This window comes from Mustelus asterias, chromosome 18 (assembly GCF_964213995.1).
Source record: "Mustelus asterias chromosome 18, sMusAst1.hap1.1, whole genome shotgun sequence".
In the NCBI taxonomy this organism is placed as follows: domain Eukaryota; kingdom Metazoa; phylum Chordata; class Chondrichthyes; order Carcharhiniformes; family Triakidae; genus Mustelus; species Mustelus asterias.
The window spans coordinates 25,646,785-25,718,873 of NC_135818.1; the positions used below are offsets into that span (position 1 = coordinate 25,646,785).

The 72,089-nt window shown below is 46.7% G+C and overlaps 1 protein-coding gene across 1 annotated transcript; it reads right to left on the bottom strand.

Moving 5' to 3' along the window:
- Positions 1-3,727: 3,727 nt before the first annotated feature.
- Positions 3,728-59,863, bottom strand: LOC144506903 (serine/threonine-protein kinase PAK 4-like). Its single transcript, XM_078233257.1, has 10 exons — positions 59,657-59,863; positions 55,908-56,600; positions 51,469-51,546; positions 37,307-37,420; positions 35,416-35,880; positions 34,013-34,146; positions 31,608-31,734; positions 17,592-17,717; positions 13,851-13,985; positions 3,728-4,226 (listed from the first exon to the last, which is right to left on the bottom strand). Exons 1-10 carry the CDS (start codon positions 59,861-59,863, stop codon positions 4,074-4,076), a joined length of 2,232 nt encoding a protein of 743 aa, XP_078089383.1. The 3' UTR covers positions 3,728-4,073.
- Positions 59,864-72,089: the final 12,226 nt, after the last annotated feature.

A 72,089-nucleotide genomic window follows, 5' to 3' on the forward strand; every position in this document is an offset into this window, starting at 1 on the left:
GGTCCGATTATTTCCCTGACAACACTTTTGTTCCTAACGTATGAATAAAATGCCTTGGGATTCTCCTTAATCCTGTCTGCCAAGAACATTTCGTGACCCCTTTTTGCTCTTCTAATTCCCCGTTTGAGTTCTTTCCTACTTTCTTTGTACTCCTCCAGAGCTCCCTCTGTTTTTAGCTGCCTGGACCTACCATACGCCTCTCTTTTCTTTTTGACCAGTCCCTCAATTTCCCTGGTTATCCACGGTTCTCGAATCCTACCCTTCCTATCCTTCTTTTTAACGGGCACATGCCTGTCCTGTAGCCCTAACAACTGTTCCTTAAAAGACTCCCACATGCCAGATGTGGATTTACCTTCAAACAGCCTCTCCCAATCAAGAGCTGCCAATTTCTGCCTGATCCCACTAAAGTTAGCCTTCCCCCAATCCAACACCTTACCTTTGGGACACCACTCATCCTTTTCCATCACTATCCTAAAGCTAACAGAATTGTGGTCACTATTTGCCACATGTTCCCCTACCAAAACTTTGAAGACCTGACCGGGCTCATTCCCCAGTACCAGGTCCAGTATAGCCCCCTCTCTAGTCGGGCTATCTACATATTGTTCCAAAGAACCCTCCTGTACGCATTTTACAAATTCCTCCCCATTCAGAGTCCCTGCTCTCAGCGATTTCCAGTCTATACCAGGGAAATTGAAGTCTCCCACTACAACAACCCTATTTTTCCTGCACCTATCCAGTATCTCCTGACATATCCGTTCTTCCACTTCCCTAGGGCTGTTGGGGGGCCTGTAGTACACCCCCAACATAGTGACTGCACCCTTCCTGTTTCTAAGCTCCACCCAGAGTGACTCGTTACACGACCCCTCTGAATTGTCCTCCCTCTGCACCGCTGTAATATGCTCTCCAACTAATACTGCCACTCCCCCACCTCTTTTGGCCCCTCCTCTGTCTCGCCTAAAACACTTGTACCCCGGAATATTCAGCTGCCAGTCCTGTCCCTCTTTCAACCAAGTCTCTGTCACCGCAACCACATCCAAATTCCTCGTGAGCATTAAGGCCCTAAGTTCGTCTGTCTTACCTGCTACGCTCCTTGCATTGAAGTATAAGCACTCCAGACCTCCAGGCCCAGTGAGGTCATCCTCCCCCAGAGTGCTCTTCTTCTTTGTCAGCCTTGTCCCAGCCCCAAGCTCGTCCCCAGCCTCTACACTTGTAGACCTAATATTTTGATCCCCTCCCCCCGCCATACTAGTTTAAACCCCCCCGAACTGCACTAGCAAAACTCCCAGCCAGGATATTCGTGCCCTTCCAACTTAGTTGTGACCCATCCTTCTTGTACAGGTGCCATCCTCTCCTGAAAACTTCCCATTGATCTAGGAAAATGAAGCCCTCCCTCCTGGACCAGTCCTTTAGCCAAGCATTCAATTTTACTAACTCCCTATTCTTAGCCTCACTGGCACGAGGCATTGGGAGCAGCCCAGAGATGGCCACCCTGGAGGCCCTACTTTTTAGCCTATTTACCAACTCCCTGAATTGCTCTCGTAGGACCCCCCTGCTCTTCCTATCTACGTCATTTGCACCAATGTGTACAATGACATCCGTTTCTTTATCTTCCCCTTTTAATATGCCTCCTATCCGCTCGGAGACATCCATGACCCCAGCACCAGGTAGGCAGACTACCATCCTGGAGTCCCGTTTGCACCCACAGAATCGCCTGTCCGTGCCTCTAACCGACGCATCCCCCACCACTATTGCTCTCCTAACCCCTCTCTTTCCTTTCCAGGCCACAGAGCCTGACTGTGTGCCAGTGACCTGGTCACTGTGGCTTACCCCTGGAGAGTCATCCTCCCCCACACTATCCAAAACAATATACTTGTTTTGGAGTGGGACAACCACAGGTGACCCCTCCTCTAATTGCTCACTCCCCTCCCCTCTCAACCTGTCGCCGAGCCCTTCCTATTATGAGAGACAGCCACTGGAGTACTCTCTGGTACGTTACCCTTCTGACCTTTACTCCTCCTAACTGTGACCCACGTGTCTTCCTCCCGATGCCCCGGTGTAACCAGTTGCCTATAACTCATGTCAATTATTCTCTCATTCTCCCTGACTAGACCAAGGTCAGCAATCTGCAGCTCCAGTTCCCTGACACGGTCCCTCAGGAGCTGCAGTTCCACGCACCTGGCACAAATGTGAACCTCTGGGAGGCTAGGTGTTTCCAGGAACTCCCACATCCCACACTGGAAGCACTGAACTGGCCTATCGCTCATAGCTACCCTTATCCGATACAGGTTTGGATAAAAATAACTTACCTTGCCTCGCCCTTTCAGCCTAAGCCTAATGGGCTAGTTCCCCAAACATAACAAGAAATGCAGATTTGACTAACATTCAGTTCTTTGAGATGACCAGGAACTGTTTTGTTAGTTACTTCATTGCCACCACCAGCAAATTTAGATTACAACCAAACCAATCTAAGATCAGAAAACCTTGTCCGCTCATTAACTATTAAACACATGATTCAATATTTGTGACAGATGAAGTTTGAGGCAGGGCTCTTGAACATTCTCTGGTGATCACTGCGAGGATCCTCCAGTGTTGGTCTTTGGGTAACATTGTCCAACATAAAGATTAACCTCGTCTTTGGGTCCAACTTGCAGCCTGTATGCCAGTGACTTTGGATTCCACTCTTTAAGCCTAGGCAGTCTAGTCTTATTTGTGCTCGTGTGTCGCACTCGCTGACCTATGCTGTTCAAACGTCATAAGCCTGGAGGTTTGAAAAGGGTTGTTCTTAGTCAGAAAACAGAACTCCAAGACCTTCTCGAATCAGAAACATGAGAGAGATGCAAATTCATTGTGGCGTAAATTTAAAGACTTCTCATGGGCCTGGAGGTTCGGGGTACCGACTCATGGACTTGGATGTTCCTATTGCTCATCATTTCTAGACCATGAGTGTGAACAGGGTGAAGGCACTGGATGAGGGATTGGTGAATGAACCTGTGTTAGAAGTGAAGAAAATGCCCAAGCAATGGCTTGTCTGTATCACATGACAACACTTAACATAGGCAATAAGAATGCAGTGCATGTTCCTGCATTTATATACAAGACCTAATCACACAGTCAGGACACTTCAGCGAATCACTTTGGAAGTTCAACGACTTGTACATTTAAGATCCTTACAATTGATCTTAAAAGTCGAGAGGCAGCCTCTGAATTCAGCTACATACTGCCACCTATTGTAAAACTGAATAATACACACAGAAAGAAGAGCCAAGAGACACTGGTACAACACCACATTGCCCTCAAATCTTTTCAATGACCTATTTCCCAAAGAACAGGCCCCATGTTACTGCACAGCCTCCACGATGACTGGAATTACCTTGTGGACTCGGAGAAAATACAGAGTGAGCAGACAGCAGACTGTTTCTGTGGAAATGTAGCCCCAGTGAGAGTCAGTGTGTGTGGAACTATCCTCCAGTCAGTGTCTGTGGAACTGTTCCCCAGTCAGAGTCAGTGTCTGTGGAACTGTACCCCCAATGAGAGCCAGTGTGTGTGGAACTGTACCCCAGTGAGAGTCAGTGTGTGTGGAACTGTACCCCCAATGAGAGCCAGTGTGTGTGGAACTGTACCCCAGTGAGAGTCAGTGTCTGTGGAACTGTTCCCCAGTGAGAGTCAGTGCCTGTGGAACTGTCCTCCAATGAGAGTCAGTGTGTGTGGAACTGTCCTCCAGTCAGAGTCAGTGTCTGTGGAACTGTTCCCAGTGAGAGTCAGTGTCTGTGTTGACTGCAGTTTCTCATCCTATGTGCTGGGGATAGTGCTATGCTATGGATCCTATCCAGAGTTCCATCAATACCATAATATACCCATCCTTTTGAGATATTCCACAGAGTCCAGGAGGTGAAGACTTTGATTACCTGCTTGTCATCGGCTTAGCCCTTCCCGTTATAAAGCTGGAATTCTGCAGTAACCTCAGCCTGGAGTTCAGCCTCCTACCTCCTTTTTTCAGCACAGAGCTTGTGCCTGGGCTACAACTCTCCTAGGCCAGGGTGACATCCCCTGATTGGACACATTCTACAAAATAATCACTGTCTGCATTCTTGGATCAGAGAGATCATACAGTCGGGTGGTCCAGCCTGGAGCAGAAATGGATGTGCCAGCAGCTCTATGGATGTCGCTCTCTCTGTCACATTGTGAATCAGCATCCGGCTCAGGAAATCCCTGAGAATTGGAGAGACCTGCAGAGGGAAATACATTACCCATCAGTTAACAAGCAAGTCAGAGCTGAGAGCAGCCCAGTTGGAATATTCTAACACAATCCCCCATTCCCACTACCAGAGCTCAGTCTAAATATTCTCATCCCATTTATATTGTACCATGATAACCATCCCAAGGCACTTTGTGCCTCTCCCAGGAGGTGCCATGGTTCTGGGTGGGCAGTTTATATATTACATGGGGCAGGATGGATGGACCAGATAGTCATTTCCTGTCCATCATTATTCATATGTTCACTTCACAGAGGCACCTCACACACATAGATTCCAAAAGTGGGGTTTTGGGGAGATGACTGATGACAAGGATTGAATGGGAGGCGAGGAAACTGTTAACAATATCGGCTAACATGGAAGGGAAGTTAGGTATTCAGGAGTGTAGTGGGAATATGTTTGAGAGAGCAGGTGAGTTTCATGGACTTGAGGAGAGAAGGGAGAGAGTAGGGCCTCTTAAAGATCAACAAGGTCACCTATGTGCGGATCCACAAGAGATGGGTGAGATCCTAAATGAATATTTCTCATCAGTATTTACTGTTGAGAAAAGCATGGATGTTAGGGAACTTGGGGAAATAAATAGTGATGTCTTGAGGAGTGTACATATTACAGAGAAGGAGGTGCTGGGAGTCTTAATGCGCATCAAGGTAGATAAATTCCCAGGACCTGATGAAGTGTATCCCAGGACATTGTAGGAGGCTAGGGAGGAAATTGCAGGTTCCCTAGCCAAGATACTTGAATCATCGATAGTTACGGGTGAGGTGCCTGAAGATTGGAGAGTGGCAAATATTATGCCTTTGTTAAAAAAGGGCTGCAGGGAAAAGCCTGGGAACTACAGGCCAGTGAGCCTCATATCTGTGGTGGGTAAGTTGTTGGAAGGTATTTTGAGAGACAGGATCTACAGGCATTTAGAGACGCAAGGACTGATTAGGGACAGTCAGCATGTCTTTGTGAGTGGAAAATCATGTCTCACAAATTTGATTGAGTTTTTTGAAGGGGTAACCAAGAAGGTAGATGAGGGCAGTGCAGTTGATGTTGTCTACGTGGACTTTAGCAAGGCCTTTGATAAGGTACCGCATGGTAGGTTGTTCCATAAGGTTAAATCTCACGGGATCCAGGGTGAGGTATCTAAATGGATACAAAATTGGGTTCTTGACCGTGGTTCATAGAATCATAGAAACCCTACAATGCAGAAAGAGGCCATTGGGCCCATCGAGTCTGCATCGACTACAATCCCACCCAGGCCCTACCCCTACATCTCCACATATTTACCTGCTAATCCCTCTAACCTACGCATCTCCGGACACTAAGGGGCAATTTTACCATGGCCAATCGACCTAACCCGCACATCTTTGGACTGGAGAGAGTTGTTTTTCAAACTGGAGGCCTGTGACCAGCGGTGTGCCTCAGGGATCAGTGCTGGGCCCACTGTTATTTGTCATTTATATTAATGATTTGGATGAGAATATAGGAGGCATAGTTAGTAAGTTTGCAGATGACACTAAGATTGGTGGCACAGTGGACAATGAAGAAAGTTATCTCCAATTGCAACGAGATCTTGATCAATTGGGCCAGTCGGCTGATGAATGGCAGATGGAGTTTAATTTAGACAAATGCGAGGTGATGCATTTTGGTAGATTGAACCAGGGCAGGACTTACTCAGTTAATGGTAGGGCTTGGGGAGAGTTACAGAACAAAGAGATCTAGGGGTACATGTTCATAGCTCCTTGAAAATGGAGTCACAGGTGGACAGAGTGGTGAATAAGGCATTCGGCATGCTTGATTTCATCGGTCAGAACATTGAATACAGGAGTTGGAATGTCTTGTTGAAGTTGTACATGACATTGGTAAGGTCACACTTGGAATACTGTGTGCAATTCTGGTCACCCTATTATAGAAAGGATATTATTAAACTAGAAAGAGTGCAGAAAAGATTTATTAGGATGCTACTGGGACTTGATGGATCGAGTTATAAGGAGAGGCTGGATAGACTGAGACTTTTTTCTCTGGAGTGTAGGAGGCTGAGGGGTGATCTTATACAGGTCTATAAAATAATGAGGGGCATAGATTAGCTCGATAGTCAATATCTTTTCCCAAAGGTAGGGGAGTCTAAAACTAGAGGGCATAGGTTTAAGGTGAGAGGGGAGAGATACAGAAGTGTCCAGAGGGGCAATTTTTTCACACAGAGGGTGGTGAGTGTCTGGAACAAGCTGCCAGAGGTAGTAGTAGAGGCGGGTACAATTTTGTCTTTTAAAAAGCATTTAGATAGTTACATGGGTATGATGGGCATAGGGGGATATGGGCCAAATGTGGGCAATTGGGATTAGCTTAGGGGTTTTAAATAAAAGGGCGACATGAACAAATTGGGCCGAAGGGCCTGTTTCCATGCTGTAAACCTCTATGACTCTATGAGCTTAGAGAGCATATGCTCTGGACTGGGATAAGAGGAATCTGAGGAGAAGAAAGAAATGGGAAAAGAGAATCGCAGATGGAGCCCATCTTAGTGACAAAGAAGTCCATAGGTTTTCCCACTTGTTCATAGAATCATGTTGGGGAAAACAGTGGATAGGATAGGGGAGGCTTGACCTGACTATGAGTGATGGCAGAGAGTAAAAGATTTACTGGGGGCAGGGGCATCCAAGATGGAAGAGAGGTAATGACGAAGCAGATTGACAGCTGGAGCAGTGTCATGGCAAATGGAGGTTGGAAGTTTGAAAGTGTTGTTTGAAGGTGAATGCAGAAGGAGTGAGGCTTTTATGGCTTTGGTGGATGTGAGACACACAAGGAAGTGAATGGGCGTAAGGAAGTGAATGGGCATAACCTTGTCAACAACTGAGACCATGCAAATGAGAGAAGGCAAGATGACGGGAGTAGTCATGAATAAGGGTGCAAGATGGACGACAGAAGAGCACTAAATTTAAATGTGAAATGATAAGGGAAAGTCAGGTGCGACTGAAATTATCAAGGAAGAGATATGACTATGACTATGACCTCTATGACTCTAAGAGGAGGTCACTGCATGAAGAGACTGGGGGAGGAAATGCAAAAGGCTATCAAATAGCCCACTTGATCAACACTACCTCCACCCTCAACATTCACTCCCTCCACCACCCTCAACATTCACTCCCTCCACCACCCTCAACATTCACTCCCTCCACCACCCTCAACATTCACCACCTCCACCACCCTCAACATTCACTCCCTCCACCACCCTCAACATTCACTCCCTCCACCACCCTCAACATTCACTCCCTCCACCCCAGTGCACAGTGGCAGCAGTGTGCGCCATCTACAAGATGCACTGCAGCAACTCACCAAGGCTACTTCAGCAGCACCTTCAAACCTGTCACCTCCACCACTTAGAAGACAAGGATCCATGGGAATACCACCACCAGCAAATCCCCTCCAAGGCACACAACTTCTCGATTTGAAACAATATCACTGTTCCTTCACTACCACTGTGTGAAAATCCTAAACATTATCCCTTTCTGTGGGTGCACCCAGCAGTTCAAAAAAACTGGCTCATCATTACCGTCTCAAGGTTATGGAGGGAATGAGCAACCAATGTTGCCCTTGATAGTGACACTCACACTATATGAAAGAATAGAAAAATATCCAGAGAAGAACTTAGGTGGGGGGTGAATGCAGGGAACAGGATATAAGGAGAGATGAGAGGTTGGCAGAGGATTGAGCTCTTGTAGAGGTGTTGCTCCAGGAGTACATAGAACATAGAACAGTACAGCACAGAACAGGCTCTTCGGCCCACGATGTTGTGCCGAGCTTTATCTGAAACCAAGATCAAGCTATCCCATTCCCTATCATCCTGGTGTGCTCCATGTGCCTATCCAATAACCGCTTAAATGTTCCTAAAGTGTCTGACTCCACTATCACTGCAGGCAGTCCATTCCACACCACAACCACTCTCTGCGTAAAGAACCTACCTCTGATATCCTTCCTATATCTCCCACCATGAACCCTATTGTTATGCCCCCTTGTAATAGCTCCATCCACCCGAGGAAATAGTCTTTGAACGTTCACTCTATCTATCCCCTTCATCATTTTATAAACCTCTATTAAGTCTCCCCTCAGCCTCCTCCGCTCCAGAGAGAACAGCCCTAGCTCCCTCAACTTTTCCTCATAAGTCCTACCCTCCAAACCAGGCAGCATCCTGGTAAATCTCCTCTGCACTCTTTCCAGCGCTTCCACACCCTTCTTATAGTGAGGTGACCAGAACTGCACACAATATTCCAAATGTGGTCTCACAGTTGCAGCATAACCCCACGGCTCTTAAACTCCAACCCCCTGTTAATAAAAGCTAACACACTATAGGCCTTCTTCACAGCTCTATCCACTTGAGTGGCAATCTTTAGAGATCTGTGGATATGGACCCCAAGATCTCTCTGTTCCTCCACAGTCTTCAGAACCCTACCTTTGACCCTGTAATCCACATTTAAATTTGTCCTACCAAAATGAATCACCTCACATTTATCAGGGTTAAACTCCATTTGCCATTTTTCAGCCCAGCTTTGCATCCTATCTATGTCTCTTTGCAGCCTACAACAGCCCTCCACCTCATCCACTACTCCACCAATCTTGGTGTCATCAGCAAATTTACTGATCCACCCTTCAGCCCCCTCCTCTAAGTCATTAATAAAAATCACAAAGAGCAGAGGACCAAGCACTGATCCCTGTGGCACTCCGCTAGCAACCTGCCTCCAATCCGAAAATTTTCCATCCACCACCACCCTCTGTCTTCGATCAGATAGCCAGTTACCTATCCAATCGGCCAACTTTCCCTCTATCCCACACCTCCTCACTTTCATCATAAGCCGACCATGGGGGACCTTATCAAACGCCTTTCTAAAATCCATGTATACGACATCAACTGCCCTACCTTCATCAACACACTTAGTTACCTCCTCAAAAAATTCAATCAAATTTGTGAGGCACGACTTGCCCTTCACGAATCCGTGCTGACTATCCCGGATTAATCCGCATCTTTCTAAATGGTCGTAAATCCCATCCCTAAGGACCTTTTCCATTAATTTACCAACCACCGAAGTAAGACTAACCGGTCTATAATTACCAGGGTCATTTCTATTCCCTTTCTTAAACAGAGGAACAACATTCGCCATTCTCCAGTCCTCTGGCACCATCCCCGTGGACAGCGAGGACCCAAAGATCAAAGCCAAAGGCTCTGCAATCTAATCCCTTGCCTCCCAAAGAATCCTAGGATATATTTCATCAGGCCCAGGGGACTTATCGACCTTCAGTTTATTCAAAACTGCCAGGACATCCTCCCTCCGAACATCTATTTCCTCCAGCCTATTAGCCTGTAACACCTTCTCTTCCTCAAAAACATGGCCCCTCTCCTTGGTGAACACTGAAGAAAAGTATTCATTCATCACGTCGCCTATCTCTACTGACTCCATACACAAGTTCCTACTACTGTCCTTGACCGGCCCTAACCTCACCCTGGTCATTCTTTTATTCCTCACATAAGAGTAAAAAGCCTTGGGGTTTTCCTTGATCCGACCCGCCAAGGACTTCTCATGTCCCCTCCTGGCTCTCCTAAGCCCCTTTTTCAGCTCGTTCCTTGCTAACTTGTATGGAGAGAGGTATGATTTGGTGATAAGGGCAATACCATGGCAGTATATACGCTAATGCTGGATAAATATAACCAGCAACTGTAAGTGCAGTGAGGAACTTCAGAGAGTTGTGTATTGGATTAAGAGAAATTGAACTGTATTGCACTTCATATAATGTCAAATTTGAACTATTAGATAATATGCTCCCTTCACCACTCTCAATCTCCTGAGAGAGATAAAGAGTAAACATTTTAGGCAAAATGAAAACATTGGGTTAAATGCTGGCAATAAATCAGCACCGACTGTATAAGCCAGCAGCTTGTTCCACAGGATGTGACTTTCTGTAAGACATTCCTCCCGACAGCTAACCTAGTGCTACGATCAGAGAATCATTACAGTGCAGAAGGAGGCCATTCGGCCCTTCGAGCCTGAACCGACAATGATCACACCCAGGCCCTATCCCTGTAACCCTATATGTTGACCCTGCTAATCCCCCTGACACTAAGGGACAATTTAGCATGGCTAATCCACCTACCTTGTATATCTTTGGAGTGTGGGAGGAAACCGGAGCACCCGGAGGAAACCCACGCAGACACGGGGAGAATGTGCAAACTCCATGCAGACAGTGACCCAAGCCGGGAATCAAATACAGGTCCCTGGCGCTGTGAGACAGCAGTGCTAACCACTGTGCCACCCTGCTGCCCTCCACTGGACCGCCCTCTATGTTTATGTCACTCATGCATATGAACCTGCTTGATCCAAGCCTACTGTGAGGGCGGGGAGACTGCTAGAGTGACTTGAGACTGTCAGCTAGAGTGGCTTGGGGAGGGGGAGGTGGGGAGCGTCATTTGGTAGGCGGTCGGGGTGGCGCTGCATTGGTATGGCGGCAGGGGCGGCACTGTCCGGCACAGACACCAGAGCGGCACCATCTGCCACGGACACCGGAAACCTTTGTTTCACTTCCCCTGCCTCTCAGTTTCTGATTGAACTTTATTATTTTAGGTACTCAATACCTCTCCGTGAAACACCTTGGAGCATTATTTTATGTTAATGGAAAGGGTATAAAATTCCTGGTGTTGTTGGCATTTTGTTTGCAAATTAGTTTGGGTGGGTCATTTAACTCTGTAATCGTTTTCCTATTTTAAGGCAATGTGTCTCACTGAGCTAACCTTTTCCCATACTCCCAGTCATGCCACAAAAGAGGCACATTTTCCACCCTCTCTGTACTGCCCAATCATAAACCAAACTACATTACTGGTCAACTCTTTCTGAATATAGCCTCTTCAACGTTATAATGTCAACACCACCACCTCATAAACCAGGAAATGAATTTTTAATAAACCAGATATTTGGTATAAGATTCATCATGTTTTTTTTCTGTCAGACATACTGATGGGGAATGACAGCTTATAAACCACATGACTGGCCAGCTCTAACAGTTCAGAGCACTTTTACATAACCTGTATAACCACATCTGGAAATGATTTACAAAAAATCATGTTTTGGAAAGCACGATGGCAAATGGTTAGCACTGCTGCCTCACAGCTCCAAGGACCTGGGTTCAATTCCAGCCGTGGGTGACTATCTGTGCAGATTTTGCACGTTCTCCCCGTGTCTGCGTGGGTTTCCCGCAGGTGCTCCGGTTTCTGCCCACAATCCAAAGATGTGCAGGTTAGCTGGATTGGCCGTGCTAAATTGCCCCTTTAGTGTTCCAAGATGTGTAGGTTAGATGGATTAGCCATGGGAAATGTGCGCAGCTATGGAGATAGGGCTGGGTAGAGGGCCTGGATGGGATGCTCTGTTGGAGAGTCGGTACAAACTCAATGGGCCAAATGGCCTCTCCTGCACTGTAGGGATTCTATGATTTTATGAAAAATCCTGCCTGTTAATTAGTTGTTCATTCTGTCTGAACAGACAGGGTCATATTTACTAAGTTAGTGTCTTTAGCTTGATTTCTGGGGGATTTTTTGTTTGATTGAGAGTTCTGTATTTAAAAGCTGCCTAAAATTGGATTTGACTAAATACTGTTCATTTCTATAGTGTGGAATACTCTCTTTAATCTTCTTCTCTTTTCCTGTGTATTTCTCCTGCTCGTTAGAGAGATTATTTTGTGGACACAATGGAAGGCTTCTATGGAGTCCCAGGGGTCTGCATTGCCAGCTTGCAAATGGCTGCTTCCCGAACTTCTTTGGTTGAAGAATGCTCCTTTTAAATAGATTACTAATCACTGCTCCTGACCCCCAAAGCAGCCCCCCCCCCCCCACCCCCCGCTATCTAACTTATAATATTAATTTAAAAGGTAAATCTACTAATAAAGGACTTCCGAAATAAGCAGAAGAATATTTTAAATCTTAACCATTTTAATCAGATTTGGTAGCAGTTTGACCCAAAGGGTATGGAGGCTAGATCATTAGAAGTATTTAAAATGGAGATGAATAACTATTTGATAGATGGAGGAATAGAGGACTATGGGGAAATGGCACAGAAAAGAAGTTGAGGCTGACATAGATCAGCCATGCTCATATTGAATGGTGAGGCAGGCTTGAAGGGTCTGTTGGCCTACTCCTGCTTCTATTTCTTGTGTTGCGTTCTTGTGTGTTGTGCCACTGATATACAAGTTGAACTGTAACCCGAATGTTGGAAAACCTCAGCAGGTCTGGCAACATTTCTCATTTTTGCATAAATCCCCCCATAGATTCAACCACCCCTAAATCACAGTAGCTTCCTGCAGCCCTACAAACCTCGCCTGCCTCCAGCCTTTCCAAACTCTCCAGTTCTCAGATGGGCCTTTTCTGAATCCCATCCTCCCTTTGTCCCCTCATTGGCAACAGTATCTTCAGCCAACTTGGACCAGCCTCAGAATTTTCCTTCCTGAAGGCCTCCATCAGAGGAGAGACAGGTGTAACATTACATCTACTCTTTCTGTGGCCTCCCTCTAGAGTTTACTCATTTAACTGAGGCCAGAAGTGGTTCTCCCCATTCTCCCGCCCCCTCATGGGTCTGTCTCTCTTGCGATGATCTTACACCCAGAAGAAATAAAGTTAGGAAAATTTAGAATTTCTTTAAAAGGGCTGTGAAATCTTTAATTGACTTCAAGAAGGTTTGAAAGGATTTTTAAAGAAATTGAATCAATTATAAAGAGAGCCATTGTCATTTTCTTGGATAATAAAGAATACTGATTTTTGTGACCTGGCGACTCTTGCCTTAGAAGCTGTACCAACAGGAAGGAAGTTAAGATCGAAGCCATGTAGTTGGCAGATACAAAACAGAGCTGCCGACACAAAGGAGATTTACAAGTGGAGGAGCTGGAGGGTTAAGGCACAGCTGCAGAGACAGAGAAAGCAGACAGAATGAGAAACATAGAGAATTCTTGAGAGGAGAAGAAGCAAATCCCTCTTAAAAAGAGAACCGCTTTTCTCTTTGTGGGATTGATAAGAAAATTAGACAGGAGCTCTTGGAGGCACTGTGCAAACTGACTAAAAATGTCTAAGACCTGAAGGATACTTAAGGGCATCACGATGGTGCAGTGGTTAGCACTGCTGCCTCACAGCACCATGGACCTGGATTCAATTCCAGCCTTGGCTGACTGTGGAGTTTGTGTGTTCTCCCCATGTCTGCGTGGGTTCCCTCCGGGATCTCTGATTTCCTCCAACAGTCCAAAGATGTGCGGGTTCGGTTGATTAGCCATGTTAAATGGATCCTTAGTATCAGCGGGATTAATAGGGTAAAGATGTGGGGTTATGGGGATAGGGCCTGGGTGGGATTGATGTTGGTGCAGACTAGATGGGCCGAATAGCCTCCTTCTGCACTGCAGAGATTCTAAGTAGCTCGGAGGACATGTTCCAGGATTTTAGGCGAAAGGTTCAGCCATGAGTTGGACCCAGACCTGGAGTAAACCCAGGCCATGCCAGGAGGTCTGGAAGGGTAGAAGTGTATGCAACTCTCGTCAGGTACTACCCTCACTGAGCCAACCCTGGAACCCAGCTGTTGATGTATTTGAATCACTGACCTTGTGTTCCAGCTTCAGTCTGGGAGGAGGATTGTCCCGGAGCATCTTCATGGCTTCCACAGGAGAGTCACTGAAGTAGGGGGGCTCTCCATCAATCATTTCCATCACCATAATGCCCAGTGACCATATATCCACCTGCAATATGAAGGAGCAATTTTACTGTCTGTCCCCAATCTCAGGTTAGACCAATAACTGTTATTGCACTCACGCTGTAGGACATTTCTCCCCAACACCAACAGCCCAAGCATGGCAAGTCTAGTGCTTCAGCCCTTTCCTCCTTCTCCACAACTGTTGCAGCACCTGTTCACCAGTTTGTGGACTCTCCATGCTGGCCTGACCCACATCTAAATGTCAACTTCATCCCATCACAAGATCTCAGGTTTTAACAATCTAACAATCTGAGGTCCCTATCTGCTTCAAGACGACGACCATCATCCTGGTACCTAAGAAAAACCAAGCAGCGTGCCTTAATGACTATCGGCCAGTGGCTCTGACATCCATCATTCTGAAGTGCTACGAAAGGCTAGTCATGGCACAAATCAATTCCAGCCTCCCGCACTACCTGGATCCACTACATTTGCTTACCACCACAACAGGTCCACAGCAGACGCCATCTCCCTGGCCCTGCACTCAACCCTGGAATGCCTAGAAACCAAGGACACCTATGCCAGACTCCTATTTAGAACATAGACCATAGAACAGTACAGTACAGGCCCTTCGGCCCACGATGTTGTGCCGAACCTTTTCCGAAACCAAGATCAAGCTATCCCACTCCCTATCATTCTAGTGTGCTCCATGTGCCTATCCAATAACTGCTTGAAAGTTCCTAAAGTGTCCGACTCCACAATCACAGCAGGCAGTCCATTCCACACCCCAACCACTCTCTGAGTAAAGAACCTACCTCGTACATCCCTCCTATATCTTCCACCACGAACGTTATAGTTATGCCCCCTAGTAACAGCTACATCCACCCGAGGAAATAGTCTCTGAACGTTCACTCTATCTATCCCCCTCATCATCTTATAAACCTCTATTAAGTCGCCTCTCAACCTCCTCCGCTCTAAACAGAAAATCCCTAGCTCCCTCAACCTTTCCTCATAAGACCTACCCTCCAAGCCAGGCAGCATCCTGGTAAATCTCCTTTGCGCTCTTTCCAGTGCTTCCACATCCTTCTTATAGTGAGGTGACCAGAACTGCACACAATATTCCAAATGTGGTCTCACCAAAGTCCTGTACAGTTGCAGCATAACCCCACGGCTCTTAAACTCAATTTATTGACTATTATTCCCACAAAACTCATCTCCAAACTCCGTGGCCTGGGCCTTGGCACCTCCCTCTGTGACTGAACTTCCTAACTCACAGACCACAATCAGTAAGGATAGGCAACAACACCTCCTCCACGATCATCCTCAACACCGGTGCCCCACAGGCTGTGTTCTCAGCCCCCTACTATACTCCTCATATACCTATGACTGTGTGGCCAAATTCCCCTCCAATTCAATTTTCAAATTTGCTGACGACACCACCGTAGTGGGTCGGATCTCAAACAATGACGCGACAGAGGACAGGAATGAGATACAGAATCTGGTGAACTGGTGCGGTGACAATAATCTCTTCCTCAATGATAACAAAATGAAGGAGATTGTCATCGACTTCAGGAAGCGTAAAGGAGAACATGCCCCTGTCTACATCAATGGGGATGATGTAGAAAGGGTTGAGAGCTTCAGGTTTTTAGGTGTCCAGATCACCAACAACCTGTCCTGGTCCCCCCATGCTGGCACTATAGTTAAGAAAGCCCGCCAATGCCTCTACTTTCTCAGAAGACAAGGAAATTTGGCATGTCAGCTACAACTCTCACCAACTTTTACAGATGCACCATAGAAAGCATTCTTTCTGGTTGTATCACAGCTTGGTATGGCTCCTGCTCTGCCTAAGACCGCAAGGAACTACAAACGATCGTTAATGTAGCCCAATCCATCATGCAAAACCAGTCTCCCATCCATTGACTCTGTCTACACTTCCCACTGCCTCGGCAAAGCAACCAGCATAATTAAGGACCCCACGCACCCTCGACATTCTCTCTTCCACCTTCTTCTGTCGGGAAGAAGATACAAAAGTCTGAGGTCACGTAGCAAACGACTCAAGAACAGTTTCTTCCCTGCTGCTGTCAGACTTTTGAATGGACTTACCTTGCATTAAGTTGATCTTTCTCTACACTCTAGCTATGACTGTAACACTCTGCACTCTCTCGTTTCCTTCTCTATGAACGGTATGTTTTGTCTGTATAGCGTGCAAGAAACAATACTTTACACTGTATGTTAATACATGTGACGATAATAAATCAAATCAACTCTGGATCATCTCATTCCGTTTCAATCCAGCTCTCTGCTTAAGACCAGAACAGGTTTCTCCTAATGTCTGTCAAACTCATGTAACCAGAGTTCCCTCTGTGCCCTGTTGCAATCACGTTTTTAAAAAATTTATTAGTGTAACAAGTAAGCTTACATTAACACTACAATGAAGTTACTGAGAAAATCCCCTGGTCGCCACACTACGGCATCTGTTCGGGCACACTGAGGGAGGGTTTAGCATGACCAATGCACCTAACCAACACGTCTTTTGGACTGTGGGAAGAAACCAGAGAACCCGGAGGAAACTCACACAGACATAGGGAGAACATGCAGACTCTGCACAGACAGTGACTCAACCCGGGAATTGAACCCGGATCTCTGGCGCAGTGAGGCAGCAGTGCTAACCACTGTGCTACCGTGCTTCTGGCTGCCTCCACAGTCTAGAGCCCATTACTTATATCTCTTGGGCCCTTCTCTCCTGTCCTCTCCCCCACCATAAAACCTTCTAATTCTTGCCGCTCAGGTCCGTTGGCTCCATTCTTTACCTCATCCCATCACTGCATCTCTTTATTCTAATTTTCCTTTCTACATTTTACCTTAGTTAAAGTCTTCACCAGATTAAATGACGGCTATTGTTCACTAATTTATTGGCCCATTTTGATCCCAAGAAGGAACTCGTTCTGACATGCGATGCTTCTCCATATGCAGTTGGGAGATATTCACATCACTGGAAAGACGGGATGGATGAAGACATTTCTCTTCCTCTCAGTCCTAAATGGTCGGCCCCTTATCCTGAGACTGTGTCCCGTGTTCCAGATTCCCCAGTCAAGGGGGAAACTATCTCTCAGTGTCTATCTTGTCAAACCCCATCAATGAGATCACCGCTCATTCTTCTAAACTCTGGAGAACATTCTCCTAATTTATTCTGCTTCTCATCACAGGACAACCCTCTCATCGCAGGTGTGACGATACTGTGTCTTGAAGAAATGTATTTATATCATGTTTTTTGTGAAGGGAATGTTTTAAACTTCAGCTCTAATTATGGTGCTGATCTGTCTCCTCCAGGCAGCCCACATGTGAGAATGTAGAATGTAGAAGGATAGAGACAGTGGCATAGTGGTATTATCACAGGACCAGCAATCCAGAGACACAGAATAATGCTCTGAGGACCCAGTTTCAAATCCCACAGCAGCAGTAAAAATCTGGAATTAAAGGACAATGACCATGAAACCATTGACAATTGCCATAAAAAGCTTTTTGTTCTTTCTAGAAGGGTAGGGGGTTTTAGTTCAGTCGGGTAGCATGGTTGGTGCAGGCTTGGAGGGCCGAAGGGCCTGTTCCTGTGCTGTCATTTTCTTTGTTTAAACCCAGAACTGCCCTCTGAATTTACCTCTGGTCCATATGGTAATCGAGCAATCACCTCCGGAGCCATCCAGTATGGTGTACCAACCAAAGATCTTCGCCTTGGAATCTCTTCATTCACTTGGGCACAAAATCCAAAGTCTGAGAGCTTAACCTGAGAAAAAGAATGAGAAAGAGAATAAGAGTAGAAGGGAAAGGAGACTGGATGAAAAAGCGGACTATATGGCGGGTTTGAAGGCATGGGGGGCACGTAAAATCCAGCAAGTACCTGCCCACCACAGCCCCCACCACAATAAAACAAGGGATAGGGGGAGCCATCAAGTAGTTTATCCACTCTTAGCACTTTAAAGCCTTTACAAGCACTATTAATGACTATTTATGGGTCCATGCCAGCTGGGAAGTCCAGCAGCTTTAGCTGGGGTGGAGTGGGGGGGCGGGGGGACTCAAGATGGCCCTTTAACCCTCCCTCTTAGCCTCTCAAACCTGGCCTTCCATCCTCCTCCATTACAAGGGCCTGCCAATCAGATGCCAGCAAAACCCCAAACTTACCTGGGATGCTCGGCCTGTATCCCAGCAGTGGCCACCATTCCTGATGGCGCTGCTTCAGATAGCCAGCAGCTCTCCAAGACAAGACTTCCTCCCAAGACAGAGGCAATGTCCCATCTCCAGCCACTTAACACTGTTCCTATCATGAGTGGGTTCCCCAAACCCCACCGAGGTGGGGTGGGGACAACAGCGCCCCATCCTGTCCTGAGTGTGTGTGAGACTGAGGGAGACAAAGTGAGAAAGATTGAGAGAGGGATTATCAGGGAGTATGAAAGAAAGAGAATATGAGAGATTGAGAGAATGTAAGAAAATGGGGGAGAATTCGTTTTTTTTATTCTTCATGCAACTGGGGCACCATTGGCTAAGCTGGTGTTAATTGCCCAAATGGCCCTTGACAAGGTGGTGATGAACTGCCTTCCCAAACCACTGTGGCCCATGTGGTGAAGGTACACTCACAAGACTATAGGGAGTGTTCCAGGATTTGGACCCAACACTGTAAAAAAAGAGGTATAGTTCCAAGTCAAAATGGTGTGTGACTTGGAAAAGAACTAAGTCGTGTTCTCATGCACCTGCTGCCCTTGTCATTCTAGGTGGTAGAGGTTGTGGGTTTGGAAGATACCTTGGCAAGTTCTGGCACTACATCTTGATTCTCGTACATACTGCTGGCACTGTGCACTGGTGGTGGAGGGTGTGAATGCATAAAATGGTGGATGGGGTGCTAATGTAGTGGGCTGTTTTGTCTGGATGATGTTCAGCTTCTGGACTGTTTTTGGAGCTACACTAATGCAAGCAAGTGGCGAGTATTCCATCACACTCATGACTTGTGCTTTATAGATAGTGAACAGGCTTTGGGGAATCAGAAGGTGAGTTACTCTCCATAGCCTTTGCTGTATCATGGATTCAGCAGTTTCTTCTCATGGAGTGAATCAATTTGGCTGAAGACTGTCTTTTGTGATGCTGGGGACCTTAGGACAAGACCAAGGAGGATCAGCCACTCAGCAATTCTGGCTGAAGTTGGTTGCAAATCCCTGCCTTGTCTTTTGCATTGACATACTAGACACCCCGATCATTAAATAAAATTAAAGTTTATTTATTAGTCACAAGTAAGCTTACATTAACACTACAATGAAGTTACTGTGAAATTCCCCTAATCGCCACACTCTGGCGCCTCTTCGGGTACACTGAGGGAGAACTTAGCTTGGCTAATCACCTAACCAACATGTCTTTCGGACTGTGGGAGGAAACTGAAGCACCCGGAGGAAACCCACAGAGACAGAGGGAGAATGTGCAAACTCCACACAGACAGTGACCGAAGCCGGAATTGAACGCTGGCGCTGTGAGGCAGCAGTGCTAACCACTGTGCCACCGTGCTGCCTACGCAGATGTTTATAGAAGGATGTATGCGGCATAGAAGAAATAAGGGAATGGTCATAGAAGCTCCTTCTCCAATTAGTTTTTTTAATTGTGCATCACATTTATGACTGAACATGGCTGGATTGCAAAGCGTTGATTTGATCCCTTGGTTGTCAGGTTGCTTAGCTCTGTCTATTGCATGCTTCTTCTGCTGTTTGATATGCATGTCTGATATTGTAGCTTCACCAATTTGGCATCTCATTTCAAGTTTGCCTACAGCTCCTCCTGGCATGTCCTCCTATACTCCTTATTGTACCAAGATTGGCCCCTTAGACTTTGTGGTAATGATAGAGAGAGGGAAGGTCATGAAGTTATCAATTGTGGGTTGAATACAATTCTGCTGTTGCCGATTGCCCACAGTGGCCAGGGATGCCCAGATTTGAGCTGCTAGATCTGTTCTGAATCTACCCCATTTAGCATGGTGCCACGCAACATGAGGGAGGGTGTCCTCAGTGTGAAGATGGAACTTCATCCCCGCAAGGCCAGTGCAATGATCATTGGAACCAATAACGTCATGGACATGATGCATTGGCCACAGGTAGATTAATGAGAATGACTCAAGTAGGTTTTTCCCTCGTGTTGGTCCTCGCTGCTGACCAGAATGCCTGGAGTCATCAAGGACGTGGAAAAATTAGAGGCAAAGAAAGATCACCAGAATGACCAGTGGAAGGGAAAAAACATCAGGAGACCTTGGGCCAATGTTATTAATCTGTGCCAACTGCTGAAGGGACTGCCTATCACTAATCAGCCTCTACAGACACAATAGACAATGTTCAATACAGAATAGACATATATTCTGGGTGCAACCATTGGGCGGAATTTTCCCAAAATAGTTCTGTTATAACAGCGTGAAAACAGGAATTGTCTGCGCCGGTCTTTTGGGTGAGCTCGGCACTGCAATTTTACGGGCACTCTGTCAATTTTATCCAGACTCAAGACATTAGCTCTATTCCCTCTCCACAGATTCTGTCAGACCTGCTGAGATTTTCCAGCATTTTCTGTTTTTGTTGCCAGCAGCTATGGGCCCGATTTTACCATTTTCATTCTAAGTGCTGAATCTGGGCGTAATGCAGATCCGACTTGGGAATCTGCTTTCAGGCGCCCCCATACGCACTCAGCCTGAAAAAAAAATTGCGAGTCCCATTCGCGCTGTGGGCGGGGCTTAGTGCGGCCGAAACAATCGGAGCTCTGAACTGCGCATGTGCAGTTAGAAAAAAATTTGAAAAATCGCGCCCATGTCAGATCGCTCCCGGGCCGCAGAAAGCGGAGAAAGCGGCCCGGAAGCGAAAAGCGCGATAGTGCACACAGACATCACTGTCCTCCTTATCCACTTCCCCCCGCCACCCCCACTACCCACACACATCACTATCCCCCTTATCCACCCCCCGCCACCCAGACCGATTGCCACCCCTGCCCCCCCGCCCCCCCTCACCCACCGATCGCCCGCAGAGTGGCAGCGGACCCCCTGCCCCCCTGCTCCCCCACCAGAGACCCATCTGCCCCCCCACCAGAGATCCATCTGCCCCTCCCCCCCACCAGAGATCCATCTGCCCCCTCCCCCCACCAGAGATCCATCTTACCCATCTCCCCACCCCCCCGACAACGATTTGGCCTCTCCCCCGCCCAGAGAATGGTCTGGCCTCACTCACCCTCATCCCCTCCCCCCACAGAGGAACATCTGACCCGTCTCCTCCTCCCTCCCCACCAGACAACGATCAGCCCTCTCCCCACCCCCCACCCCCCCACCAGAGATACATCTGACCCACCTTCTCCTTCCCCCCCCCCCCCCCCCCCCCCAGACAACGATCTGGCCTCACTCCCCTTCCCCCCGCCCCCCCCTCAACCAGAGAATGATCAGGCCCATCTCCCTCCTCTCCCTCACCACTGATCTGAGTCAGAGAGCCGTTGGAAGCTCTGAACTCGCCCCTTCAGCAGCTGGAGCTCCAGTTTCAGACTTTTATTTAGCAGGTCCATTACGGCGCGATTCCGGATTGGCGAACGCGGTGGTAAAGGGGGAAATGCTGATAAAGTTGGGCGGGCAGTTCTTTAATTCAATTTAAATGCATGAAAATGCATTTAAATCGCCGTTGCGCCCGTTTTGGGCACGAATCGAATCGCCGCCATTCCCGGGTTTCGGTAAAGTGGCAATCTGCGCGGACGCGGGCGCAGATCGAGTTAATGGCCTCACACCCGACTTTATCACGTTTCCGCGCCCGAAAACGGGCGCGACGCAATGGTAAAATCGGGCCCTATATTGTCCAGAACAGTGGTGGTGCTACTGAGCCTCACCTAGAGGACATTCTGTGTCCTTGCTTCTCAGTGCTTATCCAAGTGGTCTTCCATAAGAGGAATATTGATTCATCAGCCGAGGGAAGATGATAGGTGATAATCAGCAGGAGGTTTCCCTGTCCACATTTGATCTGCTGTCATGAGGCTTCATAGGGTTGGGAGTGAGTACTTTCAGGGCATTCCCTCTTGACTATACCATTGTGCCACCAGCTCTGATGGGTTTGTCATGCTGGTGGGACAAGACACATTTCCACTCCATCTGACGAAGGAGCAGCGTTCCGAAAGCTTATGGTATTTGCTACCAAATAAACCTGTTGGACTTTAACCTGGTGTTGTGAGACTTCTTCCTGTGGACAAGAAAAAGCCAGGGCTGGTGATGAAGTAGTCTAGGGCATTGGCTGCAGGGTATGATTTGGTGATGATGATCTTCAGGCTGTTGAACATCTTGACTAGCCAGTGAGAAAGCACTCCAATTTTGGCACAGACCCCAGATGTTAGGAAGAAGGACTTTTCAAGGTAAACTGGGCAAAGTGTATTTTTACTCTGTCCAGTAACTAGGTCAATATGGAGTGGTCTGTTGTTTTTTATTTTTGTGATGGATTGAGAGAGGGAGGGCTGAATGAGATAGAGGTAGGTATGCAAAGATGTGTGAGAAAGAGACAGACACAATTAGAGACACAGAGCATGATTATGAAAGGGAGAGAGAGACTGAGTGTGAGAGATTGAGAGATACAGAGAGGGTGAGAGAAACAGGCATGGAGAAGGAAATTGAGAGAAATACCATACAAAGAGAAACAGAGGAACAGAAGCAGAGAGACACGGGGAGGCAGGTTGGCTGACCCTGAAATGAGTGCAACGGCTGTTGGGTGTAGGGGTGGGCTGAGTGAAAGGCCTGCCTCAACGCACGAGTACTTTGTCAAAGATTTTTTTTCAAATTAAAACAACAGTCCTCCAGCTCTCACCCTCCCCACATAAACACCATGTCCCATCCATTCCATATCATCTACCGACATCCCCCCCATCCCCCATGGATTCCTCCAAGTCAATCTCTATGCCCCTCTACCAACTCCATAAGCCCAATACCCCCCATACCAGACTATGGCCCTCCACCCATCCCCATGGCCCTTTATAGCCCCATTCCAATTTAGTGCCAATCCATGCCCTCACCCACCACCCTTTGCCCTTACATTTACCAAGCCAAGTCATCCGGTATGCACCATAGGTAATCCTCAGGAGCCATGCTGAGATTAAGTAAAATAAAGTTCAAAATATCTATCGCAGGCTTTATTTTTTTAAATGAATTTTTAAAATTCACTATATTTACATTCCTTGACTACATAATCCATTATAGGAACAAATATTTCATTCAAATGCTTAATTCCCTTATAAAAACAAGCAGTGGAATTCATAGTCCCACTTCAAAGAGTCTATAACCCTTTGGAGCTGTCAATCAAACTGCAAAATGGAAGACAACCCATTCTGACAATGGAAATCAGTCATGGAGCACAAACCCAGTAAGGACAACCCTCAGGTTGTCAACAGTTAGTGTCAAATAGCAAACAATGATTTTTTTTGTAGCACTCTAAATCTTTGAAAAAACTGTGAAGGGTAAGAGTTGTAAATGCCTTGGCAGCTGCTTTCCTCACTTTTTGACAGCTCCTCTTTACAGCCCTATTGACAGTTCCAAGGAGTTTATGCACATTCATGTCCAATTTTAACTATCCCAAAAGGCACCTTATCTCTGCCATAGGTGTCCCAAGACCATATCCAAAGATGTACCCTACCTCTCCAAAACGGTGCCTCACTTCTCCAAAGGACTCCAACTTTATGAAGTTTCGAATTACTCCTACCAGGTCTAATCTATATAAATGGTGTTTCTCACCTGTGGTTAATGAAAATCAGACATGACTGGAGGCAGTTACTGGTTTATATGGGCTCTGTGAAACGCGAATGCGCAAATTCTGACTTGTGCCCATTCCCTGGCAAAAATGGTAGATGCATGTTCGGGATGGGACTTCATATTTCAACATCTTCATTTATCTTTACCTCTCCATTGTTTCAAAAATTTAGGCCACTGAGAATGTGAAATAGAGGGAGAGAATATGAGAGATAGTGGGTGGAATTTAATGTAGATGGCATGATGAGAGAACCAGTGGGAAACCCGGGTCACCTCTTCAAGGGGCGCCCAATGCTATTTAAATGCAATCAAGCACTTATGTGGGCAGCTTCAGGCCTCCCACAGGGCGGATATCCTGCCCCGGAGAGTTCCCAGCCAAGTCAGAGGCCTCTAGCTCTCCATTGCCAGCAGTGCCACAGAGATCAACGCCGCTGCCGGTAATACTCTGAGGCCTTCACCAGGGATTATTGCTGGATCCCTGGAAACAGGAATGTGGGGCAGTTTGGGGGTTCACAGGAGGGGATTGTTGGTAGGTGACGGGGAGGGATATTGAATCCAAGGGTCCTAGAAGTGACTTTAAGTGGGCAGCCCCCCCTTCCCCATACTGGATTCCTCTATTGAACACCGCATGCCTTTGAAAGACGGACCTCCCCCAAGAGGTTGGGCAGCCTTCAGAAGGCAAGAGAGATCTATGTAAGTTCCAGAGAATCCCTGAACCACCATTAAATCCTAGTGGGTTCAGGGAAAACAGCCACGACTCTCCCAAAAAAATTTTAAGTGCTGCCGCCAGGGGGAAAATCGGGGTGTTTGCTGCAGGTGCTAGCAGGTAACTGAAGTGGAATTCAACCACTTTAAAACTTTAAATAATATCCCCATGTGAATCACGCCAGGCCAAACACGTCATGCTTGTGAGACTCCAAATCGGTGATCAGCTATTGAGCTGACATTCAAGAACACTTTCTTCTTTCAGAAGAACTGAAGGAAGAAAAACCCAGTCTCACATTAATGTCGGAATCATTTCATCTTAGATCTTTTGAAGTTATAACAGTGAATTTACCTCTGACAGTCTCTAATGCAGCAAGAACCCAGAAAAAAATAATTGAAAGCTGTAACTGAACTGCTCCCAAAAATTCATTACAAGATTAATTAGATGCATGTCCATTTAAAATTTGTGATATAACTGAATCAAACCTGTAGTTTTCTCCATGACAACTGCATCTCAATGGTTCTATCTTTCCCACATACCCATAATAATAGAATGAAGTGTAGTTCTGAAATTGGACCTAGTGCAGGAGCATGAGGGTGGCACAGTACACTAGTATTTTGAGCTTGTATACAATAAAGCAGAGAGATATAGATTAGCACATATAATGCCTCACGAGTTTCTAATCTCATCTAATCATTGGAAAGCAAACACATGAGGGAGAGTTACCCCCAAAACCAGCCCTTGCATATCTCCTAGTGATCAGCTGCCCACTATCTCACTCATTGATGCTGAAAGTGATGAGAAAACCATCATAAAAAGACTTTCATTCTTGCATAGCACCTTATCATGTCCTCATGATGTTCCGGAGTGCCAATGAATTACATTGAAATATCATGAATAATTCTTAAGAAGGCAAATATTGATGTGAGGAGGAAGCAAAATAATATCAAAAGAGTCTGGTACTTTAATTCACAGTTTTCACGTGTAGGATCTGGCATGTTCATTAAGTGTGGTATTGTCACAACTCTAAGGTCAATTTCAAATCCAAGGGAGCCACAACAAAAGTCAAACTTATGAAACTTCTAAGAGCCAATGAAACACCAAATGAGCCAATGTTCAAATGGACAAGAGTCTGCATCCTCATCTCATATGTCAATGGCAGAATTATTTTGATGACTTATTTAACTAATATGAATGGTCCTTCGGAGGGTCTGATTGGATGAAGTGAGGAGATTGGCTGTAGATTTGTTGAAAATAATAGCAGACGCGGCCGCCATTCAGCCTATCAGATGTTTCCCGGCTGAAAAAGATTTATTTTTCTGTCCTTGGCAGTAGCCCTGCAGATCATGGTACCTCTAATGAATAACCATGCGCTGCATGTTTTCGACGCTTTCTGTCTCTACATTCCCCACCCCTTCAACTCTCTGGTTAAAATAATTTTTTCTTAACTCCCCTTTAATCCTTCAGCCTATCACTGTTAACCTATGCCCCCTGGTTGACACCTCTGCTTTTAGAAATTGGTCCTTTCATATCCACTGCACAACTGTGGGCGGCACGGTAGCACAGTAGTTAGCACTGCTGCCTCACAGCGCCAGGGACCCGGGGTTCAATTCCTGGCTTGAGTCACTGTCTGTGCGGAGTCTGCACATTCTCCCAGTGTCCACGTGGGTTTCCTCCAGGGTGCTCCAGTTTCCTCCCACAGTCCAAACGACGTGCTGGTTAGGTGCATTGGCCATGCTAAATGTACCCGAACAGGCGCCAGAGTGTGGCAACTAGGGGATTTTCACAGTAACTTCATTGCAGTGTTAATGTAAGCCTACTTGTGACATGAATAAATAAATAAACACTCTGTCAAGCTCCCTCATTATTTTATGTACTTCAATTAAATCTTCCCTCAGCCTCCACTATCTCAAAGATAAAAACACCAGCCTATCCAATCTTGAAGCTTGTTAGGGTTAAAAAAAAACATTGAGGGAAAAACAGTAATTATGAAGCTTAGGGGTTCAGTGACAAGCTTTTCAATCAAGAAAAAAATGCCAATCGTAAAACAAAAGGTATGAGAAAGCATATGCGCTTTCTAGGAAGGGTCAGAGACTTGAAAAAAACTGCAGTGTCATAAAAAGGGGCCAAAACAGAATAGGTGTGGTGAAAAGAAGTACTTCAGGCTTAGAGTGTGAATTGGTTGTCTCAACTATTAACTCTTTGATCTGTCCTGGAGCTGTAAGTCAAAAAGGCTTTTAGCAGCTAATAGACCATCAGTTCCTTGTGTAAACAAATCTCAGTTAATCTCCTCTTTGATCTACTCTGGAGCTGTCAATCAAAGCAGCTCTAAAAGGTTTCAAAACTGCTGGAACTCATTCAAGCTAGAAAGGGGAATCTCCCTAGTGAGGTCGACAGCTCCTAACACTCAAAACACTTCAAAGAAGTCTGGTAACACCTGGGGCTTCTGAAATCAAACAAGGGCAATCCTTACTGTAGAATTGAGTGCTGTTGTGATTTTGACGGCATCCAGGTGTTCAGCGGGCATAGATTTTAATGTGACCAGGCCTCTTCAAAGGTTTTATAGAAGACAGATAAGGATAAAGAATTTTACCAGGAAGGTACCTGAAATCACTGTCCTAAGAGTTATTACCATGTTCTTCAGGGCAACAAGCAAAAGTCCAGCCATGAGAGTCTCATCCTGAGGGAACCACCGCCCCCCCCCCCCCCCGCCCCCGCAAGGTCAACCCCTTCCTCCCAGCCTGAGCCCCTCCAGCTTCAAGGTCCCCTGAGAGATCCCCCCCCATGCCCCCACTTGCAGCCTGATAGGAGTAGAGGAGCCTATGGGCACATTTGGAGGACTGGAGGCAGTACTTACCTCCTTACCTCCCTTGGAGTCCATGGTGCCTGGTCCCCACTTTTCAAAGAACAAAGAACAGTACAGCACAGGAAACAGGCCCTTCGGCCCTCCAAGCCTGTGCCGCTCCTTGGTCCAACTAGACCAATCGTTTGTATCCCTCCATTCCCAGGCTGCTCATGTGACTATCCAGGTAAGTTTTAAACGATGTCAGCGTGCCTGCCTCCACCACCCTACTTGGCAGCGCATTCCAGGCCCCCACCACGCTGTGTGTAAAAAACGTCCCTCTGATATCTGAGTTATACTTCGCCCCTCTCACCTTGAGCCCGTGACCCCTCGTGATTGTCACCTCCGACCTGGGAAAAAGCTTCCCACTGTTCACCCTATCTATACCCTTCATAATCTTGTACACCTCTATTAGATCTCCCCTCATTCTCCGTCTTTCCAAGGAGAACAACCCCAGTCTACCCAATCTCTCCTCATAGCCAAGACCCTCCATACCAGGCAACATCCTGGTAAACCTTCTCTGCACTCTCTCTAACGCCTCCACGTCCTTCTGGTAGTGCGGCGACCAGAACTGGACGCAGTACTCCAAATGTGGCCTAACCAGCGTTCTATACAGCTGCATCATCAGACTCCAGCTTTTATACTCTATACCCCGTCCTATAAAGGCAAGCATACCATATGCCTTCTTCACCACCTTCTCCACCTGTGTTGCCACCTTCAAGGATTTGTGGACTTGCACACCTAGGTCCCTCTGTGTTTCTATACTCCTGATGACTCTGCCATTTATTGTATAACTCCTCCCTACATTATTTCTTCCAAAATGCATCACTTCGCATTTATCCGGATTAAACTCCATCTGCCACCTCTCCGCCCAATTTTCCAGCCTATTTATATCCTGCTGTATTGCCCGACAATGCTCTTCGCTATCCGCAAGTCCAGCCATCTTTGTGTCATCCGCAAACTTGCTGATTACACCAGTTACACCTTCTTCCAAATCATTTATATATATCACAAATAGCAGAGGTCCCAGTACAGAGCCCTGCGGAACATCACTGGTCACAGACCTCCAGCCGGAAAAAGACCAAGACTAATTGGCACCCGCAGGACTTCCCACTTGGGAGGGAGTAGGGGGAGGTAAGAGCATCCCAGGAGGCACTGATATAGACTTCCAGCCCACTAATTGCATTAAAGTGCATTTAAATCAGTTATAATCAAGTTCTTGCCTGTACTGGACAAAAACCTGATCTGGCCAGGAGACTCGCAACGGGTTCGATACCCAGCGAGAATCCCAATTTGGCCTGATTCAACGGACCTTCGGGAATCTTGGCTGGGGCTAGCAGCCCTGGGGATTTGTCCCAAATGTCTTTTATGGTTCAATAATGAAATTAATAAACCAGGAAGCTGGTTCCCTCCATGAGTGAGAGTGTTTGAGAGAAAATAGGGCAGCGTGAGGTAGAATGATAGAGTATGAGGGAGAGGGAGAGAGTATGAGGGAGAGGGAGACAGTGAGAGTATGAAAGAGGTTGAGAGTGTATGAGACAGAGTGAGACCAGGTCAGAGAGAGCAAGAGATAATATGAGAGAAAGTGAGTCAGGGAGTGTATGAGAGAGAGAGTGAGACAGAGTGAGAGCAAGTGAGACATAGCAAGTGTGAGAGAAAGAGAGACAGAGTCTGAAAGTGTGAGAGAGTAGGAGAGAGTGAGAGAATGGGAGAGACAGCAAGACATTTTTGATATCTTTTCTAATTTTTTTGACTGCTAGTAAACTAAAACTGCGGCAGGGACACAATATGAAACCCTCTTCCCTGTGACAGAGTTACCCATCAATACTCTAAAAGGACAACAAGCTGCCTGATGCATTTAATTGCCCCAAGCCCCGAGTAACAAAGCTGAGATCAGAGCTGCACTCAGAGTTCTGCAGAACTGTCATCCCAGTATGTTCATGGAGGCACAGCGACCAATGGGGACTTGGTGAGCCTTTGCCCAACAGTGGTGTATCAGTAACAGGTAGTGAGCATCCTGTCCCAGGCCGCAATTACAGGCGAGTCCAGCCACAGAGGCACTGGATAACAAGGTAGTGGGGGTGAGGAGTAAAGGGGCAGTTTTGCGCTCAGGTCCAGTTGAATTTAACATCACCCAGCTTTCATCACCAGGTCACAGCCAGATCAGGGGGTGCAAGATTGGAAGGGTCAGGTGAGGAGGAGTTGGGAAGAGTTGGGAGAGGGAGCAATCAGAAGAGTCGAGGTGAGAGAGATCGGAGAGTTTTCAGAGGAATAGGAGATGACAGGTTAGGTGGGAGATTAGATGTGAATGGGGTGTGTTCAATCGTGGGTTTGGGTTGGGGTCTGGTGAACGCAACAGGTTAGCTTGGTGGGCCGGGGGAAGGAGTCCAGGCCTCTCTAACATCACAAGGCACTTCTCCGCTGGATTCAGCACTCCTCCCTTTTAACTGCCTGGTTTCCCTATCTCTGAGAAAACCAGCCAGAGTTAACCTAAAATAGAGCAGAAAAAAATCAGACGCAGACAACCTCATTAAAATATTCAAATTAGCAACCCAGCTCCAGCGAGTGAATTGGTTGCTCACACCCAATGGTGTCTCCATTAAAACTGGAAGTGGACGGGCTCAGGATGGATTTGAGAGTTTTTACATTTTTATTTCCCACCTGACCTAAATCCACATTTTTTTTTGAGGTGTTAAAATTTCCCTCAAGAGCCATCAGTTAGTTCCCTCGGGGCACCCACAGCCTTCTGTTACAATCGTGGTTGATGTTACTACTGAACGGGAGGGTCCCAGAATGGAACCCTGGCTCAAACGATTGAGGCCAGAATATTACCACCCTTCATGCCGGTGGGATTTTCCCATCATACTGCAGTGAACGGAGATTTGGCTGGGCGCCAAATTCTCCGACCTCACTGCAGCAGGAGTGTGGCGTGAACAGTTGGTAAGATTACACCCCATAAGTTTTACTTTTTAAAAAAATCATAGATGAACAGAGTCACAGGACTGCCAATTAACTTTTAACAAGAGAAAAATAAATAATAAACATGAAAAGTTTGACTATAATGCAATATCCCTTCACTCCAACTTATCTTTATGAATGTATGTAGATTTTAAGGATTTCGCAGGTTACAAAATAAGTCTTGTGCTCTAATGTTCCCAGTGAACACACAGTCCCTGTAACCCAACAGGTTAACTCTGGTCAGATAACACCCCAGTCTGAAATCAAGTGATATATGTCACCCAAGTGACTTCTCAAACTCCCCCCATACGATTGTCACATGAATATTTCCAAACTTCACTCTCAAAAGACATGCTTTGGAATTTTCTTTCAAACTATGCGTTCTCTCAGCTGTTTTCAGCAAGGATCCACCACCAGGATTTCCAACTCTCCTTTCAGTATTCCTTTGTCTTGAATTGCCACATGTGCATTCAAGCTTCCACACAATCTCTCAGGTACTCAGTTCAGAATTGAATACTATTTCGCCAAAGACTGGTATAAAGACACCAACATTACGAATTCCTCAAATATCTCTACCTTCTCATTAGCCAACTTCACCAGGTCTGCACTTCTCAGTTCTGACTTTAACTTCAATGAACAACACCCTGTTCCAATTCTAGTTCCTTTGTTCCCTTGACTTCAAACTTCCGGGAGGTTTTTTCTTTCATTCCCTGGTTTCTAGAACTAACTACCCTTAAGTTTCTGGGACTTGTGTTCTTGCCACTTACTCCATTGTTCTGCATCTGCTTCTGGCAGGGCTAACAGGGATGTTCTCTCTCTAGCTGGGCACAGTAACAAGTCTCACAACACCAGATTAAAGTCCAACAGGTTTATTTGGTAGCACGAGCTTTCAGAGCGCTGCTCCTTCATCAGGCGAGTCATCTCCACATCATGGCTCTCTCTAGCTGCTAAGCTCCTACTGCCTGAGTTCAGTTAAAGTAAAAACAACAGGTATTTTTCCTAAAAGTGGGCCCTGGTTGCTAAGCAATAGGTCATTCTTTCTCCAAGCTGTTATTAACCTTTCATACTGTAAACTCTCTCTGTACAAACACAGCTCACTTAAAGTTACCTCTGCTTCCTGACACTTGGCTTGTGTTTCCAACACAATCACTAAGTCAGAGGTTGCAAGCGGGTTCACTGGATAGAGAGCCCACCTTAGCCCAAAGACAAGAGGTGAAAACCAACACCCCTACAATCATCCTCCATCGGATGAGACTAGAACAGGCCAGGGAAGGTGTCTATCCCCTCTCTTGTCCTGTGTCCATCTCTTACCATGCCAGGTGCCTAAAATTATGACCAATTTTTATCAATTTTGAGGGATATTATTTCACCTTCAAGCACTGTTGTCTCTTACCCGTCCATCGAGCGTCAGCAGAATGGAGTCACTCTTGATGTCTCTGTGAATCACACCGTGGGAGTGGAGATAAGTCAGGGCCTTCAATATTGACAGGCAAACAGTAGCAATCTGCTCCTCATCCATCCTGTGCAAGCAGTTAATGCAAAACAATTAGTGAACGCAATCTGTCAGATATAGATTCACAGACGTTTACAGCTCAGAAGGAGGCCATTCAGCCTTTCAGCCTATCATGTTCACGCTGATCAACAAGATCTGATTACACAAATCCCATTTTCCAGCATTTGGCCCATAGCCCTGGAGGTTAAGGCAGCACAAGTGAAATATCTAAATACTTCTTAAATGTTATGAGAGTTTCTGACTCACCACCCTTTCAGGCAGTGAGTTCTAGGCTCCCACCACAACCCGAGTGAAAATATTTCTCAACTCCTCTCTTAGCCTTCTACCTCTTACCTTAAATCTATGCATCCCTCTGCTAATGGAAAAAGTACTTTCCTATCCACCCTATCTATGGCCCTCATAATCTTATATACCTCTAATCAGGTCTCTCAACCTTCGTTGCTCCAAAGCAAACAGCCCCAGTCTATTCAATCTTTCCTTAGAGCTCAGACCCTCCAGCCCAGGAAGTATCCTGGTATATATCCTCTGCACCCTCTCCAGTGTAATCACATCCTTCCTATAATGTGGTGACCAGAACTGTATACAATACTCCAGTTGTGGCCGAACCAGTGTTTTATACAGTTTCAACATGATCTCCCTGCTCTTGTATCCTATGCCTCAGTTAATAAAGGTAAGTATCCCATATGCCTTCTTAACCACATGATCTACCCCCCTGCCACCTTCAGAAATCTATGGATATGCACTCCAAGGACCCTCTGATCTTCAGTACTATTCAGGGTCCTACCATTCATAGTGTAATTTTTGCCTTGTTAGCTAACCCTCCTTGCACATTTATCTATACGTATAGAGTGTGACTGGATCAGACTAACACCTGTAGGGCGACAGAATGTGACTATGTTAGAGTAACATCTAGAGAACAGAGTGTGATTGGTGTGGGAGTGATTCCTTTTGTATCTTTTGAGGACAGAGTGTGACTGGGTCGGAGTGATTCTTCAAGGGACAAAGTGTGACTAGGATCAGAGGAAGAGAGTGACTGGGTCGGAGTGACTCCTTGAAAGGACCAAGTGTGACTGGGTCAGAAATACATATAGTGTTGAATTGCAACCAACCCAATTGTTCAATGCTTACCCTTCATGTGAGCAATACTTCTAACTCAATCTGTTCTCCACTTAGTTACTGAAATAGTATTTTTCTATTCAGTCAGTCTCATTCCTTCATATTTTAAAATATCTTTATCAAATCAGCCCATAACCTCCACTGTGTGAACGAACAGTCCCAGCTGATCAGATATTCCTTGGTGTTTGTATTGTCTCACACCAGGCAGGAAGCTTATATTAGGAACAGTAAATAAGCTACAATAGCATTAGGTAATGATTAGGTTGACTTTGAGTGCAAGGAATAAAGTGCTGACAGGGTGCCAGTATGTCTACACAGCTGGAGTAAATTCAGGATAAGGTTATGATTGTGTGTGAGAAATGTCTGGAAGGATAAGGAAGTGCTGACAGCATAACCAGCCTGACCACATGAAGCATGGGAAATGTCTTCAGTGCAGTAAACAGCTGCAGCGCACACATACAAGGTGGAAAGTTCTTTCGGTGACTGATGTTCTTACATGCTCACCTTTCACTGACCTTCCACATTTAACTGGATAAAGATGGTGGACACCAGGAACCTGGAAGGACACTAAATAGTCTTAAAGAGACTACTATAAATGGTCAGAGATTTAGTGCATGAATATCATTTGATTAATATCAAGACACCTATCTCATAAATCTGGCTTATGTTCATTTTATAGTCACGGAATAAATAAAGATTAATGATCAGGCAACTCTCCCCATCTCAAGTCCGCAAGCCTATACTGAAATAACAGAGTAAGGACAGTCCTAACACTAGTGAACCTGTGCTGCATCCTCCATATTACCACAGTGAAAGTTCTATACACTGAAACCTTACTGCCATTTACACCGGCAGGATCTTACAGTCCCACTGACAGCTCACCCCTGCCATGCATTTCTCAGCAGCGAGAGGTGCGTTCAACAGGAAACCCCATGACAATGGTGGGACCATAAGATTCCACTGCCAGCGAATAGCGCGCCAACTCCAGCGCTGCGAAACACGGCGTGGAGGGGGAATAAAATCCTGACCACCATGTGCTGGTCAAAATTACATACAATACTCCAACTACGGTCACTTCATAAAGGTTCACCATTATACTTCAACAGTTCAATTCTGATATTGGCACAAACACACAGTCTAACTTAATGGGGTAGATGCTGTGAGAGTACCTGGCAAAGGAGATGATATCAGTGAGTGCCCCACCCTGCAGGAGCTCCATCACAACCCACAGTTCATCCCCAACCAGATGGCTGCTGTACATCTCCACCACATTGTCATGATGATAATCTCTCATTATTACAACCTGAAGAACAAAAAAATAAAGAGGTCGCTCAGTGATGGGATCTGTGGAGGAAAAGTGATACCACTGAAGAACTGATCACACCTTGCTTAGAATCTTAGAAACCCTACAGCACAGAAAGAGGCCATTCAGCCCATCGAGTCTGCACCGACCACAATCCCACCCAGCCCTACCACCATATCCCTACATATTTACCCACTACTCCCTCTAACCTACGGACACTAAGGGCAATTTTAGCATGGCCAATCAACCTAACCCGCACATCTTTGGACTGCGGGAGGAAACCGGAGCACCCGGAGGAAACCCACGCAGACACGAGGAGAATGTGCAAACTCCACACAGACAGTGACCCAAGCCGGGAATCGAACCCAGGTCCCTGGAGCTGTGAAGCAGCAGTGCTAACCACTGTGCTACCGTGCCACCACTCTCTGCCACTAACCTCCTGTCACTTCGCCGCTAAACAACCAGGTCAGGTGGTCAGTTTGTATCTCTCATCTGTCAATCCCCTCACTCTCTGTATCTCTCATCCGCCAATCCCCTCGCTCTCTGTATCTCTCATCCGCCAATCCACTCGCTCTTTATCCTTGACTCACCAATCACTTCTCTCTCTATCCCTGACCCACCAATCACCTCTCCCTCTCTCTCTATCCCTGACACACCAATCACCTCTCTCTTTCTATTCCTGATCCCCCAATCACCTCTCGCTCTCTATCCGTGACCCACCAATCACCTCTCTCTCTCTATTCCTGATCCACCAATCACCTCTCTATCCATCCCTGACCCACCAATCACCTGTCTCTCTCTATTCCTGACCCACCAATCACCTCTCTATCCCTGACCCACCAATCATCTCTCTCTCTATCCCTGACCCACCAATCACCTCTCTCTCTATCCCTGACCCACCAATCACCTCTCTCTCTATCCCTGACCCACCAATCATCTCTCTCTCTATCCCTGACCCACCAATCACCTCTCTCTATCCCTGACCCACCAATCACCTCTCTCTATCCCTGACCCACCAATCACCTCTCTCTCTCTCTCTCTCTCTCTATATCCCTGACCCACCAATCACCTCTCTCTCTCTATCCCTGACCCACCAATCACCTCGCTCAGTATCTTTGACTCACCGATCCCCCCACACAGTATCTCCAACCTACCAATCCTATCTCAGTTCTACATGCCGCTTCCCAGTGATTAGCATGCTCAGATGTCTGTAAATCTGAGGTGGACATTGGCCCAATACCCCCAGGAAGCAGGAACCCTCACCCTTACCTCATTGAAGAGCAGCTCCCGTCGCTGCTGTGTCCTCAGGTCCATCCTTTTCACCGCCACCCTCCGTCCTGTGTGCTTTTCAGTTGCGACACACACAATGCCTGTGGAGCCCTCCCCAATTTTACTGAGGGCCTCCAGGTGGTTTCTGGGATCACTCTGGTTAACCACAGTTGCCATGGCACTCCGGAATTCCTCATGTGTAACTCGGTGTCCTCCTCCAGGCGGACTGGTTGGAGGTCGCTGCTGCTGAGCTGGGCTGAACTGTGGAGAGCTGTGTCTGTGCAGGCGAGTGCCTCTCGGGCTTGGCTGTTGTTGGGTGACAATCCCTTTTGTTGGGAAAAGGACTGAGCTTGATGCTGAGACAACCTCAATCTCCTTTTGCTGGGCGATTGCTGCCACAGTTTGCCTCGGCCTTACAGCACTATTCTGGGTGATTTCTCCATTGTGCCTGACCTGTTTGCTTATCTTTGGAAAAAATACAAACACGAGTTCAGATAAACTCTTCAACCAAAGAAAAAAATTTATCAGGTGACACAGAAAAGGCCCATTTCAACGGGGAAGCAGTGGTGTGGTGGGATTGTAGCTGGACCAGCAATCCAGAGGCCCATTTATGTGTATAACAAACAACAAGGGTCCTGATCACTGTGGGTACTCCACTGGACACTGGTCTCCAGTCACTCAAACAGACTTCTACCACCACCCTTTGCATCCTATTACTAAGCCAGTTTCAGGTCCATCTTGCCAAGTTTCCCTGAATTCCATGTGCTTCAACCTTCTCAATCAGTCTCCCAAGTGGAGCCTTGTCAAAGACTTTGCTAAAATCCATATAAACTACATCAACTACACTTTCCTCGTCCATACACTCAATCATATTTTCAAAAAATTCTATCAAATTTGTTAGGCATGACCTCCTTCTGACAAAACCATGCTGATTATCCCTAATTAACCCATGTCTTTCCAAGTGGAGATTAATTCTCCTTCAGAATTTTTTCCAATACTTTCCCTACCACTGACATGAGACTCGTTGGTCTGTAATTTTCTGGTTCATCTCTACCACCCTTCTTGAAAAACTGAACCAGATTAGCCATCCTCCAGTCCTCTGGCACTTCCCCCCTGTAAGGAGTCTAACAACACCAGATTAAAGTCCAACAGGTTTATTTGGTAGCAAACGCCACTAGCTTTCGGAGCGCTGCTCCTTCGTCAGGTGAGTGGGAGATCTGCTCATAAACAGCAAGCAGGGCATATAAAGACACAAACTCAATTTACAGAATAATGAATAATGATTGGAATGTGAGTCTTTATAGCTAATCAAGTCTTAAAGGTACAGATAATGTGAGTGGAGAGAGCATTAGCACAGGTTAAAGAGATGTGTATTGTCTCCAGACAGGACAGCCAGTGAGACTTTGCAAGTCCAGGCAAGTTGTGGGAGTTATGTCCTGTCTGGAGACAATACACATCTCTTTAACCTGTGCTAATGCTCTCTCCACTCACATTATCTGTACCTTTAAGACTTGATTAGCTATAAAGACTCACATTCCAATCATTATTCATTATTCTGTAAATTGAGTTTGTGTCTTTATATGCCCTGTTTGCTGTTTATGAGCAGATCTTCCACTCACCTGACGAAGGGGCAGCGCTCCGAAAGCTAGTGGCGTTTGCGACCAAATACACCTGTTCGACTTTAACCTGGCGTTGTTAGACTCCTTACTGTGTTTACCCCAGTCCAACGCCGGCATCTCCACATCATGACTTCCCCCCTGGCCAGAGAGGAATTAAAAATTTGTGTCAGAGCCCCTGCAATTTCTTGCCTCGCCTCCCATAGCCACCTGGGATTGAATTCATCTGGGCCTGGGGATTTGTCCATTTTTAAGCCCATCAGAACCTCTGATACCTCATCATTTCCAATGTCAAACTGTGCAAGTTTCTCACAGTCCCTTTTCCTGAATTCTGTACCTGCGTTTTCCCTTTCCTGAGTGAAGACTGGTGAAACGTATTCATTTAACACCTTTCCAATATAAAAACTAGGAGCAGGAGTAGGCCATCTGGCCCCTTGAGCCTGCTCCGCCATTCAATAAGATCATGGCTGATCTTTATGTGGACTCAGCTCCACTTACCCACCCGCTCACCAGAACCCTTAATTCTTTTACTGTTCAAAGATTTATTTATCTTTGCCTTAAAAACATTCAACGAAATAGTCTCAACTGCTTCACTGGGCAGGGAATTCCACAGATTCACAACCTTTTGGGTGAAGAAGTTCCTCCTCAACTCAGTCCTAAATCTGCTCCCCCTTATTTTGAGGCTATGCCTTGCAGTTCTGTTTTCATCCACCATTGGAAACAATCTCCTGCTTCTATCTTATCTATTCCATTGATAATTTTATATGTTTCTATACGATCCCTCTTCACTCTTTTAAATTCCAATGAGTATAGTCCCAGTCTACTCATTCTCTCCTCATAAGCCAACCTTCTCAACTCCGGAATCAACCTACTGAATCTCCTCTGCACACCCTCCAATGCCAGTATATCCTTTCACAAGTAAGGAGACCAAAACTGTACACAGTACTCTAGGTATGGCCTCACCAGCACCTTATACAACTGCAACATAATCTCCCTGTTTTTAAACTCCATCCCTCTAGTAATGAAGGACAAAATTCCATTTACCTACTTAATTACCTGCTGCACATTACAAACAAGCTTTTTGTGATTCATGCGCAAGGACACCCAGGTCCCTCTGCACAGCAACATGCTGCAATTTTCTACCATTTAAATAATAATCCATTTTGCTGTTATTTCCACCAAAATGAATGACCTCACACTTACCAACATTGTACTCCATCTGCCAGACCTTGCCCATTCACTTTGACTATCTATATCCTTTTGCAAACGTTCAGTGTCCTCTGCACACTTTGCTCTACCACTCATCTTAGTGTCATCTGCAAACTTTGACACACTACACTTGGTCCCCAACTCCAAATCATCTATGTAAATTGTAAACAATTGCGGTCCCAACACTGATCCCTGAGGCACACCACTAGTCACTGATCGCCAACCAGAATAATACCCATTTATCCCCACTCTTTGCTTTCTGTTAGTTAACCAATCCTCCATCCATGCTACTATATTGCCCGTAACACCGTGCACCTTTATCTAATGCAGCAGCCGTTTGTGTGGCACCTCATTGAATGCCTTCCGGAAATCCAGATAAGTCACATCCACCGCGCTCACAAAGTCCTCAAAGACTTCCAGTAAATTAATTAAACATGACTTGCCTTTCATGAACCCGTGCTGCGTCTGCCCAATGAGACAATTTCTATCCAGATGTCTGGCTATTTCTTCCTTGATAATAGATTCAAGCATTTTTCCCTACTGCAGAAGTTAAGCTAACCGGCCTATAGTTACCTGACTTTTGTCTACCCCCTTTTTTAAACAGTGGCGTCACATTTGCTGTTTTCCAATCTGCCGGAACCGTCCCAGAGTCCAGTGAATTTTGGTAAATTGCCACAGACGCATTTGCTATTTCCTCTGTCATCTCTTTTAGTACTCTGGGATGCATTCCATCAGGGCCAGGAGACTTGTCTAGCTTTAGCCCCATTAGCCTGCCCAATGCTATCTCTTTAGCGATAATGATCGCTTCTAGAGCCTCACCTGCCATAGCCTCCTTGTCATTAATTTTTGGTATGTTATTTGTATATTCAACTTTGACACAAAAAACAAAATACTTCTTCAATCGCTCGACCATTTCCTCATTTCCCACTATTAAATCTCCCTTCTCATCCTCTCAAGGACCAGTGTTTACCTTAGCCACTCTTTTTTGTACCATTCTTTATTTCCTTAGATATCCATGGCTGATCATCCTTTTTCCTAGTCTTTCCTCATCACTGGTATATACTTTTGCTGAACACTGTGAAAAATTGCTTTCAAAGTCCTCCATTGTTCCTCAATTGTTCCAGCATAAAATCTTTGCTCCCGGCCTACCTTAGCCAAACCTGCCCTCATCCCATTGTAGTCTCCTTTGTTTAAGCACAAGACACTGGTATTGGATTTTACCTTTCCACCCTCCATCTGTATTTTAAATTCAACTATACTGTGATCGTTCCTTCGGGAGGATCTCTAACTGTAAGGTCATTAATTATTCCTGTCTCATTACACAGGATGTGGAGATGCCGGCGTTGGACTGGGGTGAACACAGTAAGAGTTTTAACAACACCAGGTTAAAGTCCAACAGGTTTATTTGGTAGCAAATACCATTAGCTTTCGGAGCGCTGCTCCTTCGTCAGATGGAGTGGAAATGTCATTTCCACTCCATCTGACGAAAGAGCAGCACTCCAAAAGCTAATGGTATTTGCTACCAAATAAACCTGTTGGACTTTAACCTGGTGTTGTTAAAACTCTTACTGTCATTACACAGGACCAGATCGAGGATAGCTTGCTCCCTCGTAGGTTCCATTACATACTGTTTGAGGAAACTATCAGGAGTGCATTCTATGAACTCCTTCTCAATGCTGCCTTGACCGACCTGGTTTGACCAATTGACATGTAGATTAAAATCCCCCATGAGAATTGCCGTACCATTTTACCATGCATCAGTTATATCTGCGGCTTCACGCACAGATTGCCCACTTAGTCTCTAATGGGCCCTACTCTTTTCCCGGTTAACCTCTTCCCCTTAATGTATTCATAAAATATCTCAGGATTCTCCCCAACCCTGTCCTTTTTCATGTCCCCTATTTTGCTCTTCTAATCGCTTCCCTCTCGCACTTCCTACATTCTTCTAGGGCCGCAGTGGAATTGCTCCCTTTGGACTTGTTAAAAGCATTTCTCTTCTTCCTCATCCAGTCCTAAATTGTCCTAGATATCCAGGGTCCCCTGAAAATATTGTTCCTACATTTCCCCCTATAGAGAACATGTTGGGCCTGTACCCTCCCCAGTCCCGTTTTGAGTGCCACCCCTGCTCCACTGTGAACTTTCCCACAAGGAGCTGGTCTACCTCTGCCCGTATGCTGAATCTGAGAGTATATTGTATTGTATCCACTAATGCAATGGATCCACCATTATATCAGAAATGCCAGCACTCAGGATTTGCTGAGATTTACTAGTATATGGGATATGTTTGGAAGCACTAGCACACCAGATCTGTAATAAAGTGGATCCACCAGTATACTGGATCAAATAATATACTCAGTCCATTAATATACTGGTTCTACTAGTATACTGGAAGCACTAACACATTGGATCTGTTAGTATACCGAAACGATTACTACACTTGATCCACCAGCTAACTGGATTTGCTGATACACTGGATTTGTTATGATACTGGATATATCAATACACTGGATTTATAACTATGGGGGATCAGCTACCACACTGGAAGTGTTAGCACAATGGATCTACTCATATACTGAATCCACTAGTACACTGGAACCACTAATGCACTGGATTCACATACACCAAACCAACTAGTATAGTGAATTTATTAGTACACAGGATCCAATAATATACTGGAAATGCAGGTATATTGGATCAGCTAGCACACTGGAATTGCTGTTGTACTAGATCTGCTGGCACACCGTGATCCTCTGGTTCACAGGAAACTGTAGTATGCCAAACTAACCAAAATAATAAAAGCAAAATACAGATGTTGGAAATCTGAAATAAAAACAGGAAATGCTGGAAAACCTCAGCAGGCCTGGCAGCATCTGTGGAGAAAGAAACAGAGTTAATGTTTTGAGTCAAATATGATTCTTCTTCAGGTCTGAAGAGAGGTAAAACAGTGACAAATTTTATGCTGTTGAAGAGAGGCAGGTGGAGCAAAATAGAAGGTCAGGGAAGTTGGGAGCTCAGGAGAGATTTGACAACTATGTCAAGGACACGAGACAAAGGCAGTGGTAATGATAGTGTTAAAGACGGAGGCAAGTGCTTATAGTGGCATAAAGATTAGATAGCACTAGGTGTTAAAAGCAGAACAAGGGTCAGAATTCTCTGAAAGCAAAACAGGTTACAGACTGGCCCTGTGGGGGCTGGGTAAATATATATCTATCAAAACTGAGAACAGAATTCATAGTCTGAAGTTGCTGAACTCAATGTTAAGTCCAGAAAGCTGTAAGTTGCTTTCATAAATGTATTTCTTCCTCAGCGACTGTCTCTGTCTCCAACTTACCCCACTTAAATTCCAACTGAAGTTCCATCCTTCATGCTTTGAATCCATCCAGGATAACAGGACTTTCCGGGATATACAACATTCTCACTGCATCCCGAGATCCACACTCATAGAACATAGAACATTACAGCGCAGAACAGGCCCTTCGGCCCACGATGTTGCACCGACCAGTTAAAAAAAAACTGTGACCCTCCAACCTAAACCAATTTCTTTTCGTCCATGAACCTATCTACGGATCTCTTAAACGCCCCCAAACTAGGCGCATTTACAACTGATGCTGGCAGGGCATTCCAATCCCTCACCACCCTCTGGGTAAAGAACCTACCCCTGACATCGGTTCTATAACTACCCCCCCTCAATTTAAAGCCATGCCCCCTCGTGCTGGATTTCTCCATCAGAGGAAAAAGGCTATCACTATCCACCCTATCTAAACCTCTAATCATCTTATATGTTTCAATAAGATCCCCTCTTAGCCGCCGCCTTTCCAGCGAAAACAATCCCAAATCCCTCAGCCTCTCCTCATAGGATCTCCCCTCCATACCAGGCAACATCCTGGTAAACCTCCTCTGCACCCTCTCCAAAGCCTCCACATCCTTCCTGTAATGTGGGGACCAGAACTGCACACAGTACTCCAAGTGCGGCCGCACCAGAGTTGTGTACAGTTGCAACATAACGCTACGACTCCTAAATTCAATCCCCCTACCAATAAACGCCAAGACACCATATGCCTTCTTAACAACCTTATCTACTTGATTCCCAACTTTCAGGGATCTATGCACACATACACCTAGATCCCTCTGCTCCTCCACACTATTCAAAGTCCTCCCGTTAGCCCTATACTCAACACATCTGTTATTCCTACCAAAGTGAATTACCTCACACTTCTCCGCATTAAACTCCATCCGCCACCTCTCGGCCCAACTTTGCAACCTGTCTAAGTCTTCCTGCAAACTACGACACCCTTCCTCACTGTCTACCACACCACCGACTTTGGTGTCATCAGCAAATTTGCTAATCCACCCAACTATACCCTCATCCAGATCATTAATAAATATTACAAACAGCAGTGGCCCCAAAACAGATCCCTGAGGTACACCACTTGTAACCGCACTCCATGATGAATATTTACTATCAACCACCACCCTCTGTTTCCTATCCGCTAGCCAATTCCTGATCCAATTTCCTAGATCACCCCCAATCCCATACATCTGCATTTTCTGCAGAAGCCTACCATGGTGAACCTTATCAAACGCCTTACTAAAATCCATATATACCACGTCCACTGCCTTGCCCCCATCCACCTCCTTGGTCACTTTCTCAAAAAACTCAATAAGGTTAGTAAGGCACGACCTACCTGCCACAAAACCATGCTGACTATCACCTATCAATTCATTACTCTCCAAATAACTATAAATCCTATCCCTTATAATTTTTTCCAACATCTTGCCGACAACAGAAGTGAGACTCACCGGTCTATAATTCCCGGGGAAGTCTCTGTTCCCCTTCTTAAACAATGGGACAACATTCGCTAACCTCCAATCTTCTGGTACTATACCAGAGGCCAACGACGACCTGAAGATCAGAGCCAGAGGCTCTGCAATCACTTCTCTTGCCTCCCAGAGAATCCTTGGATAAATCCCATCCGGACCAGGGGATTTATCTATTTTCAGACCCTCCAGAATATCCTGCACATCCTCCTTATCAACTGTAATACTGTCTATTCTACTCCCCTGCAACCCAGTGTCCTCCTCAGCTATATTCATGTCCCCTTGCGTGAACACCGAAGAGAAATATTGGTTCAATGCTTCACCAATCTCCTCCGGTTCCACACATAACTTCCCTCTGCCATCTATAACTGGCCCTAAACTTGCCCTAACCAACCTTCTGTTCTTGACATACCTATAGAACGCCTTAGGATTCTCTTTAACCCTATCCGCCAAAGTCTTCTCATGTCCCCTTTTAGCCCTTCTAAGCTCGCTCTTCAACTCCCTCTTAGCCAATCTAAAGCTTTCTAGTGCACTACCCGAGTGCTCACGTCTCATCCGAACATAAGCCTCCTTTTTCTTTTTAACCAACAAAGAAACTTTTTTGGTGCACCACGGTTCCCTAGCCCTACCAATTCCTCCTTGCCTGACAGGGACATACCTATCACAGACTCGCAGTAGCTGCTCCTTGAAAAAACTCCACATGTCGGACGTTCCCAGTCCCTGTAATCTCCTAGTCCAACCTATGTTTCCTAATTCTCTCCTAATAGCCTCATAATTACCCTTCCCCCAGCTAAAACCACTGGCCCGAGGTTCATGCCTATCCCTTTCCATCACTAAGGTGAACGTAACCGAATTGTGGTCACTATCACCAAAATGCACACCAACTTCCAAGTCTAGCACCTGGTCTGGCTCATTTCCCAGCACCAGATCCAATATAGCCTCACCTCTAGTTGGCCTGTCTACATACTGAGTCAAAAAACCTTCCTGCACGCTTTGAACAAAAACTGACCCCTCTAACGAGCTAGAGCTATAACAATTCCAGTCAATATTAGTCAAGTTAAAATCCCCCATAACAATTGCCCTATTACTTTCACTCCTAAGCAGGATTGACTCCGCAATCCTTTCCTCAACCTCTCTAGAACTTTTAGGAGGTCTATAAAAGACTCCCAACAGGGTGACCTCTCCTCTCCTATTTCTAATCTCCGCCCATACTACCTCAACAGATAAGTCCTCATCAAACCTCCTCTCTGACACTGTGATACAATCTCTGACCAATAATGCTACCCCTCCCCCTCTTCTACCTCCTTCCCTACTTCGACTAAAACATTTGAACCCCGGGACCTGCAGCATCCATTCCTGCCCCTGCTCTATCCATGTCTCTGAAATAGCCACAACATCGAAGTCCCAGGTACTGATCCACGCTGCAAGTTCACCCACTTTATTGCGAATACTCCTGGCATTGAAGTATACACATTTCAAACCCTGCTCCACCCCACCTCTGCAATGCCGTGCATTGCAGTCCCCATCCATGCATCCCTCACTTTCAGCCCCACTACTCAGGATCCCTCCCCCCCCCCCGAATCAGTTTAAACCTCCCTGCATGGCCTTAGCAAATTTACCCCCCAGGATATTGGTCCCCTTCTGATTAAGGTGTAGACCATCCTTCTCATAGAGGTCACACCTTCCCCAGTACGAGCCCCAATTGCTTAAGTACCTGAACCCCTCCCTCCTGCACCATCCCCTCAGCCATGAATTCAAACCTTCCCTCTCCCTATTCCTCTCTAAACTATCCCGTGGTACAGGCAAGAGTCCAGAGATAACCACTCTGTCAGTCTTGGCCTTTAGTTTCCACCCCAACTCCATAAATCCCTGCCTAATATCCCCCTCCCCTATCCTCCCTATGTCGTGTGTCCCCACATGTACAATAACTTGTGGTTTATCTCCCTCCCCCCTAAGAGTCCTGAATACCCTGTCAGACACATCCCGGACCCCAGCCCCTGGTAGGCAACACACCAACCCTGAGTCCCTACCTTTAGTTCCGACCCTCCTATCTGTCCCCTTAATTGTGGAGTCCCCAATCACAAGGCCCAGTCTTTTACAGCCCCTAACCACCTGAGCTTTCTCACTCGGCTCACCCCCAGAGATCTGCTCTCTATGCTCAGTTGATTCCTCCTCAACTGTAGCCTCCAGCACCGAAAACCTATTATGGAGGGGAACCGCCCCAGGGGATTGTCTTCCCGATTGCTTCTTACCCCTCCTCCTGGCATTGACCCAAGCCTCATTTCTAGGAGTTACTATTTCTCTATAACTCCTATCAACTTCCACCTCCGCCTCCCGAATTATGCGGAGTTCCTCTAACTCCCCCTCCATCTCCTTTACACGCTCCTCCAGAAGCTGCAATCTAATGCACTTCTTACAACTAAAATCTCCTGAAACACTACTGGATTTCCTCACCACATACATCCCACAGGAGATGCAGCACTCTGTGCCCACACTACCATATGTATGCACTCGACTCCTCTCTCTACAGCAGCACCGACTCACCCTATCTCAAAACTGTGCTTGTTCTGGTTCCATTTCATTCTTTGTCTCTCTGACATCTTAATAAGAAACTATGGTTGGGATTCTCCAAAAAAAAACTAAGTGCTCAATGGGGGTGGGAAAATGGGAGTATTTCCTGCCTGTTTTTGGGGGGTACTTATCAGAACGAATTCCGACACTCCGTGCATTGCAAAGTGCCTCAGCATAATTCACTCTGGTAAGTGGTAGGCGGGGCCTATTCCAATTTCCACCCCACTCTCATCTTCACATGGTCCATCTCCGACACTTCCCTTCCTTGAATTCTGGGTCTCCGTTTCTGGTGATAGACTGCCTATCAATATTCATTACAAGCCCAGTGATGCCCATTGCTACGTTGACTACAGTTCCGCACACCCTACATCCTGTAAAGACTCTATCCCATTCACCTAGTTTCTCCACCTCTGTCACAGCTGTTCCAATGATGCTACCTTCCAAAATGGCACTTAGGACATGTCTTCCTTATTCCTGAGCCAAGGCTCAGTGTGTTTGATAGGACCCTCAACCTTCTCCAATTCATCTCCCACACTTCTGCCTTTGCCTCTTCCCCCCTCTCCCAGAACCCTGGTTCTCACTTTTCACCCCACCAGCCTCTACATCCAAAGGATCATTCTCCGCCATTTTGGCCAATTCCAGTACAATGCCACCATCAAAAACATTGCCACTTATGTCCCCCATCAACATTCCATTGGGACTGTTCCCTCCATGCCATCCTGGTCCATCCCAACACCTCATCCCCTATCCACAACATCCTTTGAATGTGGAGGCTGGTGGAATGAAAAGTGAGGACATAGGTTCTGTGGTGTAACACCTGCACTTATACCTCTGCCTTCCTCACTGATCAAGGCTCCAAACACTCCTTCCTGCTTCTTTCAACTTAATCTGCTGCATTCTCTGCACATAATGCATCTCCTCTACATTGGGGAGACTAAGCACAAGCTGGGTGACTGCTTTACAGAACACCTTCACTCGGTCCTCAAGAATGACCTTCGTTGCCATTTCAACTCACCATCCTGCTCTCATGTCCACATGTCTGTCCTTGGCCTGTTGCAATGTTCCAGTGAAGCCCAACGTAAACTGGAGGAACAGCACCTCACCTTCCGATTAAGCCTTTAACAACCTTCCGCACTTAAAGTTCAACAAATTCAGACTCTGTCTTCAATTTTTTCCCAAACCCCACAGGGCCAGTTTGTACCTTGTTCTTATGTTTTGCTTTTAGAGAACTCTGACCTTTGTTCGGCTATTAACACTTAGTGCATAAAGATCAGACCTGCCTCAGTCTTTAACATGATCCTTTTGTCTTGTGTCTGTGACATATTTGTAAAATCTCTCCTATGCTCCCACTTATCCCTGACTTTGTATTTTGTTCCATCTGCCCCACCCCCTCTTCAACAGCATAAAATCCGTCACATTTCTAACTCTCTTCAGCTCTGAAAAGTCAAGCGGCTTTGAAACATTAACTCTGTTTCTCTCTTCACAGGTGCTGCCAGACTTGCGGAGTTCAAACTAACCAATATATTGAATCCATTAGTACACTGGATCCACCAAAATACTTAATCCACTAGCACAATTGTTCTGTTAGTAAATTTGATCCGCTAGTGCACTGAATCCACACTGGATCTGCTAGCACACTAGATATGCTAGTGATTTGGATCCACCAGAAATCATAGAAATCATAGAAACCCTACAGTGCAGAAGGAGGCCATTCGGCCCATCGAGTCTGCACCGACCACAATCCCACCCCACATATTTTCCCACTAATCCCTCTAACCTACGCATCCCAGGACTCTAAGGGGCAATTTTTAACCTGGCCAATCAACCTAACCCGCACATCTTTGGACTGTGGGAGGAAACCGGAGCACCCGGAGGAAACCCACGCAGACACGAGGAGAATGTGCAAACTCCACACAGACAGTGACTCGAGCCGGGAATAGAACCCGGGACCCTGGAGCTGTGAAGCCACAGTGCTAACCACTGTGCTACCATACCGATCCAGTATACAGCTCTACTAATACACTGTACCCACTTGTACACTGGTTCCACTATTATATTGGATCTTCCAGCACACATGATTCATTAGCACATATGATTTACTAATACACTGGATATGTTGGGATAATGGATCCACTAGTACACCAGGTCATCTATACTCACTAGTATACTGGATCCAATAGCACACTGGATATTTTTGAATCAGGCTAGCAGCCATGATTCACTAGTATGCAAGATCTACTAGTATACGGTGTGTTAGGATAGATAATTGCTCATACTGTAGATCTATTAGTATATTGGATCTATTGGTATACTGGATCCACTGTTATACTGAAATCCCTATCACACTGGCTTTGCCAGCACACTGGATGCAGTAGTACATTGGATCTGCGAGCACATTGGAACTGATGGCACACTTGATTCACTTCAGGAGGAGAGAGAGGCATAGTGGTAATGTCACTGGACTAATCCAGAAGCCCAAACTAATGTTCTGGGGATAAAGGTTCAAATCCCATCATGGCAACTGGTGGAATTTAAATTTAGGTAAATAATCTAGAATTGAAAAGTTAGTCTCAATAACAGTGACCATGAAACCGTTGTTGATTGTCATAAAAACTCAACTGGTTCACTAATGCCCCTGAGGGAAGGAAATCTGCCATCTTTACCTGGTCTGGCCTACATGTGACTCCAGGCCCACAGCAATGTGGTTGACTCTTAGCTGCCCTCTGCAATAGTGTGACCAGTCTCTCAATTCAAGGGCAATTAGGGATGAACAACAAATTCTGGCCTTGCCACTGACAACCACATGAAAGAATAACAAAGAACTATATCAGATTGACTTGCACAGTAGTTCCACATGTACACTGGATCTGTAAACCACTGGCTCCACCAATATATTAGATCTGCTTGCATTCTGGATCCATTAGTACATTGGATCTGTTAAAGTACCAGTTCTATCAGTACGCTGAATCCACTAGCATACTGAATTACTTGGACACAGGTTCTGGAACACTGGAAACACTATTGTCTGGATCTGCTATTATACTGGATCACTGCATCCATTGGTACACCATATATATTGGTATACTGAATCTGTTTGTCCACTGGATCCACAAGCATACTGGATCCATTAGTGCACAGATCTGCTGGTATGCCGCATCCATTGGAGTGCACTAATCACCAAGATCATGACTCACCTCTCTTGGATTCTGGATAAATCTATTCTGATTCGTGGTTAATTCTTCACAACTTCACCTCTCAATTTTTCAACAACAACAACATCAATGTGTATTTATATAAAATCTTTACCATGGTGAAATGTCCCAAGGCATTTCACAAGGAGTGGACACCGAGTCACATAAGAAGAAATTATATCCAATCACTAAAATCTTGGGCAAAGAGGTAGATTTTTGAAAGTATTTTAAACAAGGAAAGAAAAGTAGAAAGGTGGAGAACTTTAAAGAGGGAATTCCAGAGCTTAGGGAGCTGGTAGCTGAAAGCACAGCCGCCAATGTTGGAGCAATTGAAGGCGGGAGTGCACAAGAGGCCAGAATTAGAGGAGCACAGGTATCACAAAGAGCTGAGGGGCAGGAGGAGGTTACAGAGAAAGGGAGGGATGAGGCCATAAAGAGATTTGAAAAAAAATGAGAATTTTAAATTAGAGTAATTGATGAACTGGAGTCATTGTAGGTCATGAGTACAGGTGACTGGAACTTGGTGAAAATTAGGACATTGGCAGCAGAGCTTTACATGACCTCAAGTTTGCAAAGTATCGAATATGGGAGGCTGACCAGGAATGAATTAGAATAGTCCTGTCTGGAGGTAACAAAGGCATGAATGAGCTGAGACAAGGGTGGAGTTGGGTGATATTATAGAGGTGGAAAGATGTGGTCTGATTGAGTTGAAACTCAGCCCCTCTCAAAACTCCTGGGATCACTCACCATCCATACCTTTCTCCAAAGTTGTACATCAGCTGATTGGTGATCCAAGCTGATTCCACTTCATCTTCATTCCACCCCATGCCTCTGATTTTCACTTTGGACTCTCTCTTTTTGTCTCTTCACTATCTTCTCTTTACGATGCTTATCTTTGTCATGCCTAAGAGTTTCTCTATGTCCATTCACATGCTCATTTTGGCTGTCACACTGGACTCAAGTCTATATTCCTTCTCCTTTACTCTTGGGCCATTCTCCCTACCTTTCTATCACTTAGTCAGGCTTCTTGTCATTTTGTGTACTTAGGGCTCCACAAACCCTTCTACTCTACCACTGTTCAAGACCTGTCTCAATCTTGGATAAGTGCCAAGCTTCCCTCTGTGCTTCTTCTGTTATCCTCCCAAGGGCTCATGAAGGCACTCACCACTGCCTTCTTATAACTGCCCATCCTAACCAATCTTCCAGCTCAGTGGGCTCTCATTGCCCCTCTACCCATCTCCCTCCAGAACGTCCATTCATTTTGGAATAAGGCCCTTGCGATCCATGAGTTTACTATGAATGACTGCATCAACATCTTCGCCTTGACAGAAATCTGGCTGAGGATTATGACACCTTCCCTGAAATGAAGCCTTCCAGACTGGATATGCCTTCCACAACTTGCCCTGCTAAACTGTGTCAATGAGACATCTCCAATCCATATTCATAACTGAAGTTCCTCATCCCAGAAACCATTCTCATGAATCTTTTCTAAACCCTCTCTAACATCTTCATATCCTTAATCCTGTTGTTGGTGACTTAAGGGAGAGTTTACTCCAGGGGCAAATGCAGAAGAAAGTGATATTAGGAGAGAGAAGGAGAGTGTGTCAATGAGACCCTTCTCACCAAATCACTCCCTGTTCTGTCCCTTGATGCCTCTAGCACCTGCTCCTTCATTGAGCATCTTACTATTAATCCCTCTCAGCTCTCCTTTAAATCCTCATTCTCTAGCACCCACCCAAGTATCACACCAAAATCCTCACTCAATATCTAATATTTTCCTCCCTCTGCATTGAGCAACTTCTCATCCCATGTGATTCCAATCTCCATCTCAACTCTCCTGGTTCTCATTCCTCTGAATTCACTGACCCTCTGTCATCCTTTAAGCTCTCCCTTTATACAAGTTCCAATAGTGAAAGATGCCTCTCGTATTCACAGACAAGAGCATCTCCTGACACTTTTTTGTATCCTTTGCCATTCACACTCTCCTTCTCTCTCCTAATATCACTTTCTTCTGCATTTGCCCCTGGAGTAAACTCTCCCTCAAGTCACCAACAACAGGATTAAGGATATGAAGATGTTAGAGAGGGTTTAGAAAAGATTCATGAGAATGGTTTCTGGGATGAGGAACTTCAGTTATGAATATGGATTGGAGATGTTAAGATTGTTTTCCTTTGAGAAAAGAAGGTTGAGAGGAAATTTAGTGGAGTTATTGAAAATCAGGAGGGGTTTGGGCAGAGTAGAGAGGGAGAAGCTGTTCCCACTTCTGAAAGGATCGAGAACAGGAGGACAGAGTTATAAAGTAATTAGAAAAAGCAAAAGTGGTATGCGGAGAAACTTTTAACGTAAAGAATGGTTAGGGTTTGAAATGCACTGTCTATGAGTATGATGGAGGCAGGTTCAATTGAAACATTCAAAAGGGAATTAGACTGTTATCTGAAAAGGAAGAATGTGCAGGGTTACAGGGAGAAGGCAGGGGAATGGCACTTGGTCAATTGTTCATTTGGAGAGCTAGTGAACACATGGAGAGCCAAATGGCCTCCATCTGCACCATAACAATTCTGTAAATACCAAAACCATCCAGCCTTTGGCACTCCATTCACCACAATATTTCTGCAGTTGTTGATCTTCTCAATCACTCCCCGACTTACGCTGACAAAACCCAACTCAAATTCACCGCCACCTCTTTTGACTGCCTCTGATTTGTCAGACAAATTGTACAACATTCCCTGCTGGATGAGCAGAAATTAAAAATTGGGAAGATTGAAGCTGTTGGGCGTGGTCTTACAACAAAAAATTTCTAAGAGCCGAACAAGCGAGAAAATGGGAGAATTTGTTTTTCAGCGAGCTGCAGCTCGCAATCTTATGGCACTTCATAGAATTCCTACAGTGCAGAAAGAGGCCATTCGGTCCATCGAGTCTGCACCAACAACAATCCTACCCAGGCCCATACCCCATATATTTACCCCGTTAATCGCTCTAACCTATGCATCCTGGGACACTAAGGGGCAATTAAGCATGGCCAATGCACCTAGCCTGAACATCTTTGGAATGTTAGTGCAAATAAAATGCCCGGATACAATTCTTTCCCTTAATTCTTCCCCTTTGGTGGGGGGATGGGGGGGGGCACGCGGCGGCACCTAAGCTCGTTGGTGAGACCGCTGCAGAGCACTTGGGGTGCCATTCTGTAAGTATCCTGATCTCCCAGTGTATTGAACGCCGGGATCACCCCACCCTCTCATTGCTCCTTGTGCCAGTCCTTCCCCTCTCCCCTGCCAATCACCACCCCTGCAGAGACCCCCCTTGTCTCCCTCCTGTCATAGCCCCACCCCCATTCAGGCTGCACCCCCATGTAGGCCCCTGACACACTTATGGTGTCGGGTGGGCAGTGCCAGGGTGCCCAGTGGGCAATGCCAAGCTGGCACTGCCCATGGGCACTGCTCAGTCCTCCCCTGACCACCCAAGGGCTTCAATGGCCTCCGATTCCCCCTCTCATCTGTGAGTGTCTTGTAATTCTCCTTCTTCTGGTTGTTGGGGTCTCCTTGGTAGAGAAATGGGTTAAAGTTTCCAGCTGATGGTGGGGCTTGAGTGGCAACTCAGGTGAGGCTGGAGATGAGTGAGTCTGGTTTTGTGATGAGTCCGAGCATGGTGAGAATCCTTGACTTATTGGCTCTTATTTTATTTGTGTCAGTATCCCTTACTTTATTTGTTTGTATAGGCAAGGGTAGCAGCTACTTTGAAAATTCATGCTTAGAAGGTGTGGAGATATTGTGTGTTTATATCTTTCCTAATGGAAGGTATTCTGTTCTTCTTGGGGTCCGGGGGTAAGTTTAGATACCTGGGCTTTGCTTTATCCGCACCATTCCCATGAAGCTATATTGTGCCATGTGCTCATGGTGTTCTCCTGATACGCACACACGCACACCATCAATGACAAGGTCCTATTTGCTCCCAACCCTGTTAATTCCAAGAAAATGGTGGGCAATGACACTTCTGAAATGGTTGCTACGAGAGGACACAGGTTTAAGGTGCTGGGGGGTAGGTACAGGGGGGATGTCAGGGGTAAGTTTTTCACTCAGAGGGTGGTGGGTGAGTGGAATCGGCTGACGTCGGTGGTGGTGGAGGCAAACTCGTTGGGGTCTTTTAAGAGACTTCTGGATGAGTACATGGGATTTAATGGGATTGAGGGCTATAGATAGGCCTAGAGGTGGGGATGTGATCGGCGCAACTTGTGGGCCGAAGGGCCTGTTTGTGCTGTGACTTTCTATGTTCTATGTTCTATGTTCCAAGTATTTTTTCGTTTCAGTCTGCTCATTTGAATGCATGGTACCTTTTAAATTTATTTTCACAGCCACAGTACTTTAAAAGAGATATTAGTGAGTAGGCTGCACAGTGCCTGAGTGCAACACACATGTGCAGCTTATATGGAACAATGTTAGTGGGCTTTCTATAGTGTTTCTTGGCCTTTTAGATAAGATCAATCGTAGGATCAAGTGTGATATCAGGTGTAATGCCTGTTTTTGTCAACTTGGATCTAGTATGTCTCTCTTGCCGAGACCATAAATTGGATTCAATTTGAATTGGTTTTTGAGCAATTAAGGAGATGGATTAAAATTGGTTTTCTAACTCTGAGAAAGGAATATATATATATTTTTTAAAGCCTTCTGTAGCACTGGGTTACAACTGAGTGGTATGTTCAAAGCATGGGACTGGAGTCACATGCAGTTTCTTTAGTAAGAGCATGAGTAAACCAGTTGAAGCTCTGCAAGAGTTATAGAATCATAGGATCGTAAAATGGTTACAGCACAGGAGGAGGCCATTCAGCCCATTTTCTGTACCAGCTCTCTCCATGAACCATTCACCTAGTTCCACTCTCCTGCCTTTTCCCCTTAGTTCTGTGCATTTTTCTCTCTTTAATGACCCAATTCTCTATGAAAACCACAACTGAATCTGACTCCATCACACTCTCAGGCAGCACATTCCAGATCCTAAACACTCAGCATGTAAAAACATTTTTCCTCTTGTTGCTATTGTTTCTTATGCCAATCACCTTAAATTGGTGTCCTTTGTTTTTCGATCCTTCCACCAATGGGAACATTTTCTCCCGATCTACTCTGTATAGGCTCCTCATGATTTTGTAAACCTCTATCAAATCACCTCAGTCTTGCCAAAGGAGAACTGATCCAACTTCGCCACTCTATCTAGGTTAACTGAAGTTCCTCATCTCTGGAAACATCTCGTGAATCTTTTTTGCACCCTCTCTAATGCCTTCACATTCTTTCTGAAGTATGGTGACCAGAACGGGACGTAATGCCCCTGTTGAGATCAAATCTGTAGTTTATACAAATTTAACAAGTGTAACAAGTTTTACAAGTGTGATAGGAAGGGAAATCATAGAGTCCCTAAAGTGCAAAAGCAGACCATTCAGCTTATCAAGTATGCACCCACTCTCTGAAAGAGCATCCCAGCCTGGCCCTCCCCTCCATCCTATCACCGTAACCCCATGCATTTACCATGGCCAATCCACCTAACCGGAGCACTTGGAGGAAACCCATACAGACACGGGGAGAACATGCAAATTCCACATAGATAGTCACTCAAGGCCAGAATCAAATTAGGGTCTCTGGCACTATAAGGCAGCAGAGCTAACCACTGTGCCACCATGCCGCCAAAATGGAAAGTAATAAGGAAGGCAAAAGAAATCTTGGCATTTATTGCTAAAGGAATAGAATATAAAAGTAGTGAAGTGTTGCTGCTACTGTACAAAACATGAGTGAGACTGCACTCAGAATATTGCGTATAGTTTTGGTCCCCTTACTTGAGGAGGCATTGGAGGCAGTTCAGAGGAGGTTCACTCATTTGATTCCAGAGATGAGAGGGTTGACTAACAAAGAGAGATTGGGCCGTTTAGGCCTATACTCCTGAAGTTTAGAAGAATGAAAAGAGATCCCATTAAGGTATACAAGGTGACAAGGGGATTGACAAAGAAGACATGGGGAGGATGGTTCCTCTTGTAGGGCAATCTAGAACAAGAGGTCATAGTTTTAGGATAAGGGGTGGCAGATTTAAAACAGGGATGAGGAGAAATTAGTTCTCTCAGAGGATCGTGAGTCTATGGAAATCATTAACCCAGAGCATAGTGGATGCTGGGACTTTGAATAAATTTATGGAAGAGGTGGACACATGTTTAATTAGTAAGAGTTTGAAGGGCTATGGTGAATGAGCAGGTAGTTAGAATGGAGGCCGAGATGAAATCAGCCTTGATTGCATTAAGTGACGGAGCAGGCTTGAGGGGCTAAATCGCCTACTCCTGCTCCCAGTTCTTACGATTCTTAACAAACCCTCTATTGTATTCTATGCCCTAATTAATAAAGCTTTATTAACTGCTCTCTCAAGCTGACCTGCCATCTTCAATGATTTATGCACATATACTCTCAGGTTTCTGTACTCCTACATTCCCTTTAGAATTGTACCCTTTATTTTACAATGTCTCTCGGCATTCTTTCTACCACACTTCACATTTCTTTGCATTAAATTTCATGTGCCACTTGTCTGCCCAGCCCACCAACCTGTCAATGTGCTTTTGAAGTTCATCACTATCCTCACAGCTTCCAAGTTTTGTGTCATTAGAACTTTTGAAATTGTGTCTTCACAAGTCTAGGTCATTAATATATATCAGGAAAAGAAAAGATCCAAACACCAACCCCTGGGGAATCCCAGTATTAACCTTCCTCCAATCCAAAAATCAACTGCACTCTGCTTCCTGTCACTCAGCCATATCCATGTTGCTACTGTCCCTTTTATTCCAGTATTCTTTCTTCACCCCTCTGGAGGCAATAATTTTACCAGAATTATTAAATTCAACTTCCTTCAGTAGGATTTGAACTCACAACCCCTGGTTTGCAGGCCTAGGGCTCTAAGCTACGATGGCCTATCTCCTTCTTGGGCCTACCTCCAACTATCAATGGAAAATAAAAAGCACTTTTAGAGCAAGTTGACATAATCTGTCTCATATAAATGTAATGCCCTAGGGGTAAACCGAAGCATTGATGTTCATAACTTCAAATCCAAGCAATCCCAACTTCCATACCTGAGTTTGGATGCCTGATGTTACTCCTGCTGAGGTTTCTGGTGAGGGGACTGCTGTTGGACTGGTGTTGAGTGGATGTCCTGTTGTGCCATGTTCTGGAAGGTTGAAGGAGGTGCATGAGCTTGAGTCTGAGCCACGCTCCCTTGCCCACTTTGGGCTGGACTGAATGAAGAGGCAGGACATGGGTCTCCAGCCAAGACTGTTCCTTCTCCCCGGTCTCAACCTGCTTGCCACATGTGATTGGGCAAGACCCGCAGAGATTCCATTAGGTAGGACAGTGGTGTTCTGGGGTTCGAGTGAAAGACTTGGTAAATGATGGATAGAGTTTGTCTTCTGTCGTTCATACTCCAATGAGGGGATGGACAGGTTCATGTGACCTTCGTCCCCATTTTGTTGCAAATTGCACTTTTGGAGACTCAACCTATTTGTGAAATTCCCATTCTCTCCTTTACTCCTTCCATGGTGACCTCTGGAAAAGATCCTGCTCCAACGCCCTGTAGAATTTCGCTGCTTTTGCAGCATCTCTTGGGTGCTGTTTTCCTCGATACTCCTCAGTGAGCACTCTTTTCTCTGGGACGAGCACACAGTGTTTCTCCGTAAAGAGTTGGATCTCGTGACTGAAAGTTTCTGCAGATCAGACAGCAGCCCTGTGATGTAACCATTGATTCCAGGCGTGTTTCCACGGACGATTGGCTGTGCAAGAAAAAACAATTTAATTAAGGAAGGAAACTTGCATCATAATCAAAGTCAAAGTCGAGGGATAGTTTGCATTTGCATTTCCAATCCACGGGTCTAAATCAAAAATTCAGCTTTCAAATTGCATTGGTTGAATCTTAAAATTTGATGTTGCCGGGTTGTAACGAATTAGAAACTGTCTGCTTAATGGCCTAAACAGACCAGAGGGGGAATGTGTTCAGTGAATTTTGATACATTACTTCCTGTGCAAACAGGCCGGTCTTTTCTCATTTGGTTTTCCAGTTGTTGGACAGAAATGAAAATCCACAACACTGCCCCAACTAACAGGGAAACCCCCACAGGACAAAACCCTGTTTAATCGGTAGAGAGAGGACACTCACTCCCTGCAGGTACACACATTAAACCCCCACAGAGCGAGACTCTGATCAGTATAGAGTGAACATTTTCTTCCTGGAAGAACAATCACTTACATAAATCCCTACAGGGCAAGGCTTCGCTGAATACAGTGGGTGAACAATCTCTCCATTAGGGACACACATAAACCCCCATAGAGTTTGATTAGTACAATTAACTATTCACCCTCCCCAACCCTGACACTGATTCTCAAACACCCACCGTCGTGAACTCACCTTGGCCAAGCCCCTCACACCTAGATTATCAGTTGCTCACCTTGTTTGTAGATTAAAAACAAGATTACATACTTCACTGATGGTGCTGAAACAGGACTGGCCTCCTGGGTCAGGGGATGCTGCGATACTGGAGCCTGTGACACATACACATTGTACTATTCCACGCTGAGCAATGAGGTGTCAGTACTTGAGCAGCCCTCCAGTCCTTGCCTAACCCTCCCACCACAGGCATGAAGCATGAGGAAAACAACCTGAGTCACTGTAAAATTCACACTAAATTCTAGGTTGCTCCTCCACCAATGGTGTCCAAATAAAGGAAAAACCTTCCCGATGAAGGAAGAATCTCATCAACCCTACAGAATTCATCCACATACTTGCACATTTATACATAAACACACTTATATTCACACAGGGTCACATGCTTGCACGCACTCAGATGCACTCATACATACTCACATCATTAAAAATGTACAGACTCAATCATGCTCATAATTCACAAACTTCCAAACACACGCTGACTCAGGCATATCTGGCACATGCCCAGAGATTGCCATTCACATTTGCACATGCACACTCATGCATTACCACACACCCACACTGACACACATTAATACTGGCACAGACTGACACATAGAACCATTGAATCCCTACAGTGCAGAAGGAGGCCATTTGGCCCATCGAGTCTGCACCAACACTCCAAAAGAGCATCTTACCAAGACCCGACCCTTCGCCCCATCCCTGTAACCCTGCGCATTCACCACAGCTAATCCACCTAACCCATATATCTTTGGACATTAAGGGGTAATATAGCATGGCCAATCCACCTAATCTGCACATCTTTGGACTGTGAGAGGAAATCAGAGAAAACCCACACAGACACGAGGACAACATGCAAATTCCACACAGACATTTACCCAAGGCCAGAATTGAACCTGATTCTTGATGCTGTGAGGCAGCAGTGCTAACCACTATGCCACCCCATGTACCTCCACACACACTCAGGCATTCCATTATCCTGAATTTTTAGGATGGCGGGATCTTGGCTCTCAGTGACTTCAAGAGCCCTGCTGCAACTTTACGCTCTAATGAGCGTCGATCGGCATAAGGTGGGATTTCCACCACTCAGTCCGGAGGGAGTTCGGCTTTAGAAAGCTTCCACCCAATCTGATTGGTCAACAGTTCTCTAGTCCCTCCAGCAACAGCACTGCAGTGGCTGGAGACGGTACTGCATGCAGCAGCCAGATTCTAAGTCCCAGGCCCAGATATATTTCAGGGGATCCCAAGGCAGGGAGGATAGGGAAGGGCTGGAGGGTCACAAGGGAGGTGATTGTGGTCTTGGAGGATAGACCGGGGTGGGGGAGGTCACTGAGCCTTAAGCAGAGGGAGTCCCCTGTCAGAAGGGGACTTCTGAGGTTGTCTCTCTCTCTGCTTAAGCTTTTCTCCTGTCTAGCGTATGTTGACCACTGTTGAAAAGTGCGCTGAGGGTATAGGCTTGGTTGACTCACAGTTTGGTGTTCTCAGTCATGCTGCTGTTGTTCAACACTCACTTACTCAGCTCAGAAGTTGCATGCAGACCCATGCTCCTTTACTCACACCCAATGACAGGCACATGTACTCACACGAACTCCCACTCAAACTCTCCATTGGAAGATATAACAGTTTGGGGCCAGGAAGAAACTTGTTATATTACTGTAATGATTAGATTTAGCTTACAAATGGTTAACAGATGTAAAGCTTTTAAACCTCACAACTAGAATACTAATTTGGCAACAGTGAGACACTGTTTACTGCAGGTAAATCCTGGTGATGGAAGAGTTCCCTGAGGCTAAATCAGACAGGCCAGCCATTCACTTACACGTTACGTGTTTTCAGACACGGTGCTTTATTAGGTCTGTTTTCCTCAGTACCATTGTTCCTTCCCTTTAATCGTTCACCTGTTAGATCCTTCAACCACAGAGCCCCTCATCATCAGTGCCCCTCACTCTCAGTGCCACACAATTCTCACCCTCAGCACCTTCACCATCCATAACCTTCATCCTTTACCTGCAGTGCCCCTCATGCCATACCCTCCATGCCCCTCACCGTTTGTGCTCTTGGCCTTCAGTGCCCCTGACCGTCAGTGCCCCTGACCGTCAATGCCCCTCACCGTCAGTGCCCCTCACCATCAGTGCCCCTCACCGTCAGTGCCCCTCACCGTCAGTGCCCCTCACCATCAGTGTCCCTCACCGTCAGTGCCCCTCACCATCAGTGTCCCTCACCGTCAGTGCCCCTCACCGTCAGTGCCCCTCACCGTCAGTGCCCCTCACCGTCAGTGCCCCTCACCGTCAGTGCCCCTCACCGTCAGCGTCCCTCACCGTCAGTGCCCCTCACCGTCAGTGCCCCTCACCGTCAGTGCCCCTCACCGTCAGTGCCTGCTGGCCTTACCTTCAGTGGTATGAGTTCCATTGGTGTAACCCGGGATGGATCCACCAAGGGTTTTGGCCGTTTCACATTCTCTGCCAATAGCCCCTGCCATTGCTGGGGCAGACCAACGAATTTCTGGTCTTGTGGGTCAAAGGAGGTGTGGACCCTGTGCTGGAAATTGAGAGGAGGTGAAATCTCCAGCCGATGGGCTTTCCTCTTCTTCCACATATCGAACTGGTGGAGGGAGCTTCAAGAACGAATCTGCAATTCAAAGAGACTGAGATTAGTTGCACATTGGGAGGAATGAACAAGCTAGGGCTGGGGACCTGCCAGCACATTACCAGGTGCTCACATTCTTTGGTCTGCCTGTCTCTGAAATCAGCCAATGGTAAACAAAGGTGTGCAGCCACACCTCAGAGAAAGCTGCAGCCAGCAGCATTACAAAGGGTGATTTTTAAAATTATAGACTATTCCACTGTCAGTATGTAGGCTCAGCATTGAGCTGAACTAAAGCTAGGTTAGAGTGATGAGCCCATAATAGCAATGTATGTGTTTCCCACAAAAACTCCTTCTTAGCCACCTTTCTAAACTTTTTTTGTTTTCAAAAAATACTTTATTCGTATGGTTTTTAAAAGCACATCACATAACAGTTTAAATTTGCTATTCCTGAAAGCACAATAGCACTCAATTTCTGTAAATCCAGTATGCGGCTTTCTGAGGTGCTCACTACCCTCATAATTATAGGTTATATTTACAACATATATTTCATGTCAAACATTCTCTGGTGCATATAGCCCGCGGGGTATTACACAGGGTTCAGCTCCTCAGTGAATCATGGTGAGGGCCTTTGACAGTGGCCTCTCCCTTTCGAGCCTATGCAGCAGGTGCTGCCCCAAGCTTTGGTGTGTCCTTCAGCACGGAGTCCTCCACCTTGGAATGTACTCGATTGTGGACAACTTGCTGCCCTGGAAAACCAACAGGGTTGGGGCAGACCAATGAGTAGCTTTCACTGAGTTGATGGTCTTCCAGCAGCAGTTGATGTTTATCTCGGTGTGAGTCTCTGTGATCAGCCCATAGAGAGCAGGATCCTGTCTAACGGAACTGCTCGAGTGCTACTTGACTAAAACCAACGCACCTCTTTCCAAACCTGCTTTGCAAGGGCACGTAGCAGAAGGAAGTTGGCAACAGTCTCTTTCTCCAGTGCAGCTGCCTCGAGCACAGTACACAGAGGCAATGAGCGTGTTGGAAGGATCTGGCAGTGGGGGTTCTCTCGCCATCAGCCAAGATACGTCCTGGGGAGGCACTTGTCTGAAAGTTCTGGTGATGAGGCATTCTGCCAAATGACTTTGGCAATCTGCTCAAAGAATCCTTCGACCGGATCCAACATCTTTTCCTGCAGAGCCTGGAGGATGTTACATGCAGGCGACTGCCTGATGGGCCCATGATCAAAAGTGTTTTTATGCACAACCTTTTCCACAAGGGACAATTAAACGGAGGGTTCTGCAGCAAAGTGACCAGACCGAACCATCCCAACACCAGGACAGAAGGAATGGTGGGGCACTGGTGTTTGCATACCAAGGATCTCCACACAGCTTATTACAGCCACACCAATGTGGCCAGCAGGATGAGAGTGATACGGGACACGCTTTTCCCTTTGTCATGCAGAGATTTGTAGATGAACATGGTCCATTTTCAATCTCCAGATAAAGCAGGAAATGGATCGGGTGACCACAATGGATCAGACGTGTACCGCATGGAGCAACACAGAGAGTGCCTCGCACCTGATGACCAGGCTCTTACCAGCAATGGGGAGTGACCATCCCTCCCACAAGTTCAGATTTGCCAAAGCTGCTCACCCCTTCCAGGTTTTGGTGCACAGCAGGGGAAGTAGTGGTGCAGTGGTATTGTCGCTGGGCTGGTAATCCAGAGACCCAGAGTAATGCTCTGGGGACACAAGTTCAGATGCCACCACAGCAGATGATGAAATTTGAATTGAGTAACAATCTGGAATGAAAAGTTTAATGATGACTATGAATTGATAGTCGTAAAAATCCATCAGGTTCATTAACGTCCTTTAGAGAAGGAAATCTGTTATCCTTATCTGATCTGGCCTGCATGTGACTCCAGATCCACAGCAATTAGGGATGGGATATAAATGCTGGCCCAGCCAGCAACACCCACATCCCATAAACAAATCTTTGAAAACCCCAGCCCCTCCAAACTATATCCCAAACACCTTCAGTTAGTCTGACTTTACGATGAAGTGGACAAAGGCCCAGTTCACAAAAAAAAATCACCTCGCTCTTGCTAAGGTTTACTTTGGTTCCCATCATGTAGGTGTCTGATGTCTGCCAAAGGCCTTCTCCTGGTCCAAGCTGATCAGGCAGATATCCATCCTCATGTCCTGTCTGTAGGTCACCTTATTCTTGAGTAGAGCGAGTGTATCAGAGATTTTTCTGCTGGGTACAGAGGATCGCCATCTCCAGTCTTGATCTGATTGGCTATAACCATGGACAGAATTTTGTAGTTCACATGAAATAGTGGAATTGAGTCACCAATTTCTCATTTGTTCCCTCTCCCCATTATAGAAACATAGTAACTAGAAGCCATTCGACCCTTTTCTGTCATTCATTTTGATCATGGGTGATCATCAAATTCAATATCCTGATCCTGTCTTCCCCCATATCCCTTGATTCCTTCAGCCCTAAGAGCTTTAGAAACTATGCTTAAGAACATAAGAAATGAGAGCAGGAGTAGGCCATCTGGCCCCTCGAGCCTGCCCCGCCATTCAATAAGATCATGGCTGATCTGAAGTGGATCAGTTCCACTTACCCGTCTGATCCCCATAACCCCTAATTCCCTTACCAATCAGGAATCCATCTATCCGTGATTTAAACATATTCAACGAGGTAGCCTCCACCACTTCAGTGGGCAGAGAATTCCAGAGATTCACCACCCTCTGAGAGAAGAAATTCCTCCTCAACTCTATCCGAAACTGACCCCCCTTTATTTTGAGGCTGTGCCCTCTAGTTCTAGCTTCCTTTCTAAGTGGAAAGAATCTCTCCACCTCTACCCTATCCAGCCCCTTCATTATCTTATAGGTCTCTATAAGATCCCCCCTCAGCCTTCTAAATTCCAACGAGTACAAACCCAATCTGCTCAGTCTCTCCTCATAATCAACACCCCTCATCTCCGGTATCAACCTGGCGAACCTTCTCTGCACTCCCTCCAAGGCCAATATATCCTTCCGCAAATAAGGGGACCAATACCGCACACAGTATTCCAGCTGCGGCCTCACCAATGCCCTGTACAGATGCAGCAAGACATCTCTGCTTTTATATTCTATCCCCCTCGCAATAAATGCCAACATCCCATTTGCCTTCTTGATCACCTGTTGTACTTGCAGACTGAGTTTTTGCGACTCATGCACAAGGACCCCCAGGTCCCTTTGCACAAGTTATTGATTCAAGTTACAAGTTCAGTCTCTCCAGGGGCTTGATCTGCCGCTGCGACCGCCGCAATGTCAACCGTGGTGCCGGTGAAGGAGGCCGCGGTGATGGGTCAGACGCCAGTCCATAACCGGTGAAGCCGTCCGTAGCGCCTTCAGACTGCCGGGTGTGTGGAGGCTGCTCCTGGGGCTCAGGCGTGCCATACACGGGGGCTAAATGAGCGTGCTGCGACTCTGGTGCATCATGGACAACGTTGGGAGCTGGGGGTGAGGGGCTGTGGGACGTAGTACCTGTGGGGGCCAGATCGCGAATGGAGACCTGTCCTCCCACCCGTCGTGATATGCCACATAGGCATATTGGGGCTTGGCGTGGAGGAGCCGGACCGTTTCGACCAGGGGGTCCGACTTATGGGTCCGCACGTGCTTCCGGAGCAGGACAGGGCCAGGGGACGTCAGCCACGATGGTAGTGAGGTCCCCGAGGAGGACTTCCTGGGGAAAACAAACATTCGTTCATGAGGGGTGGCGTTGGTAACCGTGCACAGTAGTGACCTAATTGAGTGTAGCGCATCAGGGAGGACCTCTTGCCAGTGGGAGACTGGAAGACCCTTAGACCGGAGAGCTAATAAAACGGCCTTCCAGATTGTCACATTCTCCCTCTCCACCTGTCTGTTCCCCCTAGGGTTGTAGCTGGTGGTCCTACTTGAGGCTATGCCTTTGGAGAGCAGGTACTGGGGCAGCTCGTCACTCATAAAAGAGGAACCCCAGTTGCTATGAATATAGCTGGGGAAACCAAACAGGGTGAAGAGGCTGTGCAGGGCCCTGACGACCGTGGCCGAGGTCATATCCGGGCAGGGAATAGCAAAGGGGAACCGCGAATACTCATCAATGATGTTGAGGAAGTATGCGTTGCAGTCAGAGGAGGGGAGGGGACCTTTGAAGTCAACGCTCAGACGTTCGAAAGGGTGGGTGGCTTTGATGAGGTGCGCTCTGTCTGGCCGATAGAAGTGCGGCTTGCACTCTGCGCAGACTTGGCAGTGCCTGGTTACAGACCTGACTTCCTCGATGGAATATGCAGGTTCCGGGCCTTGATGAAATGGAAGAACCTGGTAACCCCCGGGTGGCAGAGGTCATCGTGGCGGGTCTGTAACCGGTCTAGGTTCGCGCTGGCACAGGTCCCCCAGGACAGGGCGTCTGGAGGCTCATTGAGCTTCCCAGGCCGGTATAAAATGTCATAATTGTAGGTGGAGAGCTCGATCCTCCACCTCAAAATCTTATCGTTCTTGATTTTGCCCCGCTGCGCGTTACTGAACATAAAGGCAACAGACCTTTGGTCCGTGAGCAGGGTGAACCGTTTGCCAGCTAAGTAGTGGCGCCAGTGTTGCACAGCCTCCACGATGGCTTGTGCCTCTTTTTCGACAGAGGAGTGTCGAATTTCAGGGCCCTGGAGAAGAAGGCCACAGGTCTGCCCGCCTGGTTAAGAGTGGCGGCTAGGGCAAAATCAGACGCATCGCTCTCCACCTGGAATGGGGTGGATTCGTCTACGGCGTGCATCGTGGCCTTCGCGATATCTGCTTTGATGCGGTCAAAGGCCAGCCGGGCCTTCACCGCTAGGGGAAAAGAGGTGGATTTGATGAGCGGACGGGCTTTGTCCGCATAATTGGGGATCCACTGGGCGTAATATGAGAAGAAGCCTAGGCATCTCCTCAGCACTTTGAGGGTGGTGGGGAGGGGAAGTTCCAGGAAGGGACGCATGCGCTCGGGGTCGGGGCCGATGACCCCGTTCTCCACAACACAACCAAGGATGGCGAGGCGGTGCGTGCGGAATACACACTTCTCCTTATTGTAGGTCAGGTTGAGGAGTGCCGCAGTTTGGAGGAATTTTTGGGGGTTGGCGTCGTGGTCCTGCTGATCGTGGCCACAGATGGTGACATTATCCAGGTACGTGAAGGTGACCCGCAACCCGTTCTGGTCCACCATTCGGTCCATCTCACGCTGGAAAACAGAGTAACGCCGAAGGGGACCCGAAGGAAGTGGTAGAGACGGCCATCCGCCTCGAAGGCGGTGTATTGGCGGTCTTCCAGCCGGATAGGGAGCTGGTGGTATGCAGACTTCAAATCAATGGTGGAGAACACCTGATATTGTGCAATCTGATTGACCATGTCAGATATGCGGGGAAGGGGATACGCGTCCAGCTGCATGTAGCGGTTGATGGTCTGACTGTAGTCAATGACCATGCGAAGTTTCTCCCCAGTCTTGACAACCATCACTGGGCCCTCCAGGGACTGGTACTGGTCTCAATGATCCCCTCCCCCAGGAGGCGTCGCACCTCGGACTTGATGAACACTCTATCTCCAGCGCTGTACCGTCTGCTTTTGGTGGCAATGGGCTTGCAGTCGGGGGTGAGGTGCTCAAAGAGCAAGGGAGGGGCGACTTTGAGGGCCGAGAGACCACAGGTGGTGCGCGGTGGCTGGTCTGTTAGCTGTGGATTTTGGACGGAGATTGGGGGAAAAGGCCCACTATACACCATAGTGACGCTCCCAAGGTGGCACATGAAATCTAGCCCCAGTAGTACGGCAGCGCAGAGCTGTGGCAGCACGAGGAGCCTGCACTTGTCATACACCGTGCCACGTGCAGTCAGATTTGCTACACAGTACCCGAGGACATTCACTGACCGGGACATCGAAGCCATCGAGATTGATTGCTGCATTGGCAGTACTGGCAGTGCGTAGCGCCTCACTGTGTTAGGGTGGATGAAACTCTCCGTACTCCCACTGTCAAATAAGCAGTTAGTAGTGTGGCCGTTTACCTTGATGTCCATCATCGACCAGGCGAGCTGGTGAGGCCTGGACTGGTCCAACGCGACCGAGGCCACTGTCGGGTTAGGCGATGCGGTGGACGGTTCCAAAATGGCGGCCCCCGTGACTCGGCTGATGTTACCCAAGATGGCGGCTCCCGTGGTCGCGCGTGGCTGATGCCGTCCAAGATGGCGGCCTCCGTGGGTCACACGTGGCCGCTGGTGTCCAAAATGGCAGCACCCGCGGTTCGCACCCAGTCAATGGTGTCGAAGACGGTGCCTCCCTCGGATCGCACGCAGCGCTGCTGGGCCTGGGGGCCGATTTTGCCCTGCAAACTTTCAGGTAATGGCCCTTCTTACCGCAGCCAGAGCAGATCACGTCTTTCGCCGGGCACCGTCGTCGTGGGTGCTTCTCCAGGCCGCAGAAGTAGCACCTCGGGCCTCCGGGGACTGCCGCAGTGGTCAGTTCGGCGTCGGGACGGGGCGTGGCGTAGGTTTGCGGCCCTCCCGGGTACAGCAATGGCTGCGGTCACAGTGTCCACGGTGCGCCCTCGTGGTCGGGGGTGTAGGCCTCGAGGTTCCGGAACGCTACCTCCAGTGAGCCGACAAGTTCCACAGTTTTCTTCAGGTCCAGCCCACCTTGTTCCAGCAGGCGCTGCCGGATATCGGTCGACCTGATGCCCGCGACAAAGGAATCTCTGATCAGGTCGTCGGCGTTTTGGGCGGCTGAAACGGCCTTGCAGCTGCAGGCTCTGCCGAGTGCACGCAGTTCGCGCAGGAATTGCTCAGTCGATTCCCCGGGCTGCTGTCTGCGAGCGGCCAGCAGGTGTCTGGCGTAGACCTCGTTCGGCTGCCGGTTGTACTGGCTCTTGAGGAGGTCGATTGCCTCCTGGTAAGTCTCTGCGTCTCGGATCAGCGCGAAGACGTGAGCGCTGACGCGGGCGTGGAGCACGTGCAGTTTATCGATGTCTGTTACAACGACGGAGGAGGAGGAGGCGATGAAGGTCTCAAAACAGCGCAGCCAGTGATCAAAAGAGTTTGAGGCGCCAACTGCCTGCGGATCCAAATCCAATTTGTCAGGTTTCAGGAGTTGCTCCATTTCAAAAATTTTGTTAATAAAATTGATGCACCATTGATTCACGCAAAGACTCGATGTTGCGAAACAACAGGCTTTTATTAACAAGAACAGAAGCACTCCCAAACCAATGGCAAACCCGAACTGAGGCAAAAGGGGCAGAGAGCAGCCACCTTTATACCCCGAGGAGGGCGGAGCCCCGGATTGAGGCAGCAGGGGCGTGCCCAGGCATATCCCATATACAGACAGTGTTACAGTGGTTCATCACACTTTCCAAGGTTTCTTTTTGAGATTTTCTCAGGGGCTACATTTTGCTTTTTATTTTTTTTTATTTTCTGGAGCTCCTTAGATTAAGATTTCAAGTTACCAACCAAACAGTACTCAAAGCAGGAATTTACAAACCTGCTCTGAGCCTCCATTAAAGGATATTAAAGAAAAAAAAGAGACTCAGGTGCTGGGCTGATGGCCAACGACAATTAAACAGTTTTCCTTCACTCACTACCATCCCTCCCCACCTCCCCACCCTTCCATCTTCCTTCCGTTGCTAATACTAAAGCAAACTCAAAGTCTGGAAGGTTGGCGTCTTCGGGATCAACTGGACTCCCAACTTTTTCTACACACCAAAACATTTTTTAACGCCAGCCACAAAAATCTTGTATATAGGCAGACACTTCTGCAGCAGAAACATTGAAAGAAAAATCTAAGGGGAACAAAAAAAGCTGAATGTCCCCCACAATATTTTTTCTTCTTCTACCCCAGATTTCTCTACTTTAAACATTACTGCCAAAAAGGTTTACTGGACAAATATAAAAGAGGAAGAAAGCCATTGAAAAGGATTTTTAAATTTTTTGGCTGGCCCACATTTTTAAAAAAAGATTGGGAAATCATATACATAAATAAAATAAGCTCTAAGCATGAAAGTGAGCAATGTTGCTTGTTGCTCACAACTCCTCTCTCTCACCTTGAGGGTCTTTCTCCTTCCCCAATCCCCTCTCCTTTCGCTCACACACACGCACACATTTCTATTTACATCAGCCCCCGCTTCTCTCTCTTTCACATCCACCTCCCTCCCTCTATCACTGTCTCCCAACCCTCATCCCTCTCCCTCTCTCCCAAATCTCCCCGTCTCACACTGAAAGGCCTCCTTCTTCCCCCATTCCTTCTTATTCTTCAGTGTCTCTCTTTTCTTCCCCTCTCTCTCACACAAAAACATTCTGCCTCCCTCCTCCCATTCGATCTACCCCCTCTCTCTTCCTGTTCCCTCCTTCTCCCACTCTGTGCCTGCCACTGTCTTCTTGGTTTCCTCCCTCTCTCATCCCTCCCCCACACCTCCCCTCCCACCCCCTCCATCACCACTACTCTCCCTTGCTCTGTCCTTCTCCCTCACTTGTTCCCCTTCCTTCCACTTCCTCCATCTTACCTCACTCTCTCCCCTTCACTCTCTACACCCTACCTCCTCCTCCCATTGTTCCCTCCCTCTCCCCCAGCTTCGTCCCTCTATCGCCCAGCCCTCCCCCTCCACTCTCTCCAGCTCCCCCCTCTCTCTCCCTTCCCCCATCTCTTCCCCATTGCTCTCTCCCCTCTGCGTTCCATCACTCTAGTCTACACCCTCCCATTTTCCCCATCCTTCTGACCACCCTCCCCTCTCCTCTCATGCCCCTTCCTCTCTTCTGCCACCTCTTATCTATCCCCTACCCACTCCGTTCCCTCTGGCCCCTCCCTCCCCCATCTCTCTGCTTCCTCTCTCCCTCCTTGTCCAGTTCCTCTGGGCCTCACAGTGTCAGGGAATCAGGTTCAATTCTAGCCTTGGGTCACTGTCTTTGTGGAGTTTGGACATTCTCCCTGTGTCTGCATGGATTTCCTCCGGGTGCTCTAGTTTCCTCCCACAGTCCAAAGATGTGCAGGTTAGGTTGATTGGCCATGCTAAATTGACCCTAGTGTCAGGATTTAGCAGGGTAAATACGTGGGGTTATGGAAATAGAGCCTGGGTGGGATTGTGGTCGGTGCAGACTCAATGGGCCGAATGGCGCTGTAGGGATTCTATGTCTATGTCTCTCCCCTCCCTCTCTCTTTCTTTCCCCATCCCTCTTTCACTCTCTCCCTTCCCCCTCCCTCTCTCCCATTCTTTCCTCCTCCCTCCCTGTCCCTTCTTTCCCTCCCTCTCTCCCACTTTTCCCTCCCCCCTGCTCCCTATCCTTCACTCCCTTCCCTCCCCATCACTTTCCTATCCCTCCCCCTTCCCCCTCTCTCCCACTTTCCCTTCCTTCCCCCCTACCTCTCCATCACTCCCCTCCCTCTCCATCCCACCTCCCCATCTCTCAATTTCCTCCTCCCCACTCTTCACATCCTCCTCCTTCCACTCTTCCTCTTCCTGTCCCTCCCTATCTCCCGTTCCCTCCATCCTTCCTCATACAGTCGCTCCTCCCTACTCTTTCCTTCCATCTGTCCTTCCTCACTCTCACCCCATCTGTTCTTCCCCCTTTCCCTCCTTTCTTCCCTCCTTCCCAGTCTATCACCCTTCCCTTTCTCCACTTCTGTTTCTCCAACCTTGCTCCCGCTCCCTCTCTCCCTTCCACCCTCTCCTATCCTCATCCCTCTTCCGTCATTCTCTCATCCCATCCATTTCCTGTCCCTTTTTCCCCCTTGCTCTCCCATCCTTCTCTCTCCCCTTTCCTGCCCATCCCTTTCACCTGCAATGGAGTAACTGAGCCGGCTTTCTCCCTCAGGTTGTTGACCTCTCTTTGTATACTTTGTATACTTTTTAGAAGGGGAATTGTTAGCATGTCTCATCCTGCTCCATAGGACAGAATCTGGACTGAAAGATGGCCTTGGAGACCTCTAAGACAAAGAGCAAGGGTTTCTGGCTTTTCACTCTTCAGACGTGTCTTGATATCAATCCCCAGCGACTGCAGCAGGAGCAGATTTTCATGTTTTCTTTCTCTTTCTCTCTTTCGTTTTCTGAGTTCCTTTGAGGGTGCAGAGCCTCTTGATGTTCGCTTTGATCGCTTTCCACCAATGTGTCAGGGTCTCCAACCCTAGAATTATACAATCCCTGCAGTCGGAAGGAGGCCATTTGGCCCATTAAGCCTGCACCAACAACAATCCCACCCAGGCCCCATCCCCATAACCCGCCATATTTACTCTGCTAATTTCCCTGACACTAAGGGTGGGATTTTACGGCCTCATTCGAACGAGATTGTAAAAACCCTTCCAAGGCCAACAGAGATTTCCGATTCTGGGGCGGGCAGGGTGGTAGGTTTTTGGCCTAAGGGTCAATTTAGCCTGGCCAATGTACATAACTTGCACATCTTTGGACTGTGGGAGGAATGATGTGAAGATGTCGGCGTTGGACTGGGGTAAACACAGTAAGAAGTCTCACAACACCAGGTTAAAATCCAACAGGTTTATTTGGTAGCAAATGCCAATAGCTTTCGGAGCGCTGCTCCTTCGTCAGGTAAGTGGGAGCTTCCCACTTACCTGATGAAGGGGCAGCGCTCCGAAAGCTAGGAGGGAACTAATTAGAGGCAAATGGCTGGAGAAATGTCGAGGTACAAATTAGCTTATCAGTGGGAAATAAATATTTTACGTATGCGACTAGAGAAAACAAATAACTTCAGAATGGAGAGATAAGGAAATTAACATGTACCTGGGAATAAAATCAAAGGGAATTAAATAGGGGGACAAGGAAGAAAGGGAAGAGAGACCACTAAACATCAGAACTATAACAAGTTGCAGCTATAGTCTCTCAAGAGAAGATGTCATTTTCCGCCTTTGCTGAACCAGAAGACTATTTCTCAGATCTGGGCACCTTAAACTGGTTGTGGTAATTATGTGCTGAATTTAGCTCATGTACTTAATATTGGATGTTGTTTGGGAAAAGGGGTGTATTCGAATTCAAGAAAATTTAGGTAGTTTGGAGGACCAAGGGATAGTTTCACGTAAAATGATATGTATGTAGCCATCAGTATCCTTCAGTGTTGTAGTGTATGAATTATAGTCCTTCTTGTCCTGTGTTTTTGTTTTTTCTTTTAAGTTAATGAATATTCTTTATTAATTGTTCACCCAACAACTAGACTGTTTCCTCACTGGGTTGTACATCATTCCTGACATAATACCAAAAAAAACATACAGCACTACAAACCGATGTTCCAAGTTAATCTTCTGTTTTTGGGATACCTTCGTACTTAACATCAATGTGGTTTGTAACAGGTAAGCAGGATGTTATCAAAGCCTGGTCTTGGTTAAACTGTTTGCAAAAACTACAGGTAAGCAGGAACCGATGTCTGACCCTCTGTGGTAAGCCTTTGTCTCTTGCGAGCCTGCGTGCATCCATCTGTGGGATGTGTTGGTTACCGGAGACCTTTACCTCATGTGAATCTTGTGCAATGACACAGAGGGAATAGCAAAAGGCAGATCCTCAAAACCTGTGAGTTTGGAACCCCACTTGTCATCCATATTGCCCACCACCTTCCCAATCAGAAACGAAACAGATTCTTCTCTACCCAATTGGATGAATCTTGACTGTCAATCAAACAGCAGTTCTTCCCTTTAAGCATAGGTGCAGGAGGAGGCCATTTCACCCCTGAGCCCCTTGTTCCTCCAGTCAATGAGATCATGGCTGATCTGTGACCTAGCTTTGCACTTACCCCTGAAAAACTTCGGCTAAAAAAAATCCATCAATCTCAGGCTAAAAATTAACAACTGATCTAGCATCAGTTACCATTTGCAGAAAAGTGTTCAAACTTCTACCTCCCTTTATGTGTGGAAATGTTTCCTAATCTCATTCCTGGAAGGTCTGGCTCAAATTTTTAGACCATGTATCCTAGTCCCAGACTCCGCATCCCACAGAAATAGTTTCTCTCTATCTACTGGATCTGTTCCCCTTAATAACTCGAAAACTTTGATCAAATCAGTCCTTACACTTCCTTCTAAATTCAAGGAAACTCTAGTTTGTGTAATTGCTCTTCGGGATTCACCCCTTGGAGTTCCGGTATCATTCAGGTAAATCTGCACTGCAGTCCCTCCAAGCCAATGCATCCTTCTGAATGAATGGCACTCAGGGTTGCTCACAGTGCACCTGATCTGGTAAAACCAGGACCTTGTATAGCTGAAGTTCCAGTCCTATAATCTAGCCCT

What these genes read in the sequence shown, in the direction of transcription:
- LOC144506903 (XM_078233257.1), bottom strand. Translation starts at nt 59,863, where the DNA reads ATGTGGAAGAAGAGGAAAGCCCATCGGCTGGAGATTTCACCTCCTCTC. An exon ending in TGGAACTCATACCACTGAAG is followed by an intron (nt 56,601 to 59,656) that starts GTAAGGCCAGCA and finishes TTTCTTGCACAG; the next exon opens with CCAATCGTCCGTGGAAACAC. An exon ending in GATTACCATATGGACCAGAG is followed by an intron (nt 13,986 to 17,591) that starts GTAAATTCAGAG and finishes TTCATATTGCAG; the next exon opens with GTGGATATATGGTCACTGGG.